General features: G+C 30.2%; 4 protein-coding genes and 2 long non-coding RNA genes across 9 annotated transcripts; 4 read left to right on the forward strand and 2 right to left on the reverse strand.

The window, feature by feature from the left end:
• Positions 1-245: 245 nt before the first annotated feature.
• Positions 246-5,047, forward strand: LOC130671494 (glucose-6-phosphate exchanger SLC37A2). 3 transcript variants are annotated; one of them, XM_057475414.1, is made up of 9 exons: positions 246-382; positions 660-1,152; positions 1,236-1,314; positions 1,393-1,528; positions 2,318-2,689; positions 2,869-2,913; positions 3,087-3,285; positions 3,371-3,519; positions 4,489-5,047. In XM_057475414.1, exons 2-9 carry the CDS (start codon positions 879-881, stop codon positions 4,852-4,854), a joined length of 1,620 nt encoding a protein of 539 aa, XP_057331397.1. In that variant the 5' UTR covers positions 246-382; positions 660-878; the 3' UTR covers positions 4,855-5,047. The 3 variants fall into 3 exon arrangements, with proteins under 3 accessions (XP_057331397.1, XP_057331398.1, XP_057331400.1); XM_057475415.1 differs by lacking the exon at positions 2,869-2,913; XM_057475417.1 differs by lacking the exon at positions 246-382 and having other exon boundaries at positions 1,011-1,152; positions 1,236-1,327.
• On the reverse strand, positions 4,959-6,739 carry LOC130671495 (gamma-secretase subunit pen-2). Its single transcript, XM_057475418.1, has 3 exons — positions 6,504-6,739; positions 5,308-5,412; positions 4,959-5,222 (listed from the first exon to the last, which is right to left on the reverse strand). The coding sequence occupies exons 1-3, from the start codon at positions 6,562-6,564 to the stop codon at positions 5,083-5,085; spliced, it is 306 nt and encodes a 101-aa protein (XP_057331401.1). The 5' UTR covers positions 6,565-6,739; the 3' UTR covers positions 4,959-5,082.
• Positions 6,740-7,986: 1,247 nt separating this feature from the next.
• Positions 7,987-28,934, forward strand: LOC130671267 (uncharacterized). The gene is made up of 3 exons (XR_008990493.1): positions 7,987-8,282; positions 8,713-8,902; positions 28,707-28,934. It is a non-coding gene; the product is annotated as an uncharacterized LOC130671267 (long non-coding RNA).
• On the reverse strand, positions 19,023-22,415 carry LOC130671265 (uncharacterized). Its single transcript, XR_008990491.1, has 3 exons — positions 22,179-22,415; positions 19,699-19,795; positions 19,023-19,162 (listed from the first exon to the last, which is right to left on the reverse strand). It is a non-coding gene; the product is annotated as an uncharacterized LOC130671265 (long non-coding RNA).
• A 10,262-nt stretch (positions 28,935-39,196) lies between the features above and the next one.
• LOC130671263 (uncharacterized) lies at positions 39,197-41,943 on the forward strand. Of its 2 annotated transcripts, none has more exons than XM_057475043.1 (3): positions 39,197-39,421; positions 39,521-41,384; positions 41,749-41,943. In XM_057475043.1, the coding sequence occupies exons 2-3, from the start codon at positions 39,634-39,636 to the stop codon at positions 41,750-41,752; spliced, it is 1,755 nt and encodes a 584-aa protein (XP_057331026.1). In that variant the 5' UTR covers positions 39,197-39,421; positions 39,521-39,633; the 3' UTR covers positions 41,753-41,943. The 2 variants fall into 2 exon arrangements, with proteins under 2 accessions (XP_057331026.1, XP_057331028.1); XM_057475045.1 differs by having other exon boundaries at positions 39,521-41,091; positions 41,192-41,943.
• Positions 41,944-52,032: 10,089 nt separating this feature from the next.
• LOC130671102 (cyclin-T-like) lies at positions 52,033-53,136 on the forward strand. The gene has a single exon (XM_057474804.1). The coding sequence runs from the start codon at positions 52,033-52,035 to the stop codon at positions 53,134-53,136; it is 1,104 nt and encodes a 367-aa protein (XP_057330787.1).
• The last annotated feature ends 10,181 nt before the right edge of the window (positions 53,137-63,317 follow it).

Genomic DNA, 63,317 nt, shown 5'->3' on the forward strand with positions numbered 1-63,317 from the left:
TACTAAATTTTGAACTGTCTCAATATGTATTTTTTTATTTTTATTTTATAAACATTTTAATTTATTATTTAAAAATTTTAAAAACTGTCAGTTGACTGCTAACTTTACTATCGTATAAATTTAAGCCTATAAAATTTGAAAATTCGAATTATAAAATAGACATGAAGATTTTACTGAAATTCGTTATTTAAAAATATATGTATTTTTTAAAGGGACCTTCTGTACAGAAATCTATATTATCAACATTGCTTACAAAGTGAAATTTTTTTAATCTTTTGTTGTATGTAAGATGTAAATGTTAACATATTGTGTATCGTTTAGTATAATGTTTGGAGAGAGAGTGGTTCGGAGCATTTGACGTATGCTAACTTCTGCATGTCTGGTAAAACTTTATTTAATCCGTCCTTGTTGATAAGCTGTTAAGAAAATTGTTATTTTTAATTATAAATATTCTTTTGTATTTTCATAAGACATCTTTGTGATTATAATTACAATATAGTTCAAGGTTAAAGTAATATATTCAAATAAAAACCACAGTAGCTAATAAAAACTCTCATTTCTATAAAATACATTCTTAGAAAATACATACTGATACATGTTATCAATATTTAAGTGACTGATTTTAATTAATTGCTTTTTTTTTGTTTTCTTGGTTCCAGGAGTGACGTAGGTTGATATCAAATATTTTATTGTGACTCAATCTTCCACGTAAACAAAAAGAACAAAGAATATTTTAAACACATGTCAAAAATAATGTGTAGATAGTACTGTGTCAACACATTGAATAATGAGTAATAATTCAGTCAGACGTATTTTTCCATAAAGACAAGATAAATTTTTTTTTGCATAATTTTTTCAAGTTTTGATAAAACTACACAATGGTGCTTCCTCCTGATACTCCTCCGGGAATAAAAATTATCAATTCATTATCAGCGAAATGTTGCCCTCAAAGAAGAATGAATAAATTAGCCTGGCACAGAGCTGGGGTATTAGGGCTTACATATTTAGCATATACATGTTACCATATGTCAAGAAAACCAATATCTGTTGTAAAAAATGTATTAAATTTAAATTGTAGTAGCTTATCACCACCACCCGATTTGATAATTGATGATACTAATCGCTATACATGGTGTGATTGGGCCCCATTTGGTAAGAAACTTTTATTTTTATTTTAAAATTATTGTTATCAGTTTAATTGTGATAAATTTCATATGTAAATTTATTTTTGTTAGACACCCCTGATGCGCCTGCATTACTAGGAGCCTTAGATTCGGCTTTTTTATTTGCTTATGCCGCAGCAATGTTCCTCAGGTGACAATTTCATGTAAGCTTTAGTTGTTGATGTATTAGAAGAATTTATTTGCAATAAAAATAAATTTTAATTTTCAGTGGATTTGTAGCTGAACGAGTTAATCTTAGATACTTTTTATCACTAGGTATGATTGCATCTGGAATAGCTTCATATTTATTTGGTATTGCAAAGCCATACAAAATACATAGCATGTGGTATTTTATTCTAGTTCAGGTTTGTTTTGCAGTTATCTATATTTTAAGAGGGAAGCTGGTCTGAGATACAATAAAGAAGAGCATATTTTTGTGATTTTTTTTTCAAAGTATCTTCTTTATTAAAATTCTTGAAATTTGTGACATTATTAAGTAGCATTCCAAGAGTATTCTGCTAAATTTTCATGAAAAAATATTGAAAAATAAGCCAGTGGGAGTGGGAAGAACCGAGTCAACTAAAAAAAAAGTCTCCATGCTGTAGGCAGGATAACTCATGACTGCCTCACCTGAAATCAAAAAACCAAAAAGATTTCTTTAGTACATAAGTTTATCTAGGATTTGAACAAAAGATGTTTTTTCTTCAATAACTACTTATTTTTTAATTAAACAAAAGGAAGAATTTTTGGCAAAAATGATTGCACCTTTACCAAAAATTCAAAAATGAATATTTTGTTTATTCCTTCGTTCAAATCTAAGATAAATTTATGTACTAGAGACCTCTTTTTGGTTTTTTGATTTCAGATGAAGTAGTTCTGAGTTATCCTGCCTACGGCATGGAGACTTTTTTTTAAGGTGACTCGGTTCTCCCCACTAGCACTGGCTTATTTTTCAATATTTTTTTATGAAAATTTAGCAGAATATTCTTAGAATGATGCTTAAAAATGTCACAAATTTTACGAATTTTAATAAAGAAGGTACTCTGAAAAAAAAAATCACAAAAATATGCTCTTTTTTTTTTGTATCTCAGACCCCTTTCCTCCCTTCAGTAACAAGTTTCACTGTACTAATGTTTAATTAAACAAATTTTTAGGCACTTGGAGGAATTTTTCAAACAAGTGGATGGCCAGGTGTAGTTACAGTTGTAGGTAATTGGTTCGGTAAAGGTAAAAGAGGTCTTATATTTGGTGTATGGAATTCACATACATCTTTAGGAAATATACTTGGTAGTTTAATAGCAGCTGAATATGTGGAAACAAATTGGGGTTTTAGTTTTATCGTACCTGGAATATTAATGGGCTGTGCTGGTTTTATAATATTTTTATTTCTTGCTCCTCACCCTGCCGATGTTAATTGTGTATCGCCCAATCCACCAAAATTTAAAAGATTAAACGCAACAACTAGTTCTGATGAAGGAACTACATCTAGTGACGATGTTGATAGACATCTAGTAAGCGACGATGACGTGAGTCAATAGATTTTTAATTATTATTATATTACATGACGTTATTACATTATAAAATAATTTTTTTTTTAAACAATTAGCTTTTTTTTTTAAGCAATTTTTTTTTAACATCAAATTAACATTTGATAACCATCCAATATGCTTATACGTAGATCATTTAACAATTTAATTTACTTTAGCAATTCATCCATCGTGTTAATTGGCACCAGCATGGCTTTGATCCTGTAAGTGCATGAAATAACATTTTTATTTATTTATTTTTTTTTATTCATCTATAAGTTGCTATTATTGCGCTATCAAAAAACAATAAACAAAACAGATTAATAATAATAATAAAAATACAAAGCAGTTTAATATTTTTAGACAAATGAAGTTATTTAAAATTTTTTTTTCATAGGATGTAGAAAATTTAAGATCTGAAACGAGTCCTATGCTATCGGTGAACAGACGTATGCATGGTTCCAAAGAAACAGCAATCGGATTTGTTGGTGCAATACAAATACCTGGGGTCTTTGAGTACTCTCTTTCACTTTTTTTTGCTAAACTCGTTAGCTATACATTCCTCTATTGGCTGCCTTTATACATAAGTGCAACAAGTCAGTATTTGTTAGACCTTTAATTTAATTTTATTATTATTGTTTGCTTATTATTTATTAATATTATATTTTTTTTCATTATTAGCTACTTACAGTGCTACATTAAGTGCTGATTTGTCAACATTATTTGATGTCGGTGGTATAGCAGGAGCTATCGCAGCTGGAGTTTTGTCTGACTACAGTGGAATGAGTGCAATGACATGTGCATCGATGCTCGCATTAGCAATACCAATGGTTAGTATGTATTAATATAAAACAAATTCAAATAATTTATTATAATTAGATGACTAATAAATATTTTAGTCAAAATATTCTGCAAAAAGTTTAGAACAAAAAAGATATGTATAGGGTACTTCTTTTGAAACGAACATTTTTTTTAGCTGACACAAGAAAATTTTGTTGTTTATGTTAAGAAAAAAATTCCCTGAAAATTTCAGCTCTTAATTTTAATTTTGAGTACTTCCTCTCGAGCATCAAAGTTTAAAAAACATGTAAATCGAATAACTTTTTATTTTAAATTGCTATAACTTGGCCGGATTTTAAGCTATCGTTTCGAAACCAGTTTTTATTTGTAGAGTATTTGTTGCTTTTTGAAAGTATATAGAATGATTTTGCTCTAACTCGATCCATGTCGATTGTATCAGCTCCGAAAGTCAATTTTTCACTTTTTTCATGTATTTTTGTTATTAGTGAAAAAACGACTCATCTTACAAAAAATATGTATAGGAACAATCTTTTAGGAAATTTTATCCTCTACAAAATTGTTTGTTACACTTATACTGCTAAAGTGCATTGTTTATAAGATACGAGCAATTGAACTTTGACATTAAAAAAAATTTTATTATAACAAGCTTACAATTTTTTTTTACTGTATTATGGTTGAAAGGAAACATTCTAGAAACTATGAGCTCCATAATTTGTCTTGCAAAAATACTTTTCAGTTATTAAAAATGAAAATGTAAATAAAAAAATTATTTTCAAGTCAAAATTTATAAAGAACAATATTTTTTTGATAGTCAAAAATTCGTTAGCGTGTCTTGAATGTATTGAGTGTATAGTAAATTTCACAACATAAATCTTCTCTTCAATTCAAATCTCATTTTTTCCAATAGACCTCTTAATAATTATAATGACAATATTATTCATAATCTTATATTTTTTCACCTGGATATCACATGTCTCAATTTATATTTAATTTCTTAGCTATTTATATATGATTACGTTGGGAGCTCAAATCTTGCTACAAACATTGTACTGTTACTGTCGGCTGGATTATTAGTAAATGGGCCGTATGCATTGATAACGACAGCAGTATCCGCAGAACTTGGAACACACCCCAGTCTTGGAGATAATTCAAAGGCTTTGGCAACTGTAACAGCAATAATTGATGGTACCGGAAGTATTGGTGCTGCTGTAGGTCCATTATTAGCAGGAGTTGTATCTAGATGGACAGGCTGGCACAATGTATTTTATATGTTAATGTTTGCTGATCTCTTAGCTTTATTATTATTATCTAGATTAGTTTACCGAGAATTAAGAATGTATCGACAACGGCGACTGGCTGTTTAAATTAACTTGCAGATTATCAATTTTTAATACCATATTTTCATATTAATATTTTTAATAAATAATATTAATGATATTGTTAATGATTACATTTATAAAAATTTACGTTCTATGAATGATAAAAATGTATTTTTAAAATTAATTATAAATTATAAATACGTGGTATAGTAAATACATGATTTTTTGACAAAATCAATTTGTTGTTGTTTAATTGATTTAATAATTATTTTATCACGGGATTCCTTCTGGTATAATATAACTTATAGAATCAGCAAATTCACCCCAAGCTGCTCGTTGTGTTTGGAAAACAATTACCCATGATAAAAGTACAGCTGCCCATATTAATGCCCCAACTCCAGAGAATATGACATCTAAAAATAAACCCAGATAATTTAATCGTTTCTGTTTTTTGTAAGGAATATAAATAAATTAAATATGTTGTTATAAATATATTACATTTTCGAATTTGTTTTTGTTCTTCATAATGTGGAGCAAGAAATGCTTCTCTAAAAAACCATATTGTATTTACTGCCCAAACGAATGGTAATGCTGCAAAACCAACTGGAATATAATAATAATTAGTAGTAAAATTTTATAATAAATCTTTTACAAAGTAATTTTAGTAATTGTGTAAGATATATATTGAAACTTAAAAAGTATGAACATATTTCTAGCTTTCGAAGACAGCTAGGATGGTTCCCTAGTAACACGTGTTTGAGCAAGATTCTGGAGTAAGTATCTTGAGCAAGACCTCTAGCTGCTAGTGTCTTTTTCTACGTATGTCTCTCGCAAGATCATGTATTAAAAAACCTATGTCAAGATTTGTGTATGTCTTGCTCATGATATCGTACGCAAGAATATTAGAGATATCTTGAACACGTGGAATGAAAAAGTGTCTGACGCGTTCCTTGCACCAGTAACTTACAGTAGGTACTTACGCATGGCTTGCTCAAAGCTCAAGGTCAATTTTGAGCCTTAAGAAGATCTTGAGCAAGCCATGTGCAACTATTTTTAACTATAGTCTTCCTCTAGAATTGAGTTATAATCTGGCACAAATTTATTGTGTAAGGCTTGCAATTTAAATCTGGTCACAAGTATCTGCAGCAAGACACATACGTAGAAAAAGACACTAGCACCTATCAACACTAGAAAAAGATTGTTATATGAGTTATCGATTGAAAACAAAAGGTTATATTTTATAAAGCTTTATATCTTAATATCCCAGGACTTTTTGGTGATAAATTATTATTGAAAAAATGAAATACGTCAATTGAGACATGATAAATTTTAAACTAACTCTTTATGGGTGCCAATCAGCTACGGCAGTCACTATCAAAATTCGTTTCTTGTAACGGGAATAAATTTCTGGAATAATCTACCAATAAATATAACAACAGCAAAAAGTTTATATTTACGGCTCTTTGTTATAAACAATTAATGAGATTAGAAACTCTTAGAAAAAAATTAACGTGTACGTTGTACTGATAATTATAAGAATTTCATATTGTACGACTGGCTTTGAAAGGGTTTCCTGGAGTCAGTATATATTTATGTAATTCATGCATTACTTAAATAAATAAATAAATGATATTTTCAAATGTAAATTTACATTTTTTTTTTAAATTAAAAATTTACAAATTTAAATGGCTTACCTCTAAAATACCATTTACATAAGTGCAATTTTTTATCATGAGGCATTTTTGATAAATCCATTATTTAAATAATTGAAATAATATTTTCAGATGTATATAAATATATTAAATTTAATAATTAAGATAAAAGACAACAATAATAGTCGGGTGAGTGAAAAAAAAATGTTTGACACTACTATTTACTATTTTATGACACCCATTCGAGTTTCTATGTAGGTAGGGTTAACAACAAAAAGTACATAAAGTGGGGAGAGAGAAGGCTGCCGAATAGAAACTGTATTGACAAGAGAGCAGAGCAGTACATTTCAGCGCCACTGGTGATTTTCCAAGGAGCGCAAATTCAACAAAAAAAAAAAATCAACATCAATTTTTATGGATTATTTTGGTTAAAAATCGATCAATTTACATCCCAAAGCTGCACAAAAAAATGTTGAATTTTTAATAAATTTAAGTGAACAATCAGCTATCACGTACACTTTCGAAAATTTTACTGATTTTCAAGGATAATCGTCATGGAAATTCAATAAAATTTATTAATTTTACATGGATATCGATTTTCCACAGAATTTTAAAAATTAATTATATAATTAATATTCATGGGCGCGCAAATTGTTCCTCCAAGGATACATATGATCCACCTTTTATCCCCCAATCGAATGCACTTTCGAGGTAACAAGTCCAACGGATACATTTTTGTTTGGTATCAACCCATATGGGACAGTACTCAAAAAAAAAAAATAATATTTCAGTATCGAGAAAAATAAACAAAAGTAAGAACTTGGAGATTTTAAAATATTTATTAAAAAACATGTACTTTCATATAAAAAAAGTATGTATGTTTTCCAGCCAATAAATCACATATTAATATCTCTTATATTTTTTCTTTATGATTTTTTTTTTTAATATAGCACTTACAATTTCTAGCACATAAAAGTGCTTTACCCGATGAAAAAAGATTTCGTCTAATCATATATGATTATATATGTTCATATATATGATCATATATAATTATATGTAATCATATATGAAGTTATATATAAACATTAGGGTGTCCGTTATTTCCCAAATCGATTTTTATTTACCGATCGCCCCCTGAATCTTTAGTTTATGACCTAAAAAAAAATATCCAACACAATGAGGCTCTTAATTTTCACATTAAACCGTGCCCAAATCATTTTATATTTCCCATTTAAATAACATGGGATTTTTAGACTTTTGACTCTTAATTTTTTTTCTCAGAAACAAATGAGAGTAAAAATTTGATCGATACTTAAAAAATCCAATTTTTGGATCTGATCATATATAGACAATTATGCAAGATCATATATGATTAGACAAAATCTTTTTTCATCGGGTTGTACAATTTAATAGAAAATGTTGTCACTTAGAGGTCACTGTTATATAACCTCAACGTAAAATTTGTATTTTTTCATGACTTCTATGTTATGTAAATATGATATTCAAATAACATCACAGTTATATCACCAATGTAACATGTACGTCACATTAACATCACATTTACGTTTATTATGTTACGTAACAATGTTACGTAAATGAGTGTGAAATTGTGATATACATGTTGTGAAGATGTGATGTACATATGACTTACGATTTTACGTAACCGGAAGTTTTCATTCTATAAATGTGACATCCCTGTTACGTTGATGTGTTCACTGGGAGCCTATGCGTCGCATAACTCGAAATTTAACTGCTACTAAAAGTAGCAGACACATTAAGAAAATTATTTTTATTTTAAATAAACCAAAAAAATACTTAAAGGTAACAGTTTAAAAGAATAGATGATATAAGGAAGTTTTAATAATCTTTTTGTACTTATTTTGAAAAAGTTTTCATATACACAAGTATACTGATAGAAAGATTTATACTTCAGAGTAATAAAATAGATTTATTAAAACTCTTGTGAGGAGTTTCTTTGAGACAAATAAATATTTATTACAATTAAATCAACCATTATTTTATCTTATATAAATGTTTGTAATATTAACTTTTTTTTTATTAATATAATCCATTCATGAAAGTCAGAAGGATTAAAAATGCGGAGTGATTTTTTCCAAAACTCCGGAACTCCGAGTCACGGAGTGAATCCGGATGTAAATAAAATCCATAATCACTCCCGATGTTTTATAATATATTGATTTTTTTATCAAATAAAAATCCAGATAAATAAATGATTTATTTATTTATTTAGGTAGCGGGTACTTGTGAACGACTGTGTGGGTGACTATCTTTGCAAAACAAACGTTGCCGGCGATTTTTGTGACTGATGCAAGCCCGGTTACTTCGCATTAACCTGCGACAATATCAAGTGATACTTACAGTGCGACTGATTCGGAGTTAATACCGATCAATGCACTGCTGCAACTCTTGTTTATCAGTCGGTGAGTTAAAAATTTATCATCATATTTATTTTTTATGATTTTGTTTTATCGTGTTTGAGAAGTTCTAATTGTTATATTATGCATAAAATATGTAGATTTTGAGGAGTGGAAGATGATAGAGGCTTGTCAGGAGTTGAGACTCTTTATATATAAAATCGACAAGTATCTTCCCAAAGAAAAAAGATTTTATACAATTGTATAAAATTATATACAAAAAATGGCCCGATCCAATTGTATACAACTATATAGAAATTGTATACAATTCTATACAAATTGTATACAAGTCTATATAATTATATACAATTTTATACAAATTATATACAATTCTACATAATTATATACAATTCTATATAATTGCAATATATAGAATTGTATATAATTATATAGAATTGTATACAATTGTATATAATTTCTATACAAATTGTATACAATTGGAACGGGCCATTTTTTCTATCCAATTATATGTAGTCTATATATAATTATATATCGTCCATATATAATTGGTATATAATTCTATACAATTGTATAAAATCTTTTTTCATCGGGATTGTAAAAGATATGAGAATGATGAGTGGACTTGAATAGACGAATGAATCTTGGTCAGTATACAGTAAAAAAGGATTCGTCAATATGTAAAAAAAGCAAGTGTTAATAATTAGAGTGTTAAATTTTTGACACTTCCAAGTGTTAATTCAACACACTGTTATTATCTTGCTTGACCAGCTTTAATTGGTTGATTTTTTAACACACGAAAATGTTATTTTATTCGAGAGTAACACTTTTCAAATGTTACTCTTAAATTAACACACAATATATCCCGAACGGAAAAATCTGGGCATCGGTTGGCCCTGCAGGCCAGCCCCCAAACTTCCCGCTGATTTCGAGCTCTAAGAGCTCGAAAACATTAGTATAAATACATTTTCGCACTGAAAAAAAAAAATTTGCTATCATAACAAAAATCAAGACTACGCAGCTATTTGTTATGATAACAAAACTATCTTGATTAACGCAACGAAGTGACATTTGTTGTGGTAAGTAAAGTGAAGTTGCTGTTGTAACAAATGATATGTGTTGAGGAAAAATTTTTCGAACACGCATAGAATTCTGTGCTTTAATTAAAGGTGAACAATGTCATTAAGAATTTATCACGAGTTTTTTATTTTTGACATAAATTGCGTTTGTAAATTATGGTTAAAATATTAAACGCTATTTATTTTGAAAAATATACCAATGTGTCTAAGTATAGCTAAGGGCGCCTTGAAGAAGTTATTTTTTTGACTCAAGAGAATATATCAAGAAGCGATAATATCTTAGGTGAAGTAAAATTTTCCCGAGTCAAGAAATTTTTCTTATCTTAAGAATTTTTTTCTGTTCTAAAACAACTCAGATCTATCTGAAAAATTCCTGTTCCAGTAAACTTTTTTTTTCCATCTAGTACATTGCTAAGGTTGATAGTCGGTATTGGACATAGTTGTGAACGTGATGCTTGGCCCAATTTGGACAGACAGTTATTTTCCAGATAACAATTGTGAACAAAGTTTTTTGAGTTACTTTTTTACTTATTTACTAATTCTTGCAAAATTAGTAATTCTTAATGATGTTGTTCACCTAATCACAGCACAAAATTCTATGCGTATTCGAAAAATTTTTCCGCAACATATATCATTTAATACAACAGCAACTTCACTTTACTTATCACAACAAATGTCACTTCGTTGTGTTAATCAAGATAGTTTTGTTATCATACCAAATAGCTGCGTAGTCTTGATTTTTGTTATGATAGCAAATTTTTTTTTTCAGTGCGAGCTCGAAGAGCTCAAAAATGTATTCACAACTATGTTTCCGAGCTCTTCGAGCTCGAAAATAGCGGGAAGTTTTAGGGCTAGCCCGCAGGGTCAACCGATAGACAGATTTTTTAACCATAAGTCCATTACAAACCTAAACGACAATATTTGAGAACCCATGCTGTCATATATTAAATTGTTATAAAAAAGTAATTAATTGATTTTAATTTTTTAGGAAATTAAATTTTCTACTAAAACGGTTTTCATAAATAAATCTATAAATTCCAAATTTACCAAGTTATGAGATTTGAGAATAAAAAGTTTAAAGAAATTAAATTTCCCGGATTTTACAATAAAGGCTATAACTATTTAGATTCAAAATTTATGGACTCGCACAGGAACTTTTATCTAAAGTTCTGATTTTCCTACAAGAAGTTCTTATGACGCGAGTATGTAATTTTTAAATTAAAAAAGTTGTAGAAATTTTAAGTAAAAAGTGACGAGTCAGAGCTTAAAAATTAGTATTATTTTTTTTTTTCTAATATTTAATACCACTTCTCACCGGCTCGCCTTCGCATCCTTCAACTGCGGTGACGTTAAAGCCAGTTATTAAAAATATAGATAATAACAAAAGTCACTTTGATATTTGCATGTTTTTTTTCCTGAACTAAAGAAATAAAATAGTTATTTGAATTGAATATTTTTAAATAAAACTAATAATAATTAACTTACGTATCGAATAACGATTCAACTACTGACTACTCGTGAGTCAATTACTAAACTTGGTATCGAAGATCTCTCGATAAATCGCGAGTTTTTAACAATTTTTTTATTTATTATTTTTCCACGATTGCACAGTTTTAGTTTTAATCTCGAGCTTAATAATTAAAAACAATTATATATAATAGTTATTTCCGATAAATGTTTGCTTTATGACCTCTAAAAATATATAAATACATAATAAATTAAATAATCGATCGATTTTTTCTGAACTTTAATTCTCGAGGCTGATAAAAACTGTTTTGAAAAATTCTATGCCTCGAAAATTATTATAAAAATTTGTTGACAGTTTGTCAAAATTATAATCGTAATGTCAGATAATTTTAATAAGACTAATAACGATCTTTGGCTGTAACACGGAGAGAAATTCATGGTAACAATTACAATATATTATGGGAATGGTTTCCATAATGCATGGCAACCGGTTTTCTTGGAATTTTGATTATAGGAACGGCACCCATATATTGTAGTTATCATTACTACACTAATGCAAAAAATTAAAGGAGCAGAAAAATTTTATAAATTTTTTAGTGATTTTTGGAAGGCTGTAACTTGGTGAAAAAAAATCGTATCGAAAATTTAAAAAAAGCATTTTATAGCTTGAAATCCCTAGTTTAAGTGTATTTTTTTCAAAATTTTTTAAAAGCTCCGATTATTGCGCAAACATGAGAAATACCGCGAGCTAAAAAATTTCTAAATTTTTTTTTTTTTTCCGAAGAGCCCACGGACCGCGGAAAAATTCTTTCAACTAAACGATTGCATACATCGTTTAGCAAATTTATTCAGCTTCAATTTGGTTTTTTTTTTAACCCCGTAAGACGATTTGTCGCAGAGATATCAGCCTTCAAACAGAAAATGATCCTTTTGGCTTTGATCTTCGATATTTCAGGTACCAATGATCACACAGAAAGTTGAAGGGCGGCGTTGAAAACTTGAATAAATTCCCTACAAGACCCTGTCATCATTTTTTGAAAAAAAAATTTTTTTTTATTTTTAACATCCATTAGAAGAAAGTACAAAAAAATGACTTTTTTTGGTTTTTTAGTAAATCAACCGCTACTCTGCAAATATCGATAGAAAAATTAATGTTGCCAGGGACTTTTTTAGCTTAATGTACCCCCAAGACCCCTGTAAATTTTTAAATTGATCCATGGAACCGTTTTTTGGGAATCATCGATCAAAGTTTAGCTAAACAATTAAAGGAGCAAGTTTTGTTCCTTTAATTGTGCAATCATAATCAAAATGAAAAAATTTTTTTTTTTCGACTTTTCTCAAATTTTTACGTTGGTAACTCAGCAAATGCAAGGAAATGACAAAAAAAATAAAAAATTTCCAAAAAATGTCAAAAAAAATCGAAGAAAAAAAAAATTTGAAACTTGTTTTTTGTGTTCTAAATTTTTTTTTTGACATTTTTTGGAAATTTTTTATTTTTTTTTGTCATTTCCTTGCATTTGCTGAGTTACCAACGCAAAAATTTGAGAAAAGTCGAAAAAAAAAAATTTTTTCATTTTGATTATGATTGCACAATTAAAGGAACAAAACTTGCTCCTTCAATTGTTTAGCTAAAATTTGATCGATGATTCCCAAAAAACGGTTCCATGGATTAATTTAAAAATTTACAGGGGTCTTGGGGGTACATTAAGCTAAAAAAGTCCCTGGCAACATTATTTTTTTTATCGATATTTGCAGAGTAGCGGTTGATTTACTAAAAAACCAAAAAAAGTCATTTTTTTGTACTTTCTTCTAATGGATGTTAAAAATAAAAAAAATTTTTTTTTTCAAAAAATGATGACAGGGTCTTGTAGGGAATTTATTCAAGTTTTCAACGCCGCACTTTAACTTTCTGTGCGATCATTGGTACCTGAAATATCGAAGATCAAAGCCAAAAGGATCATTTTCTGCTTGAAGGCTGATATCTCTGAGACAAATCGTCTTACGGGGTTAAAAAAAAAACCAAATTGAAGCTGAATAAATTTGCTAAACGATGTATGCATTCGTTTAGTTGAAAGAATTTTTCCGCGGTCCGTGGGCTCTTCGGAAAAAAAAAAAAAATTTAGAAATTTTTTGGCTCGCGGTATTTCTCATGTTTGCGCAATAATCGGAGCTTTTAAAAAATTTTGAAAAAAATACACTTAAACTAGGGATTTCAAGCTATAAAATGCTTTTTTTAAATTTTCGATACGATTTTTTTTCACCAAGTTACAGCCTTCCAAAAATCACTAAAAAATTTATAAAATTTTTCTGCTCCTTTAATTTTTTGCATTAGTGTATAATATTATAGTAATCGTTACCATAATATTATGGCAACCGTTACCATAACATTATGGTAATCGTTACTATAATATTATGGTAATAGTTACCATATATTATGGTAATGGTTACCATAATGCATGGTAACCATTACCATAATATTGTAGTGATTGGTATCTTAAATTAATATCACTTATACACTACAATGATGACACACTTATATTAGAAATAACAACACCACAATTAACAGCAGTAAAAGAAAGCAAGAGCAATATGTAGTTTATTGAGATACAATGTTTGCTGTTAAACTGTCAAAATGAGACTGACTGACTTTAGCTGCGCATCTATAAAACAAGAGAAGAAGGCATTTGTTTTCTAGCTACTCAAATATCTTAAAGATCAGTTTTACATTCGTTACAATATTATAGTAACCATTACCATAACATTATGGTAACGATTACCATATATATGGTAACCATTACCATAATATCATAGTAATCGTTACCATAATATTACAGTAACCATTGCCATAATATATAGTATTGGTTACCATACATTATGGTAATGGTTAAAATATATTATGGTAACGGTTACTGTGTATTATGGTAACCATTACCATAATATTATAGTAATGTTTACCATAATATTATGGTAACGTTTACTGTAGTATTATGGGAACGATTCCCATAATATTATAGTAATCATTACCATAATTCTTTCACATGCGATATGGGAACTTTTACCATAATTATAGGAATTATTCCCATACTTATGGGAACTTTTATCAGAAAGTATGGGCCTATATCCCATAATTCCAAGTAATCATTACCATAACGGTATGGAATGATATTTAATAAACGTACTAGGAACGGTTACCATAAATTTCTCTCCGTGAACTCTTAAAATATTCAAGCTTATTACCCAGGTAGAAAATTGTCTTAGTCGGACAAGTTTGAAACTTCGAAATAGCTTTATTTTAGCTTAACATCTAAGTCTTGTTTTGTAAGCTTTATTCTAGGTTGTTATTGGAATGAATTCTATGACAAGTCTTTAGAGTGTAACTAAAACCTTCAAATATACCTTTCTGTTAGCTTTTTTTCCTCGCGTATGATAAGATTCGTTCTAAGCTTGGATTCTAAACTTAAAACTACCTTATCTGCTAACATTACTCCAAGCGTACATTGAAAACTGAAGTTTGAGGTTAATTAGGAGTTTGTGTTATTCCCTGGCGGATCTAATATTACGGTAGGTCTACGGTAGTATTACGGTAGGTTTACCGTAACTTACGGTGGTTCTAGCGTAACTTACGGTATAGCTACCGTAACCTACGGTGGTGTAACGGTAGCTCCACCGTAAAATTACGGTAGAACTACCGTAAGTTACGATAAACCTACCGTAAGTTACGGTAGAAGTACCGTAAGTTACGGTAAAAGTACCTAAATTACGGTAGAGCCACCGTAAAATTACCGTAAGTTACCGTAGAAGTACCGCAAGTTACGGTAGAAGTACCGTTAAACTACCTAAGTTACGGTAGAGCCACCGTAAAATTACCGTAAGTTACGGTAGAAGTACCGTTAAACTACCGTTAGTTACGGTAGCTTTACCGTAAGTTACGGTTCTTCATTGTGGTGATCATCATTAGGTGTCATGGTGACCCTCCTCTCGAGTGCACATTTCCTTTAAAATATATTTATATGCAGTTATAAATCGAAGTACAGTTATTAAGCAAATGTAATACCGTTAATTTATAATAATTAATTTCCATATACCTCACTCGTCAATTTTGGCAAGCTAAGATATCATGATAAGTCATCTCATGTAAAAATATTGCTGCATCACCGACCTGAGAAAGTTTTTGTACCTGTTACATTAATAACAATTAATTAATCACTCGATGCATCGATGAAAAAAAGTTTTTATAGAAATTGAGTAATTTTTTATGCTATTCTTCAGTTACGTTGGTTATATAATATATATATATATATATATATATATATATATATATATATATATATATATATATATATATATATATATATATATATATATATAATTATGATTATAATATATATATAATTTGTAGCAAATGATCTATTTATCTTCAAATTTGGCTTCCGTGAATGAAAAAAATTTATTGAAAATATTCAATTTCATCGGCACTGTTATAAATAATAAGTTTTTAAAATTTATAAACATTAACATAATCTTAAAGTTAATTACCTTGTAAGAAAATGTTTTCGGAAAATCACCCAATTGCTGTACCATTTCATAAATTAGTACAGAATAACCTTTGAGTCACTTTTAGTTCTCTAACCTATTATTTTGGGAATTGATGCTTACTTAGGATTTTATTACTCGAATCGAAAATTTACATGGCGCCATCTGCCAAACAAAGACAAAATGAATCGATAGAAATGGTGTGGAAATAAGGCCCTTACATTTACGCAGCGTGGATTTATCAGAACTTCTCAAGTATGAACAAACATGTCCTATAATTAATCACGTAAATTATTTACCGTGAACCACCGTAATGCGGCAGTGTACGATAGCTAGTAGGCTGTGTTGTAATCAACAGTAAAGATATTACTCATAATAGTGAAGAACCAGAACTTTGTTTTGATGATCGCACAAATAGGTACCGTATTTTTATCATAGTTCTACCGTTAATTTACCCTATCTTGCAGTCATGAAATGGCAGGATTGAGGTAGAATTGCGGTAATATTATGGCAGAAGTACGGTAAAATACGGTAGAACGACCGAAAATTACGGTAGGATTACGGTAAATTACGGTAAGGTTACGGTAGATTACGGTAGGGTTACGGTAAATTGCGGTAGGATTACGGTAGGTCTACGGAAAGACTACGGAAGGATTACGGTGAATTACGGTAGAACTACGGTAGGATTGCGGTATGACTACGGTAGGGTTACGGTAGAACTACGGTAAGATACGGTATGTTACGGTATAATACCCTACTACCGTAATCTACGGTAACTTACCGTAATCCTACCGTAATATTGGGTCCGCCAGGGTTGTTTATAAGTGATAAATGAGTTCAATTTTATTTGCAACATATATAAAGAAAAACATTTACTAAGTAAGTAAGTTTTAATTCTTCAATTTATTGAATCATAAGTTTTTAATGCTCATAATAAAAAGATTTGAATTTTTTAGAACGTCGTTACATTACAAGCATAAAATTGATTACGTTATAAATTACTGTTAAAACGATGAATTTCAACCATAAAAGAACATTTAGTGTTTAATATTTCTAAAATATATATATCACTATACATTTAATGCCCAATATCTGATGTTTGTGTACAGAACAAAAATTAATAAAAAATTTTTCTCTGTAAACATGGTTTCGAACTTAAATTACCAAATCCATTCTAGCTAAGAATAAGATATATTTTTAACCTTATAGTAATCAGAATTGTCACTGTTTATGTAAGCTAAAACGGCAAGCTTTCTGTTAGTGATCCAAAGCGTTACCAACAAACCTTGTGTTAACCATAGTTTGTTAGCTAATTTTCGGCTAAAACTGATAAAATTAGCTGAATACAAGCTAATTCCATTGATTACTTTCTACCTGGGTACGATCTCGCGTTATCACAATATTTTATAGAAAATTTAATTGTCTACAAAAAAATTCCTTATCTGCGAGCTCGTAAGATTGAAGTTAAAAAAGTTATGGGACTTTTAAATAAAAAATTAACGGAAATCATTATCCTACCAAAAACAGATTCTCTGTATGAAATCGCGCCAAATGGACGTTTAAAATTACCCTCGCAGATTTGAATCACGGTGGAAACACGGTGGGTTTGTTCCATTCTACCACTGTGATTACGCGGTGTATCCACCGTGATTCCACGGTGGCTTGACCACTGTGTATACACGGTGTTTCCACTGTGATTACGCGGTGGATACACCGTGGAACCACGGTGGTGAAATAGCACAAAGCCACCGTGGAATCACGGTGGATACACCGCGTAATCACAGTGGAAACACCGTGTATACACAGTGGTCAAGCCACCGTGGAATCACGGTGTATACACCGCGTAATCACAGTGGATACACTGTGTTTACCCGGTGGTGAAATGGAACAAACCCACCGTGTAACCACGGTGGATCCACGGTGTTTACACTTCCACGGTGTTTCCACCGTGATTCAAATCTGCGAGGGTAAAAAAAAAAAAAATCAAATCGAAAAAATACAAAGTACCTAATAATCTGATTCAAAATCACGGAAAACATTTTCATAAACCCAGATAGAAATTAATCAATGGAATTAGCTTGTATTAAGCTAATTTTATCAGTTTTAGTCTAAAATTAGGTAAAAAACTATGGTTAACACAAGGTTAGTTGGTAACGCTTTGGATCGCTAACATAAAGCTTGCAGTTTTAGCTTGCATAAACAGTGACAATTCTGATTACTATAAGGTTAAAAATATATCTTATTCTTAGCTAGAATAGATTTGGTAATTTAAGTTTGAAAACATGTTTACAGAGAAAAATTTTTTATTATTTTTTTTTTCTGTACACAAACATCAGATATTGGGCATTAAATGTATAGTGTTATATTTATTTCAGAAATATAAAACAGTAAATGTTCTTTTATGGTTGTCATTCATCGTTTTAACAGTAATTTATAACGTAATCAGTTTTATGCTTGTAATGTAACGACGTTCTAAAAAATTCAAATTTTTTTATTATGAGCATTAACAACTTGTGATTCAATAATTTAAAAAACTAAAACTACCTTATTTAGTAAATATTTTTCTTTATATATGTTGCAAATAAAATTGAACTCATTTATCACTTATAAACAATAACACAAACTTCTAATTAACCTCAAACTTCAGTTTTCAATGTACGCTTGGAGTAATGTTAGCAGATAAGGTAGTTTTAAGTTTAGAATCCAAGCTTAGAACGAATCTTATCATACGTGTAGAAAAAAAGCTAACAGAAAGGTATATTTAAAAGTTAGTTACACCTTAAAGATATTGTCATAGAATTCATTCTAATAACAACCTAGAATAAAGCATACAAACCAAGACTTAGATATTAAGCTAAAATAAAGCTATTTGAAGTTTCAAACTTGTCCGACTAAGACAATTTTCTACCTGGGCACTTTTTAACAAAAATGACCCGATTTTTGTGATTTTTTGGCCCAAAATACGTAAGATACCGTTGAGTGTAGCCGGTGCTATCGAAATGTATACGGGTTCTCCTCATCAGCCGAAGGACTATGATTAATATTTATAAAAAATGAGAAAATTAGATAATTTTATATTTTTTTATTATTTGAAGTAAATGTACATTTTCAACAGTAAACAATTGCTGGAATCATTATTTTATTATCAGTGAAAATAGCATTCACCCTGAAAAAAATAACTCGAACATGTATACCACTGACAGCACGGATAACCTTGTGACGGATGACACTAAAACAAAGAAAGTTATTATTTTACCAATTTAAAAGTTTTTGTCAATTATTTGTTAAAAGCCTTGTATTTTTGTTTAACGAATCCAAAAAAATTTTTGAATAAAATAATGTCAAATATTTTTACTGGAAATTAAATATTTAAAAAAATAAATAAATAAAAAACTATAACAATAAAGCTTCCCTGGTGAAAATTTTTCGGACTTTTGTCCGAAAAAGTCTTTAGAACTCTGAAAAAGTCTTTAGAACTCTAGAACTGAGTTTTTCAGACAGAAGTCCGAAAAATTTTCACCAGGGTTAGAATTTCGAGTTTAAGAAACTATGGTGTTTTGAAATTTGAGACATAAATCATAGTTTCTGATAATTTTCTGATTATTTTTAAAGTTTCTGTCTTCAAACCGCCTACGGATTACGTTTGTAGTGCCTTTTTAGATAGCAATCAATTTTCAATAAAAAAAAAAAATATATCTTTTGAAAATGTTGAAAATAATTTTTAGGAATTTTGTAGGTTTTACAAATCGTTATATAAAAACTTACTCAATTGCCGTCGCAATCAAAAGAAAAACTTTCCGGGACTCCGATAAGGAATAAAATTGATAGCAATAAACATAATTTTAACATTTTGGTGTTTTATCTGCAACATTTCAATAATAATTACTTGACTAGAATTTTGTCGTTACACTAATATTCAGTTTACGAATGAAATTGTTTGAACATTTTTTGCACAGTTTTAAATATAATAATTATTAACATTAATATGGAATAATTTAAAAACTTTTTTAATCGTCACAAATCATATTTTCTAATCAGGGACTGTAATATTTATTCTATTCAAAAGTAAATTAGAATGATGAACATAGGAATAAATACAGTTTTTTAATTGTAATTATTATTTTATTCTTTTTATGCAATCCCTGCTTCACAAGTTTAATTTAAGAGCGTTGGATGGTGTTGGAGAAACGACGAATTTCTTATGCCTACGCTAAGGTAAAAGACCCAGTTATTGAACTTGGCCCAGTTTTTGACCTTTTCAACTTTTTTCTAACTTACTTAAAATACTACTTTGTCCTATAACTGGGGCATTCCATGCCAAATCGACCACTTTTGAACCCGACCCCTTTCGATTCGGCTGAAAATTTTTTCTCTTTTTCTACCCCATCAAAAACGTTTCTCATAATTTTTTCAAATTTTTCCACCCAACCGAAAAAAAGTTATAAATTTTTGAAAAAAAGGCTTTTTTTTTTTTAAATAGCTATAACTTTTTCAAAATTCGACTGATTGGGACGTTTTTTTGTTTTTCAAAATTTATGTTTTTAAATGTACTTTTTGAAAAAAAATACAAAAAAATTATATACAGATGCTGGCAATTCAAAAAAAAAAATCATTTTAACCATACAACAATGAGTGTAGAAGGAATTTTTTTGAATTGCCAGCATCTGTCAAAAAATGGATCAAACGAAAATTTTTTTTTCTTATTTTCTTCGTTTTTGAATGTAGTTTTCAGAAAAAAATACAAAAAAATTATTCAGAAGGTCCTTCTATTTTTAAACTTGATTTTTCGAACAAAATTCAAATTATTTCGAAGATTACCATTTAAATTTATTGTTTTTATTTTTTTTTTCCAAATTTGAAAGTTTTCTGAGCACTCTCAAAAATTTTCAGCATGGTGTTTTGAGAAATAAGGCTAGTCGTAAAAAAATTTTTTTTTCAATGGGGAAAAAAAAATATAAATGGAAAAAACATCACTCTGAAAAAATTTGAGGATCTGCAGAAAATGTCTAAGTTTAATATAAAAAAAAAAAATAAAAAATCAAAAACGGTAAACATCGAAAAATTTTTTTATTTTTTCTTAAAATCTACAAAAAAACAATGAAGATAGGTTGCAAAAATTTTTTTGTATTTTTTTTCAAAAAGTGCATTTAAAAACATAAATTTTGAAAAAAAAAAAACGTCCCAATCAGTCGAATTTTGAAAAAATTATAGCTATTTAAAATAAAAAAAGCCTTTTTTTTTCAAAAATTTATAATTTTTTTTCGGTTGGGTGAAAAAATTATGAGAAACGTTTTTGATGGGGTAGAAAAAGAGAAAAAATTTTCAGCCAAATCTAAAGGGGTCGGGTTCAAAAGTGGTCGATTTGGCGTGGAACGCCCCAACTATAATAAAAAAATCAATTTTTTCTTAATTTATAGTCATTTATTTTGAGCCTAATTAATGGCAATTTGAAAAACATAGAAAATATGAACTGAATGAAAAAATAATCCTATCGGTTGACCCTTCGAACCAGCCCCAAAACTTCCCGCTGTTTTCGAACTCCTTGATCTCGAAAACATTGCCGTGAATACATTTTCGAGCTCGAAAGAACTTTTGTATGCCACTGTTTAAAAAAAAAAAACCGTTTTTTAGCATTTCTATCTTCCGTGATATCTCTCGAACAAATTAACCGATTATGATGGCTAAGGCAGCAATCGACGCGTTTTATTAAGTTCTAGAGCTAATTAGATTTTAAAGTCGTTTCTGAAAAATCAATAAAAACTCAACCAATTATGATAGGTTGTGACAAAATTCCTTGAAAAATCGACCATGAAGACAAATACAATAGCTAGATTTTAGAAAAATTTACCCAAAAATATTAACGAACTTTTACGAATTGTATTGTTTAATTACTTCAGAAGTCATCTTCAAAAACTTTCTTACGTGCGAAACTACTAGTTCTAATGCTACTGAAATAAGTAGTTGTGTGCTGAGACTAAAGTTCCATTTCAAATTTCCGCATATAAAGTTAATTTTTCAGAAAAATAAGCTTTAAAATTTACAGATTGATCTTAAAAACGTAAGATATAATAAATTTAATATTTGGATTCATTTTAATATCTACCAAATAATTATTTATTTTCTACGAATATTTAGCATTGCCTTCAATGGAAATTTTAAGCTGAGGTCTTTCTGACTTATCCAGTAAATAAAATCCTCTAAATCTAAACAATTTGAAATGATTAAGAAAAATTATTATAACTTACAGATATTGTTACGTTAAGACTCTAGAAGCTTCTGTGTACTGATCAGTAAATGTTAGATCTTCTGTTCAGGAAACATTGGTCACGTGGATACCTCCCATGACGAACGTATTTATTTCTTTATCATAATTGCTAGTGCGTCGAAGGCATGTAGGAACTTAAATTTATTTTGTACTATTTATAGTAATACAAGTTTAACAAAGTCATATTCATCGCATTTGCTTGTTGTTACCGAGTCGGTTGTTTCCAATTACTAAGTAATTATTGATAAAATGATAATAATAATAACGCACAAACAATGTCATCAATATATAACTTAGTAACATTTTTCAGTCATGGCTACTGAAATTACTCAGCCCCAGCTTTAGCTATCCACGTGATCCGGGCAAAAATTTTTTAGCGTTTATCTCTTACTACCCTTGCGGTTTTGTGGTCATCCCGAGTCAAAATCAAAAAAGTAGTTTGAGCTTCAAAAGCCTTAGTTCTTTTGATGTTGGACTTGCCGCGCGCGCTGATCGTAATATGTTATTCAAGTCCTCGATGTCCCAAAAAAGTAGCGTATAAAGAAGTAAATCATCCTTTTAAAATGATATTTTAACTCTCCTTAATTGACCAACCATATATTTTAAAATGCAATTCCAGTCCTCAAATGCCCTAAAAGGAGTGCGTGAAAGAGAAAATCACCTCTCTAAATAGCTATTTTCGATACGTAGGATTAGAAAGAGGGTTTGCGGCATGCTTGGATTGGCGACACAAGTCTTGGGTTATGCCGCATTCTCAACGAGAACGAGTACATACATCTTTCTTGCACGAGCAAAGCGAGTATTAAGTCGATTAATTATTCCATTAATTAAATATAAATTATTTTAATCCCAGTGACACGAGTCGTGAATTGTCCTGTATGATAAAACTTAGTAAACCAAATAACTCTCGATAGACACAATTAATCGGCCTAACTTTTTTTTATTATCTTTGTATTTTTGATCACAAGAACCCTATTGAAAATTACTTTCTAAATCCTTTTAGTTTAATTGTAATTAATTAAAAACGTAAAACTGGTTTTTCATGAAAAGTTTAGCGGCCATTTTTATTTTTACTATTTGTTATTATTACAAAAGTAAATTTTGTTTTTTCTTTTTTTCTCCCGATCAACTACTGGCAGCAGCACTAGCGTAGAACAGTGGGATTGAAAAAAAAAAAAACGACATCTACAACAAAAATGCGGGATATTTAGAAAAAATTTAAATAAAAAAAAAAACTTAACTGGAATTAAGAAATAAAAAAATCAAATTAATAATTTAAAAGTTGAATAAAAAAATTCATAATAAAAAAAAGAAATTAAAGTAATGATTAAAAAAAAAATAAGCGATTGAGGTGTGCAATTTTGGATTTTCCAACATTTTATTTATTTTAAAATTAGTTACTGTTAAAATTCATTCTAGAATTTACTTTTATTTTTTTTTTTTTATTTTACGTACATTTTTATTGATAATCCTTTAACCCTTCGTCACCCGCATCACTTTTTCATCCTTCGTCACTCGCGCGGTGAGCGCTGCGCCGCCGTGTTAAATCAAGCGCGCTGTTGCCACATTTTTCAGATTGCTAACCCGGGAAAAAATGATTTTGCCTAATCATATATGATCATGCATAATTGTCTATATATGATCAGATCCAAAAATTGGCCAGGTCTGATCATACATAACTTGATCTGTTTATACATGATCATATATGATTATATATAATCATGCATGAACGAATATAGTCATTTTTAGAATCTCATTTAGAATATCTGTAAATTATTAATTAAGTAGTTTAATTAGGATTTATTGTCTTCATCAATATCAATGTCGGTTAAAATTAAATAAAAAAAAAAAAAAAAAAAAATTATTAACCATCGACAATTATTTTACTACGAGGTCACCCATCCAATTAATGACCAACGCCGATGCTGCTTAACTTTGGTTATCGATGGTTTGTAGTCTGATCCTCTAGTCTGTTATACACTTACAATTAAGAAAAGTTTATGGCATTACTTAACTCAAATAATCAAATTGATACTTTATACTTTTAAATTACTGCCGAAACCTTTGAACATTTATTAAGTATTGGGGATTTAAGTTTGATTGATAGTTGACAGAATAAAAATTTAATAACATTGATATTAAAAAATTGTCATATTATTTAATATATACATATATATATATATATATATATATATATATATATATATATATATATATATATATATATATATATATACATTTAAATATTTATAGGTTTCATATCAATGAAATCTGATCAGATTTAATCATAGACATATATAACTACATATAGGTTTATATCAGTCACGTCTGATCAGATCTAATTATATATAGGCCTATATCTAATTATATATGGGTTTGTATCAATCATGTCTGATCAGATCTAATCATGTATAGACTTATATATGATCATATATGGGGTTATAACAGCTAGGTATGATTATATCTAATTATATATAGACTCATATATGATCAGACCTGATCACATATAGACTTGTACATGATTATAAATGGGGTCATAACAGCCAGGTATGATCAGATCTAACTATATATAGACTTATATATAAATAGATCTGATCATATATAGACTTATGTATGATTATATATGGGGTCATAACAGCCAGGTATGATCAGATCTAACTATATATAGACTTATATATAAATAGATCTGATCATATATAGACTTATGTATGATTATATATGGGGTCATAACAGCCAGGTATGATCATATCTAATTATACATAGACTTATATATAATCAGATCTGATCAGATCTAATTATATATAGACTTATATATAATCAGATCTGATTATATATAGACTTATATATGGGCTTATAACAGCCAGGTATGATCAGATCTAATTATGTATGGGGTCATATATAATTATATATAATTATATATGACCCCATATATAATCATGCATGATTATATATAACTTCATATATGATTATATATAATCATATATGATCATATATATGAACATATATAATCATATATGATTTGGCAAAATCATTTTTTCCCGGGAAATCTATATAAAAAATAATCTAAATGAAATTTTTTTTAATAATTAATTTATCGAAATTAAAAAATAAAAGATAGATTTTCCATTTTGTTTTTAATTTTTTTTATCAGGAATTACTCCGTTTTAATTAAAATTAAATTTTTTTTAACAACAATTTTATTAAAAAAATCGCTTGCTCATAAAATTATTACTCAAATGTATTTTAATAAATTATTTATTGTTGATATTATTATTATTATTATTGTTAATTTTATTAATTCTATAATTATTAATAATGCTTCTATTGTTACTAGAATTTTTTCATTATTTTAACTCAAAATTAATTAAAAACAAAATAAAATTCAATTACCTGTTGTGGTTATAACCTCGAAATTCTTCTCGAATATTATTCACAAATTACATATAATATAAATATATATTTGTAAACATAATAATTAATATTTAAATAACATATTTTTGTTTGTGATAAAATACTTATTACGCGTAGAATTATTCTTAATTATTAATAAAAAATGTATCTCTATTAAGAGAGAATACCTAATTGTCAAACCTAAATATTTGTATATCTATATCCCCGATGAAAAAAGATTTTGTCTAATCATATATGATTATATATGATCATATATGATTATATATAATCATATATGAAGTTATATATAATCATGCATGATTATATATGGGGTCATATATAATTATATATAATTATATATGACCCCATACATAATTAGATCTGATCATACCTAGCTGTTATAAGCCTATATATAAGTCTATATATGATCAGATCTGATTATATATAAGTCTATATATAATTAGATCTGATCAGACCTGATTATATATGAGTCTATGTATAATTAGATATGATCATACCTGGCTGTTATAACCCCACATATAATCATACATAAGTCTATATATGATCAGATCTGATTATATATGATTCTATATATAGTTAGATATGATCATACCTGGCTGTTTTAACTCCATATATAATCATATATAAGTCTATGTATGATCAGGTCTGATTATATATGAGTCGCTATATATAATTAGATATGATCAAACTTGGCTGTTATAACCCCATATATAATCATATATAAGTCTATACATGATTAGATCTGATCATACATGGCTAATATAAATTCATGTATAGTCGTGCATAAGTTTACATATGATTGGATCTGATCAGACATGACTGATATAAACTTATATGTAGTTATATATGTCTATGTATTATTAAATCTGATCAGACTTTATTGATATGAAACCTATAAATATTTAATTATGTATATAGTTCCAATAAATACATATATATATATATATATATATATATATATATATATTAAATAATATGACAATTTTTTAATATCAAAGTTATTAAATTTTTATTCTGTCAACTATCAATCAAACTTAAATCCCAAATACTCAAAAAATGTCCAAAGATTTCGGCAGCAATTTAAAAGTATAAAGTATCAATTTGATTATTTGAGTCAAGTAATACCATAAACTTTTCTTAATTATAAGTCTAGAACAGACTAGAGGATTAGACTACAATCCATCGATAACCAAAGTTAAGCATCATCGGCATGGGACATTAATTGGACGGGTGACCTCGTAGTAAAATAGTAGTCAACGGATGACAACTTTTTTTTTTTTATTATTTATCTAATTTTAACCGACATTTATATTGATAAAGACAATAAATCCTAATTAAATTACTTAATTAATAATTTACAGATATTCTGAATGAAATTCTAAAAATGACTATATTCGTTCATGCATGGTTATATATGATCATATCTGTTCATATATAAACAGATCAAGTTATGTATGATCAGACCTGGCCAATTTTTGGATCTGATCATATATAGACAATTATGCATGATCATATATGATTAGACAAAATCTTTTTTCATCGGGTCGTACAAGAGAATATTACCACACACAAGTTGGCAGCAGCGCGCGGCGGACATTTACCGGTTACTAACTCGCACTGGGCGGCGTCGCGCCGCTTTTCAATTTCTTTCGCATGAAAATATTTTTTTTTAACAAAATAATTTATTTCTTAGGAGCGGCTAATGCTAGAAATTCTTTTAGAAAGTCTAATTCAAGCATTCTAATTTTTTCGACGTCATCCGTCACCGTAATTATGAGAAAATTGCATAATTGTAAAAAAGGCGGCGCCGCGCTCATTGAGCGAGTGACGAAGGGTTAATTGCTTTCTAAACAGGTATTTCCAGCTGTCCCTTGTGTTTTTTCTCTATGGTGACCGGAGGGGTCATTAAAACTTCATGTAGGTGTTTGCTCTAACATTTCAATAAATGTCGATTTAAGATGCGATTTAAGATGCGATTTAAGATGCGATTAGACGAAAGTAATAAAAAAAATCGATTTATAAAGATGTACCACATGTATAATGTATCAATAATAATAAAAAAAAAAAACAAAGAAACTAATTTTACTTTATATTTTTAAAGCCCCATTAATCCACGGACTGAGAAAAATATTACTTTTGAAAAAACATACATTCTCGATCAAAGAAATTAATTTATTTTAAGTCTTAAAATCAGGAGACACGGTAGTGTCACGCGCCAAGTACACGTTCAAACACATGTATATGTGTGAAGTGTCATGGCGCGAGCCTACCGTGTATCTATACCGTAGACATAGTGGTTTTTGGCTCTTTTTAGCTCTCATTTTTAAAAACTTTTTAAAATAATAAATTTTCGGAAAATTCTTTCTCTATTCGAAAGATGATTGATTCTTCGTCTTAAAATTATAAAACTTTATTCATTTTAGTTGTGAGAACTAATTTAAATAATGAAATTAGGCCAGCATATACTATAGCACCTCCAATTTAGACACTTTTATAAATTTTTTTATGCAAAAAAGGCACTGCCAGAGAATAAAAAGTTCTAAGAAATGCCATGATTCAGTAAAACATTGAAATTTTTTTATAGCAATGATTCATTTTTGCGCCACCAGCGGTTCTTCAGTCTGCATTTTTACTATAGTTTCATTGAGTTATATAGAAATTCTGATATAAAATTCAAACAATCCTTACAGGCGTGAGCATTAATGCCTGGGTTTTGAATTTTTAACTCTCATCCACTCTATGAAAGTATCAAGTCTAGGGCAAAATAATGTAATGGCAACACTGAGACCGGAATAAAGTGTGAACTTAGTCATGGCAAAGATGAATATATTTATGATGGTTAGTAGTGTAATGTTGTGACAGCTTGTAAACATTGAAATAGGTTATGGATTTAATTAAGACTTTTGAATTAAAACAAGTTTCAAAAATCATACTTTAAAATAAAATATCAGTCAAATTTATAAAAATCTATAAGAAAAAATTTTTCCCCTTTACAACTGTTATAGAAAATTTTTATTAAGAATTCATGATTTATTAAATGTCTTCAGGTTTTACTTCGAAACCACTCGTGATAACAAAAAATTGTTTTCTGCTGTAGAATTAGTTAGACGAGGGCAGGAGATGAGGCTAGCGAGAATTCAATTTTACGCAGAAGCTGAAGCAGATAATATGAACAACATCAACTAACTGGACAAGTTTACCTGAAAAATGGAGACATGCTACGGACAGTAGATCATTCTTGATGGATAAATACAATTTTTTTAATTTTCATAATTAATAAAATTGTAAAAAATAACCTATTAAATGAAATTCACAGTAATAAATATTCAAGCTCCAAATTTTATTGAAATAGATGTTTGTTTTTATTTATAAAAATAAAACTTTCATGGTAAATAGAAACATTAAAAGTTATTACATTTATTCTATAAATTACGTTTTTTATTTTAATTATATTAAATTTAAACACCAAAGTCTTATATAAATTATAATAATTAAAATGTAAAGAAAAACTTAAACTTAACAAAAACTTCTACATTGAAGTAGAGCTATTACTACATAAAAAAAAATATTTATCCATAATTATCAATATGGTTCCCAGTAACCGTCTCGAGCAGTAACTTGTTCCAGACGCCTTGGCATGGATTGCACGGTGGCCAATAAGTGTGGAACTCTAGTTCCAATCGGGTCCCATACCTCTCGTGTGTAAACGTTCAGATCAAGCTTTCTTCTGATTGGATTTTGTGGTCTCCAATTTTTCACCATCATTCCTAATATAAATAAGAAAATACAAAGATTTCAATAAGAAGAAAAATTTTCAAATTGATTGTACCCGGGTCAAAAATGAACCTTGATTCAGGCTCGCTTCGCCTTATTTTCTTTTGAAGTTATCGATTTGCCGACGATTTTTTGATGAGATCTCGACTTTTTCGACTTAAATTTAATTTTTTTCAACTTTTTGAACTTTTTTCATCTTATACATTTCTCGGACAGCAGGTTCCATACACTCGTTTAGAAGCTCAACGTATTCTCCACCGTCAAAGTGAGATTTCGGACATGCAGCCCCAATGGTTCGAAGTAACTCTGCCGGACCAGCGATCAGGAAGAACATAGTCCGGATTAAGTCGTTGACCTTTAGGACTGTAATGTCCGATAGATGTCTCTTATAGTTAACTTAAGTCTCTGATGTATTAGTGTACGTCTCTGGAGTCAGTCTATTGTAAGACCCAGAAGGCAAAGCTTGGTTGCTAGACAAGTGCCGACTACTGTATTCTTGTTATAATTAAAGTAAACGTATATCAAATTATAAGTGTTATTACTGATCGACATATTAATAATTTAACACTATCTCACATACTTTACAAGGACGCCATACAAGCGTGCGGCTTTCTCCCGATGTTGAAAAGGACTAAAAAGTGAAATCATTTTTCAAAGTGAAGTTAACTAGCAGAGGTAAAGACATTAAAACATTGAAAATGACAACAGAAAACTATTGTTCATTACTTACTTTTTCATCGGTAAAAATCACATTTTCCCATTGCTCCGGAGTCCAATTATCAAAATCTACAGCGTATTGCCGACGAGCTGCTCGATGAATGTTGGTCAGTTCTGGTTTTTTAGCAGGACGGGCTGCGATGTGGTCATTAGCTTTGTAACGACGATAAGCTGACCATCTCGACACATTACAATCTGCTAATTGTAATATTTGATTTGTGGGCAAAAACGGATTATGCATTGACGTTTCAATGAGAAATAAATAATCATCAAACGTTGTAAGTCGTGGCCGATGATTATTTTGTCGATGGTCAAGTAAATCTAGTTCACCGTGTTCGCGAAACTTCTTTTCCCATAGGCGAACCGTTTTGACATTGCAATTAAGGGTTTCGGCTACCACGTCGGCATGAACATTTGCTTGACGTAATCCCACGATTTGCCCCCGGAGAACCAACGACTTATTGGCTAAAATATTATTTTGCTGATTCATTTTAACGGCTTGGTGAGAAGAGTAAAAGTCATATAAAAATAGCAATATCAAGACAGAATTTTTTTCTAGATAATGCAAAGAAACCGAAGATATATACCAAATTACTTAACTGTGGAGCACTGAATATATACTGAGGATATAAATGGATTTCATTCGTTAATCGATATTCATTTACTTGAAAACAAAAAAGCAATGTAAGGATGAATACATTTGAATATACTATGAATACATGTTTGTTACCTAGCTATTTACGACTTTCCTTTATTTATTCTCAAAATTTATTTTGTAATAATTAAATTCGCGCTCTTTTATTTTTTGTAAGCAAATCATTATTTAAAATTTCGAACCTATTATGTTATTGTTATTTTGTATTAAAGTAGGATTTTTGAAACTTGTTTTATTTCAAAAGATTTTTTTTATCACCACTGGTTTCGGAGTAAATCCAGAAAACACTTCAAAAATCATGAATTCTTAATAAAATTTTCTATAACAGTTTTAAAGGGGAAAAATTTTTTCTTATAGATTTTTAAAAATTTGACTGGTATTTTCTTTTACACTAGGATTTTTAAAACTTGTTTTATTTCAAAAGTTTTTTTTTATCACGACTGGTTTCGGAGTAAATCCTGAAAACATGTCAAAAAAGCTTGTTCCAACACGGAATTACCCACCATGAGCAGAAGCCACTAAGCACCACGTGAATTAGTCACAATCAAGGAAGAGATGAACGATAAAACACGATAGAAGATTCTTGAAGGCCCTGAATGGCCTAAAGAATGGAAAAGCGCCAGGAGAAGACAGATTATTAGCTGAATTCAATGGTCTGCGGGACGGGTGCTTGCCTGGATACGAAAAACAAATGGACCTACGACGGAAATTCAAAATCATGAAAAACATTTTCATAGAATTGAAAAAAAAATTTCAATGTACTTGGTGTGCCTACAAACCGGAAAAAAAAGAAAATTCAATTTTATTAGAAAATAATTTATATGCGAAATCAATTCTCGAAATTAATTTTGCTTGAATAAATTTAGTAATGCACACCAAGTACATTGAAATTTTTTTTTTAATTCTATGAAAATGTTTTTCATGATTTTGAATTATATTAGGTACTTGATATTTTTTCGATTCGATTTATTTTTTTTTTGTAAAAAGAATCTTTTCTTAATTGTAAAAAATTTTAAACGTGTACTTGGCGCGATTTTATACAAAAAACCGTTTTTGGTAGGATTACTTATTGCGAAAAGAAATACTTTTGAAAAAAATTTTTAATGTTTGTAAAACGTAAACTTTTTTGATCGAGAATAGTTTTTTTTTTATAAAAGTAATTTTAACTCCCGATATAACGATAAGAATTTGGTCAAATAAATTACTAAGGGCTTATGCCAGGCTTGCCGGAGCAGTTTCATAGCCAGCACGCCCAACAGGGCCCGGGCAAGGCATGCCGGGTTGGGTCCGGAGTACTCATCTGCGTTCCATGCCAAGTCAGGTATGAAGAAGGAAAAGGCTAGCGTCACGTCAAAATTTATACTCGGGAATAACTCAAATAGCTGTTATAAGGAAGTTACGTACATACACGGAAAGAATTTTCGTATGAATATTGCCATGTTATTTATTCTAAAAATTATTCTAAATCGAGTAATCTTGGCCCATTACGACTTTTTACTTTCGAATTACGAAATTTTACTCTTTTAGCGAGTAAAAATCAATCAGATTAATTTTCACTCACAATTACGAGTAAAAATTACACCTAGCGACTGTCTAAATAAATTCTCTCTAATTCAATTTTTATTCGTAGGTTATGATAAAAAGTTGATGATTCAATTTATAAAATTTATATTGAATTACAATAAAAATTACAATTAATAGGCTGAAATTTTCACAAACAAATCTAAAAATCATCTAATTGCTTTAGAATATGACTTAAAATAAATATTGTGAAAAATAATAAGAAAAAAAATCTGGGCGTCGGTTGACCTTGCGGGCCAGCCCCAAAACTTCCCGCTGTTTTCGAGCTCTTTGAGCTCGAAAACATTGTTGTGAGTACAATTTCGAGCTCTTCGAGCTCGAAAATACTATTGTATCCCATTCTTTTCGAAAAAAAATCGTTTTTAGCATTTCTTTCTCCCACGATATCTCACGAACGAATAGACCGATTTCGATGTTTGAGGCGGCAATCGACGTGTTTTATTGAGTTCTAGAGCTGATCAAATTTTAAAATTGTTTGGTTTAGTCGTTTCAAAGATATTCGCAAAAAACCGTTTTTTGGCATTTCGTTTGCCCACGATATCTCACGAACGAATAGACCGATTTTGATGGTTGAGGCGGCAATCGACGTGTTTTATTGAGTTCTAGAGCTGATTAGATTTTGAAGTCGATCGTTTGAGTCGTTTCTAAGAAATCAATAAAAAACTAAAAAAAAAAAAATTTTTTTTCCGTAATTCGCCAATATTTTCGAATCTACTTGATCAAATGATCTGAAATTTTCAGAAAAGTTGATGGCCAACAAGTTCTTTCGATTGCCGCCTTAACCATCCAAATCGGTTCATTATTAAAAAAGTTATAAGCCGGTCACACACACACACACACACACACACACACACACACACACACACACACACACACACACACACACACACACACACACACACACACACACACATACATACAGACACCCGGACATCATTCTGAAAATAGTCAGAATAGCTTCCTAGAACCACAAAACGTCGACATCTGATGAAATTTCGATTTTCGCAAATCGGGGTGAAAACAATAACTTCCCAATTTTTCGAAAATCGTCGATTTTCTTAGCGGGAAGTTAACAAATTACTCTTATTGTGTTGAAAAAAAAAGATACTTTTTTTTTTTTAATTTTAAAATAAATATTAAGTTATAGAGAGATACAGAGATCGTCTTTTTTTCCAAGCCTACGTTTGTGTGCGTAACATGTAAGTTGTCGCGAGCAAAATGAAAGACATTTAATTGAAGCCGATATTAATCGAAGATTTGAGTTATAGGCAGTATTTCATCAAAAAGTTAATGGGTTTAAAAGAATGGTATATTGGGGAGTAAAAATTAATTACATGAAGTAAAAATGAATAGATTAAGATGAGATATTCACAATAATCGATTAAATATAAGACTTCCCGATGAAAAAAAAAATGTACAATTGCATAAAATTGTATACAAAAAATGGCCCGATCCAATTGTATACAACTGTATAGAAATTGTATACAATTCTATACAAATTGTATACAAGTCTATATAATTATATACAATTTTATACAAATTATATAGAATTGTATACTCTTTGTATAGAATAGTATACAATTTCTATTCAAATTGTATATAATTGGATCGGGCCATTTTTTCTATCCAATTATATATAGCCTATATATAATTGTATATAGTCTATATACAATTATATACAGTCTATATATAATTGTATAAAATCTTCTTTCATCGGGTTGTAAAAAATTACTCAGTAGTAGAGTAAAACATAGTCTAGCAACGTTAATATTTAAACAAAAAATATTAAATTTAAAACAAAAAATACCAATTTTTTGCAACGGCCCAGGACTACTCGAAATTACAGAGTAATTTTTATCAAAAAATTATTTCCGTGTAGCATATCGGTATTTATTATCGTGAAAATCAAGTAACAATTTAATTAGTACTAATCACAACCAGAGTAGAATTAAAACTCATAGGTGGCCAGCCCGTAGCTCCCCGGTTAAAAAAGAGAATTAAAAAGGATTAAGCCATGTAACGTGGCCATTTAAGAGAGGATTGGCAGTATTAAAAAGGATTAAAAATATTGAAAAATTAATTCTTTTTAATCCTTTTTAATTATCTTTTTTAACCAGGGCTAACAGATTTTAGTTATACCTCATCACTGCCTAATAGAATTGGCCAGCCATAACCTCACTATGTAACGCCATCTAAGCCGATGGCTGACTGATCAAAACAGGCCAGTGGATAGATTCAAACATATATCCAATAGCTAGGTTAAACAATGAGGTAGTAAGTGTGCAATTATAAATATAGCTAATCGCTGGCTAAAAAAAATGAGCTAATGACAAGATATGAAAAGTAACCAGTGGCTAGCTAAAAAATATGAGTTCATGATGACTCGAAAATTAAAAAAAAAAATTTTTTTTTTTTTTTACACTGGCTTTACAATTTGTATTTAGATTAGTTTTTTATGAGTTTATCATCGAATTAATCGTGATGTCCAGTTGGGCGGTGACGGGAGTTGAACCCGGATCCTTGGGATGATGAGTCTCGTGTGTTATTTACTGGGCTGCTACTGCTCGTTGGAATCGACTACAATTTGATGATCCATATATGATTTATGCAGTGCTATCTGTAACTAATAGTGACTAGACAACTATAAGATACTGGTGAGGTGAAATTTAGTTTTTGAGCAGCTCCATGTATAGCAAATAATTACTGGACACGCATTAGATACTGGTGAGTTACATTTATATTTTTATGCAGCGCCACCTGTAACTATGAGCGACAAGATAACCATGAGATATGGGCGGGGTGAATTTTATTTTTTATACAGCTCCATCTGTAACTAATGTTAACTAGACAACCATGAGATACTGATGAGTTGCAGTTATATTTTTATGTAGCGCCACCTGTAACTAATAGCGACAAGACAACTATGAGATACTGATGAGGTAAATTTCAGTTTTTGTACAGCTCCATCTGTAACCAATTTTCGTTGGATAACCATGAGATACTGGTGAGTTCCAGTGACATTTTTATGTAGCGTCGTCTATACTTATTTGAGGTTAGGTTGATTTATTGTTATTTACTCAGCTGATGCTTATTAAGCTGAGTATAAATTGGTTACAATATTATTTTACCTTCTAAATAATGGATCGTAAAATTTCGTGAGAAGAAATCCTTTTTTTCTGTCTAGAACAATAAGTATTATCTAGATAAAAACCAATAACAAATCAGTAACTTCTTTTTTTTATAGCACCATCCGTAAATAATGAGTGGTGACCAGCCATGAGTTTACAGTAAGCCATCTGTTGAATTGAAAACTTTTCTATCTATAAATAATCATTTTGAACCAGCTGTGAGGTAATGATTAGTCAGTGTTACATTTATATATAGCGCCATTTGTAAATCATAGATAATAGTCAGCTATCAGTTTGTAGTGAGTCGTCTTTTGACTTAAAAACGACGCCATCTATAAATAATTATTTTGAGCTAGCTGTGAGGTAATGATTAGTCAGCGTAACATTTCTATAGAGCGCCATCTGTAAATCATAGATAATGGCCAGCTATCAGTTTGTAGTGAATCGTCTTTTGACTTGAAAACGACGCCACCTATAAATAATTATTCCGATTCAACTATGATGTAATGATGAGTCAGAATTTCATTCTCGTACAGCGCCATCTGTAAATAATAAATATTGTTCACTCACGAGATATCGGTGAGCTAAAAATATTCTTTTTTGAAACAAAAATTAGCCAACGGTGAGCTCGTTATTAGCTAAATCTGCTAGCTAGTAATGCTGAGCTAGTGACTGGCTCTAAACTCATCTTCATTAGCCAGAATTCTACTCGGGAATACAACTGTCGCTATCCATTGGTTAGTGATAAGCGCAAAATTTTTTTCTCCGTGTAAGTAAATATTGATGACATTGTTTGTGCGTTATTATGATTATCATTTTTTCAATAATTACTTCGTAATTGGAAGCAACCGACTCGATGACAATAAGCAACTGCGATAAATATGACCTTGTCAAACTGTTATCACCACAATTATGTTACGTCCAGCTCCAATGCTAAGCTTTGTAATTTTTTTCAGTATGTTCAATTTTATCTTCTTGTAAAAATTTAGTAGGCGACCAAATTTTACTTCCAACCAAATTCAAACTGATAAGACATAATGTAGTTTTGAGTCCCTTATGAAAAAAACATTTTAAAATATAAAAAAAATATATTTTTTATATATGTTTTTTACATTTCCATAATTATATTTTTTGTGTACTCTAAGATGTATTTTTAATGTAATACATTTAAAATATATAAAATATATACGAAAATGGGCTAAAAGTTAGCTATTTAAAATACGTTTTTTATACATATTTTATATACACTCATGCCATAAATTAAAGGAACAGAAAAATTTTAGAAATTTTTTAGTGATTTTTGCAAGGATGTAACTTCGTGAAAAATAATCGTATCGAAAAAGAAAAAAAGGCGTTTGTAGCTTGAAATCTCTAGTTTTAGCGGATTTCCATCAAATTTTTTTATACCTTCAGCCATTGCCAAAACATGAGAAATAAAAAAAATTTCAATCACAAAAAAACAAGTTGCAATTTTTGTTTTTCTTTGATTTCTTTGACATTTTTTGGAAATTTTTTTTTTTTCTTTGTCTTTTTTTTGCATCTGCTGAGTAACAAACGCAAAAGGGTATAGCCGGATTAATATGGGAATTCTGCCCCCATGGCTTTTTTGACTTAAACTTAGGGGGTCGATTTGGTGTCGAATGAAAATAATTCACCTCAATTTTTAGCTCTTTAACTCAAACGGTATTCGAGAATTTCAAAAAAACCTGTTTTTTCGAAATTATTTTTATTTCTATAGTAAAATTCGGAATTAATCAATGATGATTTTTTTCCTAATTCTTACGAGTCCAAAACATGAAAAAATCATATGATCGTGATTCTCAAACGGAAAGCCGATTTTTAACGGAGAAAATTGGTGGAACAATTCAAAAAAAATTAAAAACTCATTTTTTTCTTAAAATCTTGCGTTTTAACAAACTTATATTTTTTTTTAGTACAAATAAATGCGTAGAAAATTTTTTTTTACCAAAAATATATCTTTGCAAAAGATAAACATAAAAAATCAGTAGCCTACAGTCATTATAAGGGTTATTAATGATTCAAAAGACACTTAAAGGTAATACTTATTAGGGTGTCCCGAAAAAAAAAAAATATATTTTTTTTCAACGTCTTATGAGCTCAAAAGTTACTTTATATTATAAAAAAAATCCTCACCGAATTTCAGCCAGATATCTTTACAATTGAGCTATCAAAAAGGGGGGTCCCTTTTCTCATTTAAAATACACGCGAAAATTTTTCATTTTAGTTTTTCGTTATTAAGACTATGAAAAAATTTTTTTTTTTTCAATTCCGCCTAGTTTAATTTTGTAGGAAATTAAATTCTCTACAAAAAAGTGTTCAAGCATTATATACGTCAAACGAACTGGGACAAAGTCACTGGGTTTCAAAGAACAACAAAAATTTAGTTTCCTTAATGTTAATTTTTTAAAAATTATGTTTCATTTTTATTCCATCAAAAAAATTTTTTTTTTCAAATTTTGACGAGCACATTCATGTAGAAAATTTAATCTCCTACAAAAAGTATCTGATATCATATATACGTCAAATGAATGAGTAAAAAGTTACAGGGCTTGAAATTTCAACGAAAAGTTAAGTTTAAAAAATATTAAATTTTTGAACTTAACTGTCAACGAAAAAGTGAACTTCATTTTTCGTTGACATTTAAAGACCTGTAACTTTTTTCTCATCCACTCGACGTATATAAGATGTTAAATATTTTTTGTAGGAAATTAAATTTCCTACAAGAGCGTGCTTCTCAAAATGTGAAAAAAAAAATTTTGATAGAACAAAAATGAAAAATAATAAAAAATAATTTAACACTGATGAAACTGAATTTTTAGTTGATCTTTGAAGCCCTGAACTTTTTCCCAGTATGTTCAACGTACATAATGTATAAGCACTTTTTGTAGAGAATTTAATTCCCTATAAAATTATACCAGGTGAAATTGGAAAAAAAAATTTTTTTTCATAGTCTTAATAACAAAAAACTAAAATGAAAAATTTTCGCTTGTATTTTAAATGGGAAAAGGGACCCCCCTTTTTGATAGCCCAATTGTAAAGATATCTGGCTGAAATTCGGTGAGGATTTTTTTTATATTATAAAGTAACTTTTGAGCTCATAAGACGTTGAAAAAAAATGTATTTTTTTTTTTCGGTCATTTATTTGTACTAAAAAAAAATATAAGTTTGTTAAAACGCAAGATTTTAAGAAAAAAATGAGTTTTTAATTTTTTTTGAATTGTTCCACCAATTCAAAAAATTCAAAAAAATTCCTGAGTATAGAGGAGTATGAAAGACTTTTTCTGACGAATTTTGGTGAGTGACATATTTCAAAAAGGCTAAAAATAAAAAAGATTATAATTTTCTTTTCTCCGTTAAAAATCGGCTTTCCGTTTGAGAATCACGATCATATGATTTTTTCATGTTTTGGACTCGTAAGAATTAGGAAAAAAATCATCATTGATTAATTCCGAATTTTACTATAAAAATAAAAATAATTTCGAAAAAACAGGTTTTTTTGAAATTCTCGAATACCGTTTGAGTTAAAGAGCTAAAAATTGAGGTGAATTATTTTCATTCGACACCAAATCGACCCCCTAAGTTTAAGTCAAAAAAGCCATGGGGGCAGAATTCCCATATTAATCCGGCTATACCCTTCGAGAAAAGTAAAAAAAAATATCGTTTTTTCATTTTGATTACGATTACACAATTAAGGGGTTAGGGGTAGTCAGAATTTTCAAAAAATCGATTTTTTTTTTTTTGCATTTTCTTAAAGTATAATATTTTAAAAATATTGTGTGAAAATTTGAAGTGAATCCGACAAATTCTTTTCGAGTTATTTAACAATGACCAAAGGACGCTCGGGTGCTACGTGGCATTCGAGAGCAGGTAGCTAGAAACAGCTGCAAGCAACCGACCTTTCGGGTTTCATTGTCATGAATATCTCCCCATTTTAATGTATTTATAATTATATATATATATATATATATATATATATATATATATATATATATATATATATATATATATCCTTCTACATATATTCACAATTTGTAGGTAGTACAAGAACTGAAAAATAATTTTTGGTTGCCAGTATACCTGTAGTCGTTGCACTGATCAGTCGATAGTTTTGTGATAAATTATTTCTCAAGTGAATTAAATTATTAACCATGGGACGTGATTCTAGAAAGGTTTCAAGAGAACTTCGGAGTTCTGAAAAAATTAATAAGTCGCGTTCAGTCAAAAGAAAGAATGTTTTTAATCCGAAAACAGCCGAACGTGATGAAAGTATTCAGAGTACATCTTCTAAAAAATTAAAACAAAACACTGAAGATGATGTACCTGAAGACAGCAGTACTGAATTTCGAATAATAAATTTTATTCAGGTATTCACTGCAATTTCTGCTCTTATAAAATGTAAAAAATGTGATGGAAATGTAGTGTTTCAAACAGCAAGTACACGTGGGCTGGGATTCAAAATTGTAGTTGCATGTAATAACTGTGGAAATGAATATATTCCTTCCTGTTCTTTCGTTGGGCATTCTTATGAAATAAACAGACGTTTCATTTTTGTAATGAGAATACTAGGAATAGGATACGAAGGATTGTGCAAGTTTTGCGGCCTGATGGACATGCCGTCTTTTTTAGATAAATCTACGCATACAATTTTACTGAAACAGATTTTGAATTGTAGTAAAGCCGTCGCAGAAACCTTCATGACGAAAGCTGTGAATGAAGAAAAGCAAGCAATGCCAACAACTGAAAATGAAGATATAAATCATCTAACTGTATCGGGAGATGGAACCTGGCAAAAACGGGGATATACATCGTCATTTGGAGTTTCTTCTATAATTGGCTATTTTACTGGAAAGATTCTTGACATAAACATTAAAAGTGCATATTGTAAGCTATGTGAGTATTGGAAAAAAAAAACAAATACTGTTGAGTTCGAGGAATGGTATCAATCGCATGAAGATGTGTGTTCTGCTAATCATCAAGGGTCTTCTGGGAAAATGGAGGTGGATGCGATGGTCGAAATGTTTTCGTATTCTGAAACTAAATATGGAGTTAAGTATGCCAACTATATTGGTGATGGTGACTCCAAGACCTATTCAGGAATTATAAAATCAGATCCTTACGAAAATACAACTGTAAATAAAAAGGAATGTATAGGGCATGTCCAAAAGCGGATGGGGAGTCGATTACGTACGCTGAAGAGTAAACAAAAAGGTCTTGGTGGTCGAGGTAAGCTCACAGGAAAATTAATAGACAAACTAACTGTGTACTATGGTTTAGCAATACGCCGGCATTGTGATTCTATTGAAAATATGAAATCTGCTATAATGGCAACCTTTTATCACTACGGCTCGAGTGATGAAAAACCGAATCATGATATGTGTCCAAAAGGCGAAGAATCTTGGTGCTCTTACCAGCGCGCTGAAGCAAGAGGAGAGCTTGATACCTTTTCTCACGATTATTCTCCTTTACCTTCTGATGTTTTAAAAGCTATCAAGCCTATATACGAAGATCTTAGTAATGAAAATTTACTTTCAAGATGTGTAGGTGGATTCAATCAGAATAATAATGAAAGCTTTAACCAACTAGTATGGAAAATATGCCCAAAAACGGTAAATACTAGTTTTACCATCGTACAAATAGCTGCATACGTTGCTATGTGTATATTTAATGAGGGTATAAATTCATTATTAGTCTTGATGAATACACTAGGACTTAATTGTGGGCCTAATTCTCATCGGTATGCAGAAAGAATGGATGCTGCACGTATCAAAGTAGCAGATAAGCGCGCTAATGATAACACCCGAGAAGGTCGATTGCAACGTAGGCACCAGCAAATCGATATTTTGGAAGCTGCTATGTCGGCTGAAGAGCTATTATATGGTCCAGGAATAGATGACTCAGTGTAAGTTATTAAATAATTCTTATAATTCGACATAAATCCATAGCAAAACTTTAAATGCGTTTTTCTCAAAACTATGTTTTCTGAACTGGTGATCACTGTAACTTAAAAACTGCTCGGTAGATTTCAATAAAATTTATTGTACTTTTGAAATACATTAAAAACTCGTGCCTGATCGAAGGATTTTTTTTTTTTTTCAAAATTTCGATTTTTTTTTAACAATAAACTGTCGGTTTTTTTCTCGAAAATTTGAAAAAAATTTCCTGAGGCCGCCATTTTGTTAATTTCGAAAAAAAAAAAAAAAGCTTCGATCAGGCACAAGATTATCTATTAATAAAACTAATTTTTCTTGTCCGATTGATTTTAGATGAATCTCCAAGGACTTATGATGATCACCGCAAAGGACTTCGGGAGGAACGGGCTCTACAAAAACAGCGATAACTTTTTGAATTATTAATTTTTTTTTTTGAAATTTTCGTGAAGTCAAATCGAAACGTGTTCTAATAAAGCTATGTTTTTATTTTTGTCAAATAAAGTAATTAACTACAAAAAAAAAATTATTGAAAATCATCATTTTTTCATACCCCTGAGTACCCCTAACCCCTTAAAGGAACAAAATTTTTTTCTTTAATTGTTTTCCAAAACGTAATCAATCCACCCCGAATAACGGCTTGATGGATCAATTTACAAATTTGCAGGGTCATTAAGGGAGATAGCCACTGTGAAATTTAAAAAAAAAAATTTTTTTTTTTTTTTATTAAATCAAAGTGTATATGTTCAAAAATATGCATCTAAAGTTTTATATTAAAATCCCGAATATTTTTCAAGTTATAACCTGTGACGAGTCACAAAAATTTTAAAGTTTTAATTTTAATTTCAATTTTTAATTTTTAATTTTAATTTTTAATTTTAATTTTAATTTTTAATTTTAATTTTTAATTTTCATTTTTAACTTTGATTTTTTTTTAATTTAAAAATAAAAATTACACAGAATAAATACGTAAGAGCAAGTGAGAAGGGAAGAAAAAAAAAAGAAAAGAAATAAAATTCGTGGAAGAGAATTAAATTCTCGGAAGCGAATATCGGGTGAAAGAAGAGAAGAAGAAGAGAGAGACAGCGTCAAGAAAGAGAGAGAGAGAGAATGGGCGATTGCACGCAATTTAGCAGCGGTAGTTCCGAGTGCCGCCGCTAGGCGGAAAAGGGCGCTGATCGCTGTTCGCTCGAGGACGGGATACCTAAAATATTTAAAAGCGATTCAAATATACACTGAAATCAGATCAGCTCACTACCGGACAATATCTTGTAGAGAGTAAAAGTACCTTAAGGGAAAAATACTCGGGAGCTGAAATTGAACGCATTAAAGCTGGAAGAAATTCCAGCTGCAGCAGAAGAAGAAGCAGCGGAGCAGTAGCAGCATTACACAGTATACAGGCGTTATACTGGCAGCGGAGCAGTAGCAGCATTTCACAGTATACAGGGGTATACTGGCAGCAAAAAAGCAGTCTTACACAGTATACAGGCGGTATACTGGCAGCGGAGCAGTAGCAGCATTTCACAGTATACGGGGTATACTGGCAGCGGAGCAGTAGCAGTCTTACACAGTATACGAGGTATACTGGCAGCGTAGCAGAGCAGTCCTACACAGTATCAGGGGTATACTGGCAGCAGAGCAGAGCAGTATTACACAGTATACGAGGTATACTGGCAGCGGTAGCAGAGCAGTCTTACACAGTATACGAGGTATACTGGCAGCGTAGCAGAGCAGTCCTACACAGTATCAGGGGTATACTGGCAGCAGTAGCAGAGCAGTCTTACACAGTATACGAGGTATACTGGCAGCGGAGCAGTAGCAGTCATACACAGTATACGGGGTATACTGGCAGCGGAACAGTAGCAACCATACACAGTATACGAGGTATACTGGCAGCAAAGCAGAGCCAATACGCAGTATACGGGGTATACTGGCAGCAAAGCAGAGCGGTCTTACACAGTATACAGGGGTATACTGGCAGCAGTAGCAGAGCAATCAGACACAGTATACGGGGTATACTGACGGCAGCAGTAGCAGTACACAGTATACGACGCCGAAACGGGGCAAGGTGACCACATCGGTGATTGATGCAGTATTCAAGGAACACCTGTATACCAGAACAAGCAGTCCGGAGGCAATTTAACAGCGGTGGAGAGTGCTGGGTCCAATCAGCAACCGAGGAACCAAAGGGCGGTGGGATAGTCGCGATTCTACACACTCACTACTTTCCTGGAGCCACCGTACGAAGGATATTCTTTAGTGGAGGTTGCTGCGACATACAGGAGTCCACAGACGGTTCCATAGAAGGCCAGGCAGTCCCATGCAACACAGTACAACGGCACTTTTTCAGTGGAGGAGGCTACAGAGTTCGGGTAGAAATTGAAAAGGACACGGAGCCAGAGTTAAAAGCGGGCAAGCTGCAGCCAAGCCCCCGAGTCACTACTGAACAGCGATCCGGAGCGGGAATACGGCAGAGGCGAGACAGACCACGGATTCTTGCCCCAAAACCAGTGACGCAGAGTGGCGAGAACCAACAACAGCCCAGCAGAAGAGCCAGACCTGTCAATAGTCAAGTTGAGATACAGTGGGAGTACCCGTACGTGACTGTAATCTCAGAGAAGTTCCTTAGCGGTGGCGTATATCAGGTCCAGCAGAAACAGTCAAGCAACACCCATACAGCAGCCTATTGCAGAGTAGCAGCCAGCCACTAGAGGGAATCCACTACCAAATATAACTTTTCAAAATAAATTACTTTTTTTTCTTTTTTTCTTTTCATGTACTTAGTTAATAAGTCATTTTCAATAAATAATTATATATATATATCTTAAAAAAGGGTCTTCTGGTCAAATTAATTTTTAGTAATAGTAACGTCACCACCCTGATATCCTATCCTTAAGAATCCTGGCAATCCGGCGAGCCAATCCACAATAGGGTTAAGGGTTAGATTAAGAATTAATTTTAATTAATTTAAGTAGGCAGTAAGTTGAAACGTTACAAACCATTTTTGTGACAGCGCGTCAACTGACCGTTGCATCGAATAAAAACTTTAAACGCATTTTTCTCGAAACTACTTTTTTTGAACTGGTGGCATCTGTAATTTGCATAAATATGAACCGATTCGCAACTTTTTTTTTTGCCGTATTCGTCTATTCAGTAGCTAAAGTTGCACGTAGGGGATTTTGAAAATTTTGATTTTTAAGATTTTTTAGGGCTGTTTGAATCCAAAAAAACGAGAAAAAATAACGAAAAAATTTTTAATATGTCGCCATTTTTTTTCAAATCCAAATTTTCAAAATCCCCTATGGGCAACGATAACCACATGCATACAGATTACAACGCCGTTTGGTTTTTTTGTTTCTGATAATCCGTTTTTGAGTTAGAGATGACACCATGGTGGGGGAAATTTTTTTGTTGCTCCACAAAAATGCTTATAACTTTGTAACAACATGATATTTTTTAATGAAAATTTAGGAGAATTATCTTCAATGTATACTTTAGAAAACAAAAAAAACCCGATCCCCAAATTCCTTTATTATTCCAGTCAAAAAAATTCCCGAAAATCACCTATTTTTTCGATCCTCACAGTGGCTATCCCCTTTAAGCTTAAAACGTATCTGGCAACATTATTTTTTTCATCAATATTTGCAGAGTAGCGGTTGATTTACTAACAAACCAAAAAAAGTCATTTTTTTGTACTTACTTCTAATGGATGTTAAAAATAAAAAAATTTTATTTTTTTTCAAAAAATGAAGAATAGATCTTGTAGAGAATTTATTCAAGTTTTTAACCCCGCCCTTCAATTTACTGTGCGATCATTAGTATCTGAAATATCAATGATCAAACCCAAAAGGATCATTTTTCGTTTGAAGGCTGATATCTCAGCGACGAGTTATCGTACGAATCTAAAATAAAATGCAAATGAAAGCTGATTGAATGCGCTAACCGACATATGCATTGGTTTAGCTGAAAAATATATTTTTTATATGTTTGAAATATATTTTTTTAATGATTTTATACATGTGTTTTTTATATGTTCTAAGATATATTGTTAATATATTAAAAATATATATGAAAATCGGTCAAAATTTATCTATTTAAAATATATTTGTATACATGTTTCATATATATATCTTATTTTATATATTGTTTATGTATTTTTTTTATATGGAAAATATATTTTTTTTATATTTTAACATGTTTTTTTTATAAGGGACTCTAAACTACATTGTGTCTTATCAGTTTGAATTTGTTTGAAAGTAAAATTTGGTCGCCTACTAAATTTTTACAAGAAGATAAAATTGAACATACTGAAAAAAATTACAAAGCTTAGCATTGGAGCTGGACGTAACATAATTGTGGTGATAACAGTTTGACAAGGTCATATTTATCGCAGTTGCTTATTGTCATCGAGTCGGTTGCTTCCAATTACGAAGTAATTATTGAAAAAATGATAATCATGATAACGCACAAACAATGTCATCAATATTTACTTACACGGAGAAAAAAACATTGCGCTTATCGCTAACCAATGTGAGCCAGCCCCAAAACTTCCCGCTGTTTCCGAGCTCAAGGAGCTCGAAAACATTGTTGTGCATGCATTTTCAAGCTCGAAATATAAACGAGCACGAAAACATTATTGTGAGTACATGTTCGAACTCTTCGAGCTCGAAAATACTTTTGTATGCCATTGTTTTCGAAGAAAACCGTGTTTTAGAACTTCTTTCTCCCACGATAACTCGCAAACGAATTAACCGATTGAGACGTTTGAGGTGGCAATCGACGTATTTTGTCGAGTTCTAAAGCTGATCAGATTTTGGAATTGATTTATGTGGTCGTTTTTGAGATATTTCAAAAAAACTAAAAAAAAAATTTTCTTTATTTTTTTCGACAATGCACTGAAAAAAAGATTTATTTGAGCCAACTAAGATTTATTTGAGCCAAAGATATCGTATATTTGGATATGGCCAAATAAATATTTAATTGTGAGAAAGATATAATGTATTCGAGTAGTTTAATTGCGTGAAATAAGTGATTTATTTGTGATAAAGAAATGATCCAATTGCTACAAATAAATAAGGGCTTCAAATATATGTATAGTATCGCCAAATTTTAGGTTATTTGTCACAAATTTAATATCTTTACCACAAATATATCAATTACTTACCACAAATAAATTATATATTTCCGTCAAATTATAAAATTATTTGAATCAACTGTCATATTTTGTTGTACCAAATATATTTATTTGTCATTAAGAAATATTAAAAAAAAAAGCCACAAATGAATTGATTTATTTGGGACAAATATTTCTTTTTTTTCAGTGTGGTTTCTCTTAAACGAATAAACTGATTTCGATGGTTGAGGTGGCATTCAACGCGGCTTATAAAGCTTTAGAGCCCAGTCGATTTTGGAATCAATCCATCAAGCACATTAAAAGTTATCAAAAAAAATAATTTTTGAAAAAATTTTATTTTTGGAATATCTCTCAACAAGCACAACCGATCAAGCTCAATTTCTCACAGCTTGAAGATATTGACAAGCCGCGTCGAATGACACCTTAAAGTTCAAAATCGGTTCATCTGTTCAAAAGATACAGGTATTTACATACATACGTACGTACGTACATACATACATACATACATACATACATACACTTAGACATCATCTTGAAATTAGTCAGAATATTCCTAGGACCTCAAAACGTCGACATCTGATAAAAATTCGATTTTTGTAAATCGGACCGAAACCAATAACTTCCCGAATTTTTGAAAATTTACAATTTTCTTATCGGGAAGTTAAAAAAATAAAATTGGATCAGATACTCATTTAGTGCGAGGCTGACCAAAAAAAACAGCTTTATTAACTGGCCTATAGAACTTCTAAGGACATAAAGACATAAAACTAAGTTTTCGGGTTATAAGTCACCGAGTAAATGTAACTAGATTTACGCAGCTAAGTTAGTGAAAATATCTATTATGATAGATGATGTTATTTTAAAAGAGTGGTGACGAATAGTATTGGAATTATTCAATCATGAAAAAATCAGATGCGAAGTATAGAAATTTAAGACTCATACATGATTAGAGATAATATATTATATGGTGACACGACCGATGATCCGAGGACAACTGATCCGCGACAATTGATCCTTGCGACGATTGATCCATCGATAAAATGCGTGTAACATGAAAAATCCTCGGATCATTTGTTACGTAACCATATTATATATATTACTAGAGAAGTATAAAAAATCTTAGTAATGTTTACTTGAAAATATCAACTATTTAATCAGGCCTATTGAAGTTTATTAAATACTTAAAGCAAAGTTAAATTTCCTCTCGGAAAAAGTATTGAATATTTGTGAATTTTTGTCTTGGGAACATTGATGTACTTTAGTATTTTGTTAATTTTACTGCGAAGCAAGGCGCATTTCTTACATCATACGTATATTATGCCATTTGTCCGTTCGGTTTTTTTTTTTTTTATTTTATAAAATTACTTCGTTGCTGCAAATATTTGTTTCGATTGCGGAAAAGTAAAATTACCTAGCAATTAACTTACACGATAAGAAATGGAAAAACATGTAATAGCAATAATTCAAGATATAAGTTTGAGTTCCCTTGGGGAAAAATTTCTCTGTAGGAACTGAAAATAATTATTTATAAGTCTGAATCACAGTTCTTAAATTTTTACTTTTTCTTAAAAAGTTTGAAAAAGTCTTATAAACTCGGAATAACTTTTAATTTGACGTATAAAGTCAGAGTAATTCCAAGATTTCGGACTCTTTCAGAAGAGTTATTCTGAGTTAATAGAACTCTCAGTAGAAAATTTCTGCAGCTGTCAAAAGAGTCATTTAGAGTTTTTTAGAAAAATAATTGATTTCCTTAACACATATTTTTTTTTGTACTTTAACAAAAATTGTTCAAGAAAACATTAATGTCATAGTGTAATACAGGATATCCCTATATTACTATCAAAGATGGATTATCACCTCTCTGCTAACATTCAGCGGGTAAAGCGTTCTCTGAATGCTTCAAGATCTGAATTTATAACTTCTGAAATAAGTATCTTATCAGGGACACTACAAAAGGTGGGCGCGATCTAGTGGTGAGCACTGAACTACTCCCGCTGCTGCTCCCTAGCGTCATAACTTTTTAAATCAATAATCATTAGGATTAAATATATATTTATTAATCTCAAACAAATATATATATATATTAGCCCGGTTCAAAAAAATCGACTATTTTTTTTTTTCAAAACCCGTAGTGAAATATCTTCCTAGTCATGAAAAAAGAAGCCTGTGAAAACGGGAGCTCTTAATATCAATTTTGAAAGGTCGCTCATCGTAAATTTCTATTTTACGTTTAACTAACATGGAAAAAAAAATTTTTTTAATTTGGAATTTTACAACTCAATTTGGAATTAACATGTCGGGGTGAGAGATACATATTTTTAAAGGAAATTGAATGCTCTGAATAAATTGTCTCTTATGTTTTTTCTCTAAGTCTACTCCTTTAAAAGTTATTCGTGTTTAAAGTTCAACATGTAATAATTTAACCTCTTTTTCTTAATTTTTCTTAAATATTTCATAATTATTATTGAAAAAAAAAAAATTTGTCTTAAAATATGAAATTATCAAGTTTAACGTCGTTGACAAAGTAGATCTTTATTGTTCTACTATGAGGAATAAATGACCAACCGGTAAAAAAGTGCACAACATTTTCTACTAACCACAGTTGGTCGTTTCTCCGAAAAATTATGTACATACAATTCAAATATTTTTTTAACTTCAAAGAGAGAATTAATTGCAGATTTTTTAAATTGAAAAGTCATTTATTCCTCATAGTAGAACAATAAAGATCTACTTTGTCAACGACGTTAAACTTGATAATTTCACATTTTAAGACAAATTTTTTTTTTCAATAATAATCATGAAATATTTAAGAAAAATTAAGAAAAAAAGGTCAAATTAATTACATGTTGAATTTTTAACTCGAATAACTTTTAAAGGAGTAGACTTAGAGAAAAAACATAAGAGACAATTTATTCAGAGCATTCAATTTCCTTTAAAAATATGTATCTCTCACCCCGACATGTTAATTCCAAATTGAGTTGTAAAATTCCAAATTTAAAAAATTTTTTTTTCCATGTTATTTAAACGTAAAATAGAAATTTATGATGAGCGATCTTTCAAAATTGATATTAAGAGCTCCCGTTCTCACAGGCTTCTTTTTTCATGACTAGGAAGATATTTCACTATAAAAATATGTACTAGTCAATTCGGTCTATTGATTTGTTCACGAGTTAAAAACACTCAAAGTTAAAAAAAAAATTTCCCGTGTTATTTAAATGGGAAATCGAATTTTTTTATGAGCTAAGCCGCTATTGGACTTAAACCCTTTAGCCCAGCGGCATAATTTTTTATTTTCTATATACTACCAGATTTTCTGGTATATCAGTAAAAATAAAATATAGCCTTAAAATGACACACCCTAATATATATATATATTTATTCTAAATGGATATATTTTTTTGTGTCTAAGTAATATTTATTAGAGTTGATATAATAATATGTTGCTTGAATATTTGGGATTGTTGGCACCGTAAAATAATTTAGTTGTCTATTAAATAAATATTTTCTTAACTTAACCAAATGATTTTATTATCTTAGAGAGAGAATTATTAATGTCAACCAAATAGAGTCTATTAAATCATTTATTAAAAATGAGAGAATAGATCATGTCAACGTAATAAAATTTAGTTGTCCCAAATCAATTTTAGTTTAACAGAATTTAACAAAACAGATTTAATTGCCGAAGAGGAATTTTTTTTGTGTATTAAAACTTCCTGTAGAAAATTTGTGCAGCTGTGAAAAGTGTTATTTGGAGTTTTTTATATTTATTAAAATTAAAAAAAAATATTCATGTTATTTTTTCTTAACTGTTGATTAATTATGATTTTTAAATTTTAAAAAATTTTAAAATAGTATGAGTGTTTAAACCCATGAGTGGAATTGTCAAAAAAATTTTATAAATTTGATGAAAAAAAAAAAATATAAGACTTTTAAAAAATTTGGAAAATCCAAAAGTGCACACCTCGAACGCTCATGTTACAATGAAAGATATAAATGATTAATTTTCTTTTTAATTACAAAATTTTTTAATAAATATCTAGAAAGAAATTCGTCCTTTGCTTTTTAATTTAGTTAATTCTATGACAGTTGGTAATAAAAAAATGAAAAAAAAAAATAGTATATTTTACACCTCGGGCAGTAAAGTAAGAAATGTCTCAGATCTCATGTAATTGTTGGCCGAGGCGAAGCCGAGGTCAACAAACATGTGATCTGAGGCTTTCTTATTTACTGCTCAAGGTGTAAATACTATTTTTCGCCTCGACGGAGGCGAAAAGCGGAAACTTCGTTTCGCACAGCGGGAGAAAAGTTGACGCTTTTCGCCCGGAGGGGTGAAAAAGTATTTGATGGTAAAGTAGAACCTTATGATATCAGCAAAGTTCGATGATGAAAAAAAAAATTCCCGATAAAATAAAAAAATGGCTGCAGTGTGTGTTTGTTTACATGGAATAGTGCCGGTTTTAACAGAAATGATTTATTTAAAAAAAAACGAGAGGGTCTACAGTAGTGATATTCGAAAAGAACCTTCTTTGCATAATTCTGAAGACAGTGAAAAAAAAAATAAAGTCATTTCGTCAAGCTGTCACGGAATATCCGTGCCACAGACTTTTTTTGGACTACAGACTAACTGACGTCCACGATACATATTTTTTATTGAACTTTTTTTCATTATAATACGTATCGGACAACTTAATGAAAGTATCAGTCTTATTAATTAGTGTTTCCTCTTTAGGTTGATGGGCTTTTTATAACGTGTGAGTGTGACATAAAAATAATATATACAGTTTAATGAGGAAAAGTCAAGTGACCTTGACAGGTCCGTTATAAAGCACAACCTCGCCGCTTCGCGTTCGAGGCGTGCAATTAATTTTTCCTGTATAGACAATAAATTTTAATATTCATTTTATAATTATTTACGTTTGAATTGTAAATGAAAGAATTATTATTCAGAATGATACTATTTACTGATGACCGTCATTATGTTATTTGTCGCCTCTTAATGTACACAGGTAATTTATTCCCGTATACTTTAATTTTCAGAAAATTTTAAATCCACTATTTGAGACTCCGGCATAAATATTTAATGATAAACTTAATTATTTGCCATTTGGTCTTTCACAGGAATAGTAATTACGTTCACACGTGAATATGCAGACCTTAATGACCATAATATTTTGAGTCATAAGTCTAATTACCTTTTCCTAATTACCTCAGGTACATTTCTTCAGCCCCAAACTATTACTTTTTAATTACCCCCATACCCATTGTCGTGACAATTTCTTTTGTTATAAAATCCCTTAAATTTCAGTGTCTTGTCAATATTTCCTCACTTTATTCTTGAACTCCATACCCAACAGTTCGTCTGAGAATATTTTAAAAGTTACGGAAAAGAACAAAATTGTGTTATTTCAAAGTGCATAAGCTGTTCCAGTGTAAAGTAAGAAAGTTTCCAGTGAAGTTAAATTGACAGTGAAAAATCGTGAACAAAAATGGCTCAAAAGTGGTATTTCAACAAAGAAGAGTTGAAGAACTCTCCAAGTTCCAAGGATGGCATCAGCGCGGAGAAAGAGCTAGATCATAAACAACAAGCCGCTTACCTAATAACTGATTTGGGCAAGCGGCTAAAATTGTCAGAAGTCTGTGTACATACTGCCATTGTGTACATGCACAGATTCTTTATTCACCATTCATTAGCCAAGTTTCACCGGTATGAAATTGCCACGGCGGCGATTTTTCTGGCGGCAAAGGTGGAAGAAGAGCCACAAAAATCGCAGGCGGTCATCAGCGCTCTTCATGTCTGCCTAAACAAATACGAAGTTTACCAACTGGACACTACTTTTGCCGAGAACCAGGAGAAGGTCAAGGCACTAACTTCAAATGAGCAACTTCTTCTGGCAACACTTGGATTTAAGATGGGGGTTAGTCACCCTCATCATTACATCAAGAAATTCTGTGAAGAAATAAAAGCTTGCAAGGAATTATGCAAGATTTTTCTGCAGATGGCTAATTATACATTACAGATGACATCAATGTGCCTGAAATATAAACCGGCAGTTGTGGCGTCATTCTGTATTTATTTCACCATCCAATCGTCGCAGTGGAAGATTCCTCAAGTCATAGACGGGAATCTTTGGTTTTGGCTACTCGATACTAAAGTGACGTTCGATTTGCTGATTAAGATGGACAGGGAGTTCAAAGCGGTTTTAGATAAAATGTCACCCAGAATAAAAAACCGGGTGATGGGATTATTTAAAAATCCATCGGTCAAAGTGAGTGCAGTGAATCGGATAGCGACGACCCCCAGTTCATCGGATCCAGAAAATTTTTCCGGTAACCCTGAAGTCGAGAAACCAAGGACTCGACGAAAAATCAGCTATCACGAGTATCGTGATAGACTGATGAAGAAAAAATCTGAGTCAGATGGGTCATCGACTTCTTCACCTCCTGATGGAGAAGTTCAGGATAATTCCATTGGAAGTACCTGGCAACTTGTACCCTCAACTGTAGCGGATCTGGACCACAGCCGTAAGCGTCAAAATAATTACGACATGGGCAGTATTTTGTGTTCTGCTAAAAGACGTAAGTTTTTGTAGTTTTAATAATTTTTTAATTGTTTGTACATAATTATTTATCATCCAGTTATTTTTTATAGTAAAATATTATTGTAGGTTTTATTATTTTCATAAATTAAATATTAAGTATTTCATGTAAATAGTAAATAGTGAAATAGTAAATTATATTTTAAAAATTTACTTTTTATTTAATAAGTTTAATATATTTTTTGTGAAAAATTAAATATTAATGTAATTAAAGTTAATGATAATGCACCATAGACTTAATCATGTCTTTTGAAAAATAAAATATTAATAAAACGAAATCCTCTTTTTGTTTTGATTTTAATATAATTAATTATTTTATATAAGTAATTTTATTTTAAGAGTAATAATTAATTTTTATGACAGTAAAGTTAGCGAACATCTGACAATTTTTAAAACTTTGAAATAATAAATTAAAATGTTTACAAAATAAAAAAAAAAAATTCATATTTAGACAATTCGAAATTCAGTAGATGCATTTTTTAAAAATTTCATTACTTTAATTATATAATTTTTTTAGATGTAATTAAAAAATTGTCGGATGTCTACTACACTTACACTTAGTTAATTTTTCCAAATTAAATTTTTATAAAATTTTTTAATGAATGCAGAATAAAAATCAAAAATTTAATTCAAAATATCACTTCCTAATTTTAAAAAATAAAAATTATCTTCGAATAAAAAATTAAAAAAAAATATATGATCCTGAAGTTAGCGGACAATTAAAAATTCTCAAATGTATTTTTCTAGAATTTAATTAAAAAAAAAAATAATTGCACATATATAAAATTTAAAAAAATTTAGAAAATCCAAAAGTGCACGCCTCGAACGCTCATATTATAATAAAATTAATTATTAATGTTTTTTCTTTATTACAAAATTTTTTAATAAACATCTAGACTTTCCTTATTTTTTTTTTTAAATTTAGTTAATTAGATAACAGTTGGCAAGTCGACTTGTCACACGATATAAGAAAAAAAAAAAAAAAATTTATCTGATGGTAAAGTGGAGCCTTATAATATCAGCAAAGTTTCATGATAATCATGCCTACTTATATTTGTGGGGGAAAAATGGCGGATTAAGCATTAGTAAACATAATCAGTTTTCAGTTTTTAATTGATAATAAATGAACGAGAAGGACTACAGTAGTAATATTCAAAAGGCTTCTATTCTACTAAAATCTGAAGCTATTGAAAAAAAAATTGGACTGATTAATTGAGTTTTTCGAGAGATATCATGCTCACACACGGACATCCCAATTGACGTCCAACTAGTCTCATGTTAAATAATTTTTTTTCTTATTATAGTGTAGCTTAATGAAATTTTTAATTAAATCCAAATTATTCTTTAGAAATTGCTTTAGACATTGGTGTACTTTTTTTTCCACAGAGGCGAATTATGAAATCAGCAGAAATGATTAAAGGTAGGAAAATCCCGTTTTCACGACAAGTCGATTATAGAGCACAACCTCTCCCGCTATCGCGTCCGAGGCGTGCAAAATGTTTTTAATTACTTTTTTAGATTCCACTCAGATGATTTATTATCTAACATGCTTAAATAATAAATTATTTAAGAAATAATAAATAATTAAGAAATAAATTATTTTTCTAATTGTGCATTGAACTATTGAATAAATATTCTGTCATTTCAAAATAATATTCAATTATTATCAATAACTCATTCTCTATAATGATCACTTATCCATTTCATTGTATTCATTAGATTCAACCGAATATATGATTGGCGATGGGCAATCAAATCATTTTCTTGTCATAACTAAAATTTAGTTATCAGGAGAAAATTTTTTTCTCAGTGTAGTTACTACAATATTTACTAATTACCGTTGAAGTAAGAATAACTCTCCAGAGTTGAAAAGTTTATATTATTTTCATCATTGCGAAATAATCCAGTGCTCCTTTGTTCTTCTCGTCTCTACCCTGACAGCCACGCTCCTGTCCTCTTCTTAATGTCTTCCGGTGCCAGCCTTTTTTCTTGAACGATGACGTCTAGAAAATAAATTTCATTATTTCATTCGATGTCTCCAAGACTCTATTTCAAGTGTTTAATCATTTTCAATTACCTTTCAAGTGACCGTAGAACTGATACTCGAGGATCAGCTTTCGCCGGTCAACCCGAGTTCTGCGGCATACAAAATCCCGGAACATCGACCCTCTGATAATGAATGCCAAAGCGAAACTCACAGGGCCGATGGCTGCCTGGTTGACGACTTGTGTTAGCTGATTTCTCTGTTGATGAATACAATTTATTTTACTGTCATTTATCACGTTATTTTAAATATTTTTTTTTCTGTCTTACGTCTCTGCCTGCTAGTCAGATGGCTTTGCCAGTTTTCAAATATTAAATAATCAGAGACCGACCTGATACTTATTAAATTAATAAATTTCAAAAATTGAATTACTACTAATTACATATTTTCTATCCATGGAGGTATAAATCTAAGTTTATTCGAATAAATATGGTATTTTTAATACATTAGACAACTTATTCATTGCCGATTATTTGTCCAACTCGATATCGACGGATAAATATTCATGGAGAAAAGTGTTGGCTCGAAACCTACCAATTTTTATTATGCTGTGGATCAAACTTAAAACAGGAAGGGAAGCATCCAAAAAATTATTATGCTCATACGAAAAATTAATATGCTGTAATACTTACTAGACGCGAAAAACTTATTGATATGATTTAGTAACGATTACTTTTATACATTATAATAACTGTGATGTGGCATAATAATTTTTCGTATGAACATAATAATTTTTTGGATGCTTCCCTTCCTATTTCAAGTTTGGTCCACAGCATAATAAAAAATTGGTAGGTTTTGAGCCAACAATTTTCTCCGTTTCGAAACGAACGATTGTACGACAAATAACGAACATTAAAAGAATAAAAAAGAGAATCTAGTTTTTTTATGAGAGTCTGGAATACAAAAATCCAAAGTCCAATGCATCACATTCTCACTCTATCAGAAATTTCATTAGTGTGGTCTAGAATGCACAAGATAACTTCCGGTTTTAATCAATTATATTTTTTTTTTGACTCGAATCTATCTGCGAATAATATTTTTTCAATTTAAGTGTACTTTCCGTTTAAGTTTCTCTGACCATTCATATATCATATGAAAACATCAAATTTATTTTTTGAGAACTAAGTATTTGTTCGAGGTTAATAAATATATATTTGAACTTAATGATTATTGATTTAAAACTTATGGTGTGTTAGGCAGTAGCAGCGGAAGTAGTTCGGTGCTCGCCACTAGATCGCGCCCACCATTTGTGGTGTCCCTGGTGAGATATTTATTCCAGAGTTGTTATATTCGCCAGCTTGAAGCATTCACGGGATCGGTTATCCGCTCAAGTTTTCTAACAGAAACAATTATCTTTTTAATATCTAATATATTGAAAAACCAATTATTATTCATTCATTTCATACTACAAAGTATAGTAGAAAACTGAAAATTAAAAAATGTCAGGAAATTTATTTTCTTTTTATAAATTCTTTAAATTCTTTTATTAAATCAAAGTTTATATATTCAAAAATATGTATCTAGAGTTTTTTATAAAAATTGTGTCCCTGGTAAGATACTTATTTCAGAAGTTATAAATTCAGATCTTGAAGCATTCAAGGAATGCGTTACTCGCTGAATGTTAGCAGAGATGATAATCCATTTTTGATAGTAAAACAGGGGTATCTTGTATTACTCTGACATTAATGTTTTCTTGAACAATTTTTGTCAAAGTACAAAAAAAATACGTGTTAAGGAAATCAATTATTTTTCTAAAAAACTCTAAATGACTCTTTTGACAGCTGCACAAATTTTCTACTGAGAGTTCTATTAACTCAGAATAACTCTTCTGAAAGAGTCCGAAATCTTGGAATTACTCTGACTTTATACGTCAAATTAAAAGTTATTCCGAGCTTATAAGACTTTTTCAAATTTTTTAAGAAAAAGTAAAAATTTAAGAACTGTTATTCAGACTCATAAATAATTATTTTCAGTTCCTACAGAGAAATTTTTCCACAAGGGTTTCGATTTTCTTCAAACTAAAAAATGCAATTGTTACTAAAAACTAACATATCTTGCTACAAAACATATCTCCTATATTAAGAAATTAAAACTCTTTAAATAAGTAAAAATTTTTCGATTTAAGCGTGAGAATATGTTGACTTAAAAAAAAAAATTTCGATTCGAGATAAAAATTCAAGATAAATTTTTACTTGTCACAGAAGTTTTTATTTCTTAATATTAGATATTTTTTTGAAGCAAGATGTAATAGTTTTTTGTAGCAATCTGCACTTTTTTGTTTAAAGAAAATAAAATTTCTTTTAATGAGTACTATTATTTAGCGCAAGAACTTTTCATGCTCCAACCAAAACAGAATAGTTGCTTAAATTAAGGGATAAATTTCTTGGGAGAAAAGATATATATGGAAGAGAGAGAAGTCACCAGAGCAAGGCAATAGCATTGGGAGTAGTTCGGTGCTCGCTACTAGATCGCGCCCACCTTTTGTAGTGTCCCTGGTAAGAAATTTATTTCAGAAGTATTATATTCCAAGCTTGAGAACAATTCTGGCATTAGAATTTCTCTGTTATTTGACAGAGTGACTAGTATCATTTTTGATTGTAATATAGTATGTACTAAATTACATTATGACATTAATGTTTCCTAAAATAATTTTTGTAATAATAGAAAAACATCAAGTACATTTAATGTAATAGAAAAAAAATTTTCTGTATTTATCATATAAATGTTGGCTATTAAAGAAAAAAGAATTCAGTAACAATAAAACAAAATTTGCACTACAGATCGCTAAATAAATTTGTTTCTTGCAATACTAAATTATGGCAATGGTAACTATGAATGTTTAGTTACAATAAGTCAAATTAGTACATTCGCAGAAAGTTCGATTTTCTAGTGTGTACATCTAGACACAAATACTTATTGTTACTATTATAAATGATCTGAAGAACTAAGTGTACATTATTAACATCACAATAATCTTAATGTTTATTAGACTAAGAATAAATTCCTTACTACAATATAAATTATAGTTATGTTAACTTTAAACTGATAGTAATAAAAACTTTCCCTAAACTAGTTATGTTCATTATTGCTATCTTAGTATATGTAACTAAAAATAGTAAGAACGACTATGTAGTCGTAGAGCACTTTACTGTGGCGTATTATAATACTATAGTTACTGAAACTGACTTCAATAGAAGAGTCGTCTGTGAACTACGATTCCTTAGTTCAGAAAACCGATTTTTTCTCTCAGTGCAAGGTAATATGTATATTCACTATTGAAGGCGTATTCACGTAATCATTTTTCGAATGCAATATAAACCCCCATTTTTCAACTATCGGTGCACAGAAGCTTTCGAAGGCACAACGGGACACTATTGGTAAGAAATTATAACTCTTGCTCTTACATTTTAAATAATTTGATTTGAAAGTAATTCGACTAATAGACATAGGGTAACGCTGGTTCTTAGAATTGCTTGAAAAATATGTTTATTTATGAAATATTAATAAATTTCGCTAGAATAATGCATATCTACGTGAAAATATACATGCCTCAAACTCTCATGTAATATTCTGAATAAATAATTTATTTTGATGAATCAACGAACCACGTATTTCTTCCATAAAATGGGAAGTTCCATAAAAATTTATTTTATTGTATAAAATTGTATGAAATTTTATAAAATTCAAATCCAGTCCTCGGATGATGGATTTACAAAATTTCAGAAAGTTGTATAAAATTTTATGAAATCATATCAAATTACTTAATATCTTGATGAAATCCCATATACTTGCTACCGAACTTGAGGATTATCACTAGTAGCATTGTCTTAACAGGGGTTACCAGATATTTTCGGCTGAGTTTTCTTCGGAAGCAAAATCTCTAAATACAAAATACAGACCACACATTGATGCACTACTGTCTAATCTAGCGAAGTGCGCTTAAATTGTTTGACAATATTCGTTTGTTTAAGAGAAAAACTCGGCCAGAGTTTCCATTAATTGTACAAGTGCAACAAAGATAGTACCGTTCGTGGACTTGAGTGTAATAGAGAGAGAAGTACGAACCCCTGTTAAGCAAGTAATATAAGACAGATTTACATAAGACATCTTGCGGAAGTATTTTGGCCGAGATTCGTCCAAGACTGGGTGAAACCAATAACTCCGAATTTTTCGAAAATTGTTGATTTTCTAAGCGGGAAGTTAAAAAGTTCGATATTTTGTATACAGAAAATTTTATGCTCTATACTTAAATTACTGTATTATTTTTATTGTATCTTCGATAGTTTAGCAGTAACATTTAAAGTGAATAATTTTTTCAGCTAAAGATAGAAAACAAAAAAATGTAAAAGTAAACATTGAAAATTTTAAATAAATTCTTAACTTCAATCAATAAGTTTCAACTGATGAAATATTGGGTTTTGCGATTTCAACTTTTAAGAACGGTTATCAGATAATCTTGTTCAAGCTTTTCTCTGAAAAAAAAGCCTCAAATGCAAAAAAAAGACACAGACTCGATGCTTTACTCTATGAACTAGCGAAGTGCACCTCGATTTTTTGATAACTTTCATTTGTTTACGAGAAAAGCTTGGACAAAGTTCCCGCTTACTGTACCAGTGCAACAAAGATAGTACCGTTCATTCACTTGATCGCGCCCGGGAAAAAATCAGCATGCATGATCATGCCTGAGCAGGCTTAAATCTCATGGATGATCAGGCCTGAATTTTGGCCAGACATGAACAGGCATGATTTTGCCTGAGCAGTCATGATCATGCATGATTCTGCCTGAGAAGTCATGATCGTGCCCAGTCATGCATGATCAGACCTGGATTTTGGCCAGGCATGATCATGCATGACCATACATTATCATGCATGATCATTAGACTGGGCCAAAAAAATCGACTATTTTTTTTTTTAACGATACTGTGGAAATATTATTTGGGATGACAAAAAAAAATTATTGTGAAAATTTGAGCCCTTAATTTTGATATTAAGAGGTGTCCCTTATTAAACAAAAGGATTCAAAAGTATTAAAAAGGATTTGATTTTTAATCGTTTTGAATACTTTCTAATTCTTCAAATCCTTTTTAATACTATCTCTTATGGGCGTTTAACATGTGAAATCATTTTTAATACTTTTATTTAACAAGGGGTATCATCGCAATTTTCGATTTTTTTTAAATAAGCGGGTTTTTGTCTCATAACTCTCAATCCATCGAGATAAACGGAATCGACTCCGATACATTTTTTGAAGGAAATTTGATGCTCTACAAAAAAGGTCTGATTAAAATTTTTCGTCAGATGAACCGTTTTCTTATAATCATGCTTTGAACGTTGGTATGATTTTAAAATTTGATTGTTCAACTTTAGAATTTTGTAATTCATGTAAAAATAAGTTTCCGGAAAAAAACAATGAATATTTTTGAAGGAAATTGAATGCTCTACAAAAAAAGTCCCTTAACAATTTTCGCTAAATTCACTCCTTCAAAAGTTATTCAAGATTATTGAAGTCGTTTTACATAACTTCAACCTTGAATAACTTTTGAAGGAATGAATTTAGCGAAAATTGATAAGAGACTTTTTTTGTAGAGCATTCAATTTCCATCAAAAATATTCATTGTTTTTTTCCGGAAACTTATTTTTACATGAATTACAAAATTCCAAAGTTGAACAATCAAATTTTAAAATCATACCAACGTTCAAAGCTTGATTATAAGGAAACGGTTCATCTGACGAAAAATTTTAATCAGACCTTTTTTGTAGAGCATCAAATTTCCTTCAAAAAATGTATCGGAGTCGATTCCGTTTATCTCGATGGATTGAGAGTTATGAGAGTTATGAGACAAAAACCCGCTTATTTAAAAAAAATCGAAAATTGCGATGATACACCTCTTAATATCAAAATTAAGGGCTCAAATTTTCACAATAATTTTTTTTTGTCATCCCAAATAATATTTCCACAGTATCGTTAAAAAAAAAAATAGTCGATTTTTTTGGCCCAGTCTAATGATCATACATTATCATGCATGATCTTCCCTGAGCAGGCATATGATTTTGTAATCTGTGATTCCTCTTGAGCACGTTTGGTCGTATTTAAATATTGGCTGCTTATGAAAAATACGATCAGGCATTCCCATACATGAGCACGCGTTATTATGCATGCACATGCATTCCCATAGCTTATTTATTTGAAAGATGTTGCTGTAAGTATTAGAAACTAAGGTATATAATTAATCGTACTATACAAATGATAGAGAGTAATTTATCAATTTTCATTGGTTCTTTTATTTTGAACTTTCATTAAAAACTGTTTTTAACATATTATTCACTTAATGCATTAAACAATTAATATTTATGAATACAAATTTAAATTTAGCGAAAACCATCTATATATAGTGGAAACCTAAACATGCAAACATGCAAATAACCTTCTCAATAAGACAATTTATAGATAAATTGAGAAAAAATATCGATAGCCCGAATGAATACAAATATGAACGAGTATGCTTAGTCATTTATGATCAAGCCTGAATATTTATAAATAGTTTTCACTATTTGCATATAACCGATGATGATCATGTCTGCACCGTGCATGATCATGGATGACAGAGCATGCTCAACCATGACCTTTCCCGAGGGATTCCATCTCGAGATACAATGATTTCTAACGTAAGTCATGAGCAAGCCTGATCTAGAATGATTCATGCATGATCATGCTTGATCACAAATGAGTTATACATGATCAAGTATGAACCACGTATGGTCATGCGTGACAGAGCATGCTCAATCATGACCTTTCCTGATAAATAATATCTCTGTAGACAATTATTCATAACGTAAGTTATGAGCAAGTCTAATCTAGAATGAGCCATGCATGATCATGCTTGATCACCAATGAGTCATGTCTGGCCATGAATGAGTTATGCATGATCAAGTATGAACCATGCATGGTCATGCATAATAGAGCATGCTCAAGCATGACCTTTCCTGATGGATAATATCTCTGGATACAATTATTTCAAACTTAATGCATGCGCAAGCTTGATCTAGAATGAGTCATGCATGATCATGCTTGATCACGAATGAGTCATGCATGATCATGCTTGATCACGAATGAGTCATGCATGATCATGCTTGATCACGAATGAGTCATGCATGATCATGCTTGATCACGAATGAGTCATGCCTGGCCATGAATGAGTCATGCAGGATCAAGCCTGAATTATGCATGAATCATGCACGATCAGGCACGAATCATGCATGAATCCTGCATGATCATACATGATCATGCATGGTGATTTTTTCCCGGGCGGATAGAGAAACGAATGAAAACGCGTCTTGAATTCAACATGTAATATATTACAAACGTTTATTTTAAAACTTGCGCAAAACTACGAGATTTGATTTTTTAATATGTTTTATTTCAAAGTCCCATATCTTTTTACATTTCAAATTCATCAAATCGCGGATGGGGACTTTTTTGTAAAGAATTTTATGTCCTTTAAAGAAGCTTCTGAAAGTTTAAATCGTAGCTCGAATATTTAATAAGTTACAATCTCCAAATATTTAAAGTGACCCACGTAGTTCTTCAATTTCCGATACTCATTCTTACATAAGCAAAGTTTTGCACCTTCTTCATAGCGAAAATAATTTGAATCGCAAAAGCAATCTCTTTTAATCTGTAGAAAAATTAATTATTACTTATTATATTTGCTTAATTAATATAAAACTGATAAATTTAATAATTGATTTATAACTTACAAGGTTCTCAGTAAATGATTTCACAGTTAGTAGAAAGGCGTGTATCTTAATGGCAGTATTGGCAGGGAGCGCGACGAAAACGACATCTGATGGTTACAAAAAATCATGCTCGAGAATTATAAAAGATATATAAAATTAGTGTAAAAAACAAAAATTCGTTATAAAATTAAAATATAAAGTTTATAATGATATGAATAAAAAAGTGTAATTGTATTTTTGATAGAGAAAATTAAATTGAATATATTTCGATAAAAAAAATAAGTACAAAAAATTTTAATAAATAATAAACACTATTATTTTAGAATAGAATAAGGTTAACCGATAAAATCAAATCAAATAATATATGACAACTACAATAATATGGTTTAAAAAA

This window comes from Microplitis mediator, chromosome 7, assembly GCF_029852145.1.
Source record: "Microplitis mediator isolate UGA2020A chromosome 7, iyMicMedi2.1, whole genome shotgun sequence".
Taxonomy (NCBI): domain Eukaryota; kingdom Metazoa; phylum Arthropoda; class Insecta; order Hymenoptera; family Braconidae; genus Microplitis; species Microplitis mediator.

Bases quoted from the DNA above. Each gene is read 5' to 3' on its own strand.
- LOC130671494 (XM_057475414.1), top strand. From the start codon at position 879: ATGGTGCTTCCTCCTGATACTCCTCCGGGAATAAAAATTATCAATTCA. The intron at 1,153-1,235 runs GTAAGAAACTTT...TATTTTTGTTAG, and splicing joins GTGTGATTGGGCCCCATTTG to ACACCCCTGATGCGCCTGCA. The intron at 1,315-1,392 runs GTGACAATTTCA...TTTAATTTTCAG, and splicing joins GCCGCAGCAATGTTCCTCAG to TGGATTTGTAGCTGAACGAG.
- LOC130671495 (XM_057475418.1), bottom strand. From the start codon at position 6,564: ATGGATTTATCAAAAATGCCTCATGATAAAAAATTGCACTTATGTAAA. The intron at 5,413-6,503 runs GTAAGCCATTTA...ATTATATTCCAG, and splicing joins ATGTAAATGGTATTTTAGAG to TTGGTTTTGCAGCATTACCA. The intron at 5,223-5,307 runs GTAATATATTTA...GTTTATTTTTAG, and splicing joins ACAAAAACAAATTCGAAAAT to ATGTCATATTCTCTGGAGTT.
- LOC130671263 (XM_057475043.1), top strand. From the start codon at position 39,634: ATGGGACGTGATTCTAGAAAGGTTTCAAGAGAACTTCGGAGTTCTGAA.
- LOC130671102 (XM_057474804.1), top strand. From the start codon at position 52,033: ATGGCTCAAAAGTGGTATTTCAACAAAGAAGAGTTGAAGAACTCTCCA.